The sequence below is a fragment of the Liolophura sinensis genome, chromosome 1 (genome assembly GCF_032854445.1).
Source record: "Liolophura sinensis isolate JHLJ2023 chromosome 1, CUHK_Ljap_v2, whole genome shotgun sequence".
Classification (NCBI taxonomy): domain Eukaryota; kingdom Metazoa; phylum Mollusca; class Polyplacophora; order Chitonida; family Chitonidae; genus Liolophura; species Liolophura sinensis.
The window spans coordinates 36,877,644-36,949,732 of record NC_088295.1 but is presented as its reverse complement, the minus strand read 5'-3'; the positions used below and the strand labels follow the sequence as shown (position 1 = coordinate 36,949,732).

The 72,089-nt window shown below is 38.0% G+C and overlaps 2 protein-coding genes across 2 annotated transcripts in view; both read right to left on the bottom strand.

Annotated features, from left to right (window-relative positions):
* LOC135481862 (adhesion G protein-coupled receptor L2-like) overlaps positions 1-23,508 on the bottom strand; it is a 26,696-nt gene extending 3,188 nt beyond the window's left edge. The window contains 23 exon segments of the mRNA XM_064761613.1: positions 504-545; positions 1,219-1,345; positions 1,999-2,084; positions 2,627-2,687; positions 3,486-3,552; positions 4,054-4,225; positions 5,237-5,336; positions 6,079-6,188; positions 8,666-8,789; positions 9,076-9,125; positions 9,729-9,849; positions 10,685-10,754; positions 10,998-11,150; positions 12,090-12,297; positions 13,108-13,209; positions 13,775-13,927; positions 14,603-14,709; positions 18,152-18,187; positions 19,581-19,617; positions 19,619-19,899; positions 21,438-21,734; positions 22,493-22,612; positions 23,421-23,508. Of these exon segments, the coding sequence (XP_064617683.1) occupies positions 504-545; positions 1,219-1,345; positions 1,999-2,084; positions 2,627-2,687; positions 3,486-3,552; positions 4,054-4,225; positions 5,237-5,336; positions 6,079-6,188; positions 8,666-8,789; positions 9,076-9,125; positions 9,729-9,849; positions 10,685-10,754; positions 10,998-11,150; positions 12,090-12,297; positions 13,108-13,209; positions 13,775-13,927; positions 14,603-14,709; positions 18,152-18,187; positions 19,581-19,617; positions 19,619-19,899; positions 21,438-21,734; positions 22,493-22,612; positions 23,421-23,508 (2,712 nt within the window).
* Positions 23,509-36,469: 12,961 nt separating this feature from the next.
* On the bottom strand, positions 36,470-68,518 carry LOC135461631 (eukaryotic elongation factor 2 kinase-like). The gene is made up of 12 exons (XM_064738812.1): positions 68,436-68,518; positions 58,527-59,122; positions 58,034-58,071; positions 50,365-50,536; positions 49,590-49,736; positions 48,862-49,122; positions 48,132-48,395; positions 43,363-43,491; positions 42,679-42,879; positions 41,705-41,829; positions 41,045-41,223; positions 36,470-40,597 (listed from the first exon to the last, which is right to left on the bottom strand). The coding sequence occupies exons 2-12, from the start codon at positions 58,911-58,913 to the stop codon at positions 40,476-40,478; spliced, it is 2,025 nt and encodes a 674-aa protein (XP_064594882.1). The 5' UTR covers positions 58,914-59,122; positions 68,436-68,518; the 3' UTR covers positions 36,470-40,475.
* Positions 68,519-72,089: the final 3,571 nt, after the last annotated feature.

The following is a 72,089-nucleotide window of genomic DNA, read 5'->3' as shown; positions in this document are numbered from 1 at the left end:
TCCTAGAAAGTCAGTATCATGACAACAGGCAATAATCATGAACTTCCCGAATGACATGGCCAGTATTTCTCGTTTTTATTGCAATAGAAACAACGTCACTGTGGTGTCAGAAGTTTAATAACCTTCGCGTCAAGAATGAAGGGAGGTAGTGTTCGGAAAAGACAGACAGACAAGCTAATCTAATGAAACGCATTTTTTATATCGTCAGAAAAAATAAGAAAGGTTAATATACGCTGATTTTTTCCACTTTTTACTTTAGTATCGTTGAAAAATACATATATATTAGATCTCTTAAACTGAATAAAAAAAAGCGTTTTGACACATATAATCGTGATTTCAGAGTAAATCTGCCTTTCACTAGCAACACAGGCAATGCTAATAATGCAATAAATCAGTGTATTTCTTCTTGTATGGGGAACTTCACAAAACAGAAAAAAGAATGGCAGAAAGGGAATTTGATCATTGACATTTTTAGGAGAGAGGTCAAGAAAATCCATACGTACCTCTTCGTGGAGTAATAAAAAGAAGACAATGAAAAACGATCCCTGCAAAAAATGACAGAATAACATTTGAGTTGTATCGATTTTTAATGAGAGGTCGCGACGAGCGCTCAGAAGTTGACAGATGTCAGATTTGGGACACAAAAGACATCCCCAGACGGGTCTCCAGTGATAGACATCTGGTTCCCTTCACTAGGACGTCGGGAACCAGGCGCGGACGCAAATCCACGGGCATCCATTGGATGTTCAACCGAGCAGCATAGATAATCAATGTCCTTTAAACTGTCACCTTTTTAAGCCGAATTTACGAAATATTGCGTCCCACAAGGGAGCAATTGGGCCTGGTTTGTCATCGTAGCTTCGAGCAGTCGTTGTCAACCGTATCCAATCAGGATAATGTCACCGGCTTGGTCGACTTGAAGAGCGGATCAGCCATAACAATATCCGGTATATAACAGTCAGAGTATCCACGAAAACACAAGTAGTAGCTTTAATGCACAGAATAAATAGTTTACTTTAATATTCCCTTGCCACTGTGTAATCCCGCATAAAAGTTTTCATAAAACCGACGGACCAGTTTAGACTGAACAACTGATTTGAGAGTCAACTAATTTACTATAAAGCACGTTACATGTAGTGTCTTTATACAGTGGAACCAATGACTGTTACTTGCATCTAGCGGACAGATGTTATATGACACACTTGTTAATTCACTTACCTGTATACATAGCACAATGGCATACAGGTATTTGATGATTGGGTCCATCATCTTCACAGAGAGGAAAGCGAAGGCCCAGCACACGGTTAGAAGTATCACTTGTGTCCACAACGATTTACAGTGTATCCTAGAAAGGGAAAATATCACAGTATCGTCAAAGAAAGAAATGGATACAACAACAAAAAACATATTATCTTCACACGAAGAGATGGATACAGCCACAAAAAAAAACATATCTTCACACGAAGAAATGATAAAGCAAAAAAGCCATGTAGTATCTTAACAAGAAGGAATGAATACAACCCAAAATAGCTTCTGCACACAATAAATGAATACAGCAAAAACATATTATCTTCACACGAAGAAATGGATACAGAAAAAATGCCATAGTATCTTCACACGAAGAAATGAATTCAGCAAAAAGTAACTTCTTCACACAAATAAATGAATATAGCCAAAAAACCCCACTATCTTCACATGAAGAAATGGGTACAGCCAAAAATAGCTTCTTCAGACAAAGAAATGAATACAGTAAAAAAAAAACACTTTATTTCCACACGAAGAAGTGAACATAACGTGATACCTGTAGCTCCCTGACCAGAGTAAGTAATATTTAGGATTGAAGATTTAGCCATAGAAAGCGTGCTTAAACATCGAGCATATATACTAAAATTAATTCATCTCAAACAAAAACAGGCTTTCTTCAAGATGATTTAAAACGTTTTCTGGTCACGACGTAAAGTGTTACCTGGAATCAAACAAACTTTAGAAAATACTTACAAAATAACTTTGTTTGTTTTCTCACTTTTTGTGTAGGAATTTTCGTTGTGTTCTTTGGCGGTGAAAATAAGGACCAGTATTGTCACCTGAGAGAAAATGGAAACATATGATCTCCAAACCTGTTAGACTCGTACGTTTTACATCTTAACAGTTACGATGTTGATTTGATGTTAATCATCTCCAGCAGTGTCTAAAACATCTACTCTCGTATAATAAAACGTCAATGCGCCCATATGATTCAAGGGAAGTAACACCATTTTAGCATCTGCAGTTTGTTTTGGATGGAGTTTTTGCCCTTGAATCCCCGTATAATTCACGCAAGCGGTTTAAGCACGAATACTGCACTACAAACCTAGTTCGAATGAGGACGCTTACCCTATTCAGCTTTAACGTAATTAATATTTGTGATTTTCACAATTTACTGCATAACAATTTATTTATTATTTACCTACTTTTTAGAAAAAAATATAAAGTGAGGACTATAATGTCGATATGCCCTGGCCGTGTAAGAGATGGGATAACAATAGCTGAAACACTGTCGCATATCACTTTTATCCGTTAGTGATAAATAATACACCGTTTCAGTTTTGTCATCATCTTTACTCTAAAAGTAATTCAATATACTCACAATGATTATCCCTAATATAGGCCCTATGAACAACCAGAGATGTCCCCAGGCTATCCAACACCTGTAGCAAAGAAAAGTTTTCATTACACTTGCACATTGGCCTACCAAGCACTTATTTAATAATGTAGATTTCGAAAGTTCGTATTTGGCTGTAAACTAAGTTAAACATTTGAGAATTATTGGGCAGCTGTGAGAGCTTACATATACATTTGTATCTGTAGACTACATCTTAACTTTTAACGGCAGCCACGTTGTAAAGATTTTAGACACAGCATCGATGTATAGCCAAATTTTGTGAGCAAAACACCTCCAAGGAATATATTCTTTGGAATATCCATTAAGTATGTTGTTTAGATTTGAACTGGAATGCATTCCAGACGACTCCCTTTATAAACTTAATGAATTGTGATCTGCTTTAACCCTATGCTGACGAGGACCTTATGGGTATCAAAGAGGTACTTGTATTAACAGTTGTAATCAGAACACGACACGGGCAAACATTTCAGCTGACATGGATATTTGATTGAGTTTTATGCCTAGAGTAATGCCTTTTCAGCACTAATGATCACTGTAATGTAATACCATCTCATAATGCATACAATTTTTACATATTTATTTATTTTAAAATACGGAATTTCTATATCCACCCTACCCACCACCCCCCTACCTCCCAATCCCCGCTGTTAGTGTTGGTGGACTCTTAGTTATAAAGAAATGCATTTGACCTCAATATATGCACAATTAGATGACGAATTTAATTTTCAGATATACACAACTGAATAACCATTACTTATCAACTTTTGAGGGTTTTAATCCAACATTGTGCAAGAGTATATTTTGTTAGTGCTAACATACTTACATATTGTGAGCATAGTATAATTCTCCCTGTGTTCCGACAAAAGCACCAACTAAAACACCGGGAATTACTGGAAAGGATTAACAAAAAGAACAACATGCATTAAAAAGTAACTTTTTCGAACAACAACACATTCTAACATTCTCTAGAAAAGTATACATGTCTAGGGTTTTGCTACCAAAACCACTAGAGTAAATGACATTTTGGGTAGTTCTGCAACTGAACAAAGCAATAGTAAGCTGATATACGTTAAACACTTTTAGAAATAGTCCTTTTTAACTGTTCTTGCGGACTTGGTAGACGGAGCCGTTGAAGACCACGTATATCAGTGCATCAGACGTAAGAAAGTTCGTTAGTAGCTTGCCAAAGATCAATGGCTTTCCCCAGGCACTCCGGTTTGGTCAACCCATAAAACTACCATCGTATAAGTTAAAAAGCGTTGGATGTGGTGTTACGCAACAATTAAGTCCATAAAAAAAAAATAGAAACTTTTTCTGACGTTACAGAAGAGTTCTATTTTATGAAGCTTATCAAACGATATCTAAAAATAGATAAATATCAGTGTGTTTACCCCATCCTAAGATATAGTAGCGTAGATTGGATCCAGAGTCTGGCACGTGATCGCCTTGGGAGTGAGCCGTGTAGGTTATCATGATGTACAAGTTAAACGCCTCGTTCATGATCCAGGCGAAGGAGGCCAGCACGAAATAGTGGATCATCACCGCGAACACCTGACAGGCGATCTGAAATAATTCAGTATATGTTAATAGCAACACGATCAAATCTGTCTTTCAAAGAAAGAAAGAACGAAGTATTAGTGAAGTGTTAATAAAATACCCATTTTCAAATTCGTTTTACAATGTAAGATTAAATCTTGTGAACTATCACTGACAGATTCCAGTACGTTTTCTGTGTGATTCCAAATTTTCAGGGTTGGCATAATTTAAAATAGGCCTCAATGTGATGAGTCGATATCTAAATCAAGACTTGTACAAAAAATTGATGGACTACCTAAAAAATTACAAATATACAAATATGCTTAATACCATTAAACAGAGCCTATAAAGGCTTCTAAAGCGAACAAAGAAACGAGATTTCTTCCACATTTGTATCATTCGACTCAAGTGGATATTATAATACAAACGTATCAGGAATTAACCCTTACATTTCCATGTAAGTTAGTAAACGTCCAAAAAATATGATTATTTTTTCTTGATATTATGCTCAATAAAGCAACTGTCTTTCCGACACTATTATGGAAATCTGCAACTGTCTTTTAATTCATAACTTAATATTGTAAAGAAACTGAAACAGATGATGGTTTTGGATATTAAATACATAGATTTTAGACAAGGTGAATATCATACAAAGATTAAACAAAATGCGGGTAGTAGCTGATTATCTGCCATGTAAAATGGTCTTCTGGAAGGTGGAAATAATACGACCTTCATATCCGGTTGTTTTGTGCCGACCATGAAGGTGAGCTAATTGACCGAGATAGCACAGGTTCTTGTGATAGAACCTGTGACAACGGTACACCTCACCTACCTGACAGTCATACAGATCAATGCCGACGATGAGGTTGAGCTGACTGGCGGGGGTAGCACAGGTTCTTGTGCTATAACCTGTGACAATAGTAGACCTCACCTACCTGATAGTCATACAGGTCAATGCCGACCATGAAGGTGAGCTGACTGGCGGGGGTAGCACAGGTTCTTGTGCTATAACCTGTGACAATAGTAGACCTCACCTACCTGATAGTCATACAGGTCAATGCCGACCATGAAGGTGAGCTGACTGGCGGAGATAGCACAGGCCAGGTTCTTGTGCAGATGAGCAGTGCTGGTGGAGGTTCTGTGCAAAACAATAACCATAAAAGTTGACACTGATATTGCACTATAGAGGTGCAAGAAAAGAACTTATGATTTCCTTGTGTGTGACATTAGTGATTCGCTGTGATGAAAATGGGACAGTCCAATATGTATGAACCATTCTGATTGGCTTATTACATTCTAGATAGAAGTATATGCTAAGTATTCTTGGATGATGACTGGAATATGTTACCTGATGTCTCCCGATTAAACCTATACGCCTAATTCTAACGTGTGGTAGCGTACATGTAGAGTTGCCCAACTGTTATATGGAATTCGACGTAGATGTTTATTTAGAGAGAAAAAAAGATCGTTGTCAAATAGAACAAGGTCATGGAATCAAATAATAAGGTTGCAACTTTTTTAAAAGACAAATTATCTTTGAGAGACCATGTGAGCGATTTTGAACAGATTCAACGGAGATAACTCCTGAGCCTGTGTTGCACTGATGGAACACCTGCCATCTGCTGTATATGTATGTCAATGTAACTGTCTTTCAAATTTGAATACTGAATATTAGGCAATTATCCACAAAGGACATATTTCTGTGATAACCACGAATGCAAATGTTTATCACCACAAAAATTCAAGAGATTGGACTTTATTGCAGGCCTACCTATGCACAAATATCATCCAGTTCCCTACATAACATAGTTGCTGACAAACATACACAAAGCGAAATAAAAGCGGTAATAAACAAAGCGTTTCATCGAGGTATATTTTACCTCAGGTATGTTAGACCAGCAAAGGTGAGGAAGGACAGGAGCATTGAGATGGAAGATCCGACATAAGAGGCGACGTTCATCAGGAGGGGCCGCTTGTAACCCTTGTCCCACTGAAACACAATATACACTTACAGTTATATTTCCCAATGTGACACAATATATAGTTATATGTCTCACTGTGACACGATATAAAGTTATAGGTCCCACTGTGACACAATATACAGTTATACGTCCCACTGTGACACAATATACACTCATATGTCCCACTGAGACGATATACAGTTATATGTCCCACTGAAATACAATATACAGTTGTAAGTCCCGCTGTGACACGACATACAGTTATATGTCCTACTATGACACGACATACAGTTATTCACCCCACTGTGACACAATATAAAGTTATATGCCCCAATGTGACCCAATATATAGTTACAGTTATATGTCCCACTGTGAGACAATATACAGTTATATATCCCACTGTGACACAATATACAGTTATATATCCCACTGTGACACGATATACAGTTGTATGTCCCACTGTGACACGATATACAGTTATGTGTCCCACTGTGACACGATATACAGTTATATGTCCCACTGTGACAGGATTTACTGGCATATGTCCCACTCTGACACGATATACAGTTTATATGTCCCACTGAAATACAATATACAGTTGCATGTCCCACTGTGACACAATATACAGTTATATGTTCCACTGTGACACAAAATACAGTTACAGTTATATGTACCACTGTGACAGGATATACTGGTATATGTCCGACTGTGACACAATATCAAGTTATATGTCCCACTGTGACACAATATACAGTTATGTGTCCCACTGTGACACGATATACAGTTATGTGTCCCACTGAAACACAATATACGGTTATATGTCCTTTTATGACACGACATACAGTTATTCGCCCCTCTGTGACACAATATATAGTTATATGTCCTGTTGTGACACAATATACAGTTATATGTCCCACTGTGACACGATATACAGTTACATGTCCTACTATGACACGATGTACAGTTATGCGTCCCACTGTGACACAATATACAGTTATATGTCCTAGTGCGACACAATGTACAGTTATACATCCCAGTGTGACACAATATACAGTTATATGTCCCACTGTGACACGATATACAGTTTCATGTCCTACTATGACACGATGTACAGTTATACGTCCCACTGTGACACAATATACAGTTATATGTCCTAGTGCGACACAATGTACAGTTATACATCCCAGTGTGACACAATATATAGTTATATGTCCTGTTGTGACACAATATACAGTTATACGTCCCAGTGTGACACAATATACAGTTATATGTCCCACTGTGACACGATATACAGTTACATGTCCTACTATGACACGATGTACAGTTATACGTCCCACTGTGACACAATATATATATATATATATATATATATATATATATATATATATATATATATATATATATATATATATATATATATATATATATATATATATATATATATAGCGACACAATGTACAGTTATACATCCCAGTCTGACACAATATACAGTTATATGTCCCACTAAAACACAATATACAGTTGCATGTCCTACTATGACACGATGTACAGTTATACGTCCCACTGTGACACAATATATAGTTATATGTCCTAGTGCGACACAATGTACAGTTATACATCCCAGTCTGACACAATATACAGTTATATGTCCCACTAAAACACAATATACAGTTATATGTCCCACTGTGACACGATATACAGTTACATGTCCTACTATGACACGATGTACAGTTATACGTCTCACTGTGACACAATATACAGTTATATGTCCTAGTGCGACACAATATACAGTTATACATCCCAGTGTGACACAATATACAGTTATATGTCCCACTAAAACGCAATGTACAGATATACAACTAACGTCAGAATACGTCTTGTTACTGGTATTCCTCCGTGAAATGTCATTAGTGGGGATTACAGCAGATGCTGTGTTAATCAAGACACTCTTCATTGCTCTGGTTTTACTCTCTATTTTATAAGTCTTTTGTTATATCAAAATGTAGACCATTTGGTAGATAGAATGTAGACCATTTGGTGGACGGAATGTAGACCATTTCGTAGATGGAATGAAGCTGTTAAAATGTTAACGGAATACAGGCATTTCGTTACAATGCACCAGTAACCAGTGAAAGTCTACCACTGTAGGCTTTTTTGTTCGATGGACAACGGCCACATTACGTTGTCACTTCCACCACTAACACTAAAAATGATACTGTGACAAAATTACGTTGTCACAATACCATTTTTGCCACAAGAATTGCTTAAAAAACCCTTTAACATTTACAGACACTCATCATTCATTATAACGCTGAAAGAGCGGAAAGATTTATAACTGTTCAAATAACTTATGTCACTTACTTTGCGATAAATGTAGATCACATTTTCTTGGAATATAACCTAACGTAATACAATAATGCTAGATTCATGCAACATGACTTTTACAAAGATGGCTGTATTACGAACTGGGTGCCAGGCTTCTCATTCATTTATTAAATACACTTACATTTACGTTGTACATGTCTGTGGTGATGGCAAATACTCCTGGCACAGCGCATGCGCATTTCCCGGATTTCAGTCTGTCCTCCAACAGAACACATCCGCTTGTGGACCAGCCCCAGTGTGAACTTCTGTAACAGTAAATAATGGTACATATGCTTCAGTGGTACAGCGGCTAGAGCACATACTTAGGAAATTCACGTATCATGTCAAGAAGAAAATATCGTATACAGCTGGGTTAACTATAGTTCTGACTAGTTCAGGATGTGACTTTGATTAATGAGTAAAAAAACTTGAAGAAACTTACAAATTTCGATGTTTTGGCTATATGTCCTTACTATATAGTTTCTTCACTGTATATACTTCTATTGTTTTCAGAAAGTATAACTATTTAGCATATATGTTTCATATACATACCGGTTTCTATGTCGCATTCGTACACACTCCGGGTTTGAAATGTTGAAGGTCTAAGGAGCAGAGAGTAATATACAGTAACAGTGGATGAATGACAACATCGTGCAACATCAGCAAACGAACAAAAATACTGTAGAAACTATAGTTTCAATACAATACTCCAAGGAGGGCTGTGTGTGTTCGTTTTGATAATCACATGAGATACGACAACATTTAAAGTTTCACACAAAGATACCATTGTGACACAAAAAAAAAGCTTCGGTGTCCCATAATCCAAACGTCTATAAGAAAAATCACCTAGGTTCATCTTCGTCACTTTAGCGGGTATTATGTTCATGTAAACCAAAGTGAAGATGAGCTAGACCTTCAACATGACATTTCAAGCCTCCTTCACATGGTGAATTGGTAAGCAAATACAGAACAAAGGACAATTTGATAGGGCCTTTACTTCTGGTTTCACACGGTTTGATTTTTTTGTTTTCAGGGCAGCTACTCAGCACAAAACCTTGTTTCAGTCACATTTACACATTTGAACAATCTCATCAAGCTCAGATAACACCCCGAAATCTGCTCATGAAATTTAACATGCCACCCTCGCTCTAAAGTGTGATTTCGTTTTACATGAATTTTACGCCCATAATTCTGAAATGACTCACATCTAGAAATGGCAGTTTTAAAAGGATAGGGTCTGTAAGATTCTCCATGTCTCCATTCTCCTGGTCCATATGGAGGTACAGAGCCACGATCGGCGTGTTCACGTGGTTCTCTTTGGACTTACTGAAATTCACGCAAACGAACCCTCCGTTTGAGTTAGCAAGAAGACAATGTCCTTGGCTCTTATTTTGCAACAGTTTAGGCTAGTTTGATAACATTCAGGATTTTCGAAAGGAATACAACAGACAGATTGTCCCACTTCACATGAAGTTCAAATGATGACTTTGGTCATTTTTCATTGTTTTCATAAAAGTACTTATTAAATGTGGTGAGAACACGACGTTTTGATTCAGTGATTAATTCGTTTCATTGGTGTTTTATGCCGTACTCAAGAATTTTTCAATTATACGACGGCGGCCAACGTTATGCTGCGTGGAAACCGGACAGATCTCGTGGGAAACCCACGACCACCCTGGTTGCTGGCAGACATTCCCACGTACGACCGGAGAGGAAGCCAGCTAGAGCTGGACTTGAACTCACAGCGACCGCATTGGTGAGAGACTCCTGGGTTATTACCCTGCGCTAGTGCGCTAACCAACTGAGCCACTGAGGCCCTAAGGGCGTTTTGAGTAATTCTAAACCAGTAACGTTTCATCAATTGCAATCAACATTACTGCGTTCTTACCATATTCTACTTAAGGCATAGTGCTTGAATTGGGAATGTATAAGTTGCTACTTCTTGAAAGAACGACAACACTAAACCAAATGTATATATACATCGATAAAGCATCCCACGTAAATGTTTATCTTTTTATTTTTTTTTTTTGTGATTTTCATAACTGAGACATTGCAGTTCTAAGTAAGCAGAAGCTGACAGAAGTACTAGGGAAAACATCCACAACAGATCTACCAGCGCTTTGAAATGCCAACAAATACACAGAACAATTGTATTCCTTACCCCCTTATGTCATGGTTCGGTACAACCCATGCCATATTGGCATATCGGAAACTAGACACCCCGATAAAAACTGTAAAGAAAGAGGAAGGTGCTGAAAAGTGAATACATCGTCAAACTTCTGAATGCTTACTTGTTGAAAACATAAAGAAAGCGGGAATATATAGTAACGCCTGTGTCTTCAGATTTCAAGAATTTAGACTAATTCTGGTGGAGAGAGTTAACATGAATGAAATAGTAAAATATAGTTCACTGGTCGTCAAAGCAACTACTGTTGACTACGTCATCATGTGTTCGACTGGTTCCATGTCCTTACCAGGCAATCCAGATAAGTTATAAGACTGTAACACGGTACTAGGAAGTTCCAATATCCCATCTTTTGGTAACAATCCGAACTCCCGTCTATCTCGAAAATCAGGGAAGGTAACTCCGTGAAACTCCTCTACCCACTGACTGCTGATCTTAAAGGCTGAAAGTATTAAGAAATACATAAATCTGTAAATGCAAGGTATTAATAGGAAAATGTTAAAAGAAAATGCAAAACACATGAGCATCATCATCTAGGGTAGCTCCAGCTTTAAATGACTTGAGGTGCATGCGATAAAAACGACTACATGCTTAATCACAGTGAGAAGCACAGTCGATCATCTTGAACTGTGCTGTATAGCATTGAGTTAGATCTGAGAACTGTTTCATTCTTCCCAGGTTAGTGTTGAGAAAAAGAGATCTGTACTCGGTCTGGAACTCGGTCTTTTCGAGTGTGCTATCCTCAGTATGGCAAAGCTGTACGCTACAAAAAACATATTTCCTTTAACCCGAAGTAATTCTGTCTTCATATTACCTAGTTATTTGCCAACGTCATAATTATCATAAATATACCTGGAGCATCGGCAGCAAGCCAAACTTCGCTAGCTGCCATTTTCAGTTCGAGTCGGCCGCACTCGGCATCGTGCACCATTAAAAGAGCAACTAACAACTTTAATTTGTGTGTTAACAATGAACAGAGGAAATTACAATCAAATATTGTGAAAAAATGAGAGAATCTAATTTTAAGAAAAAGCAGGTGAGTCCACTACAGCAACGAAGTCACGTGATTCGAAAATGGCGGTTTGCGAAGTTATGGTGTTTGTTATTCGCGCATTATGTAGGTTCAGAATGACTTAAACATCACGGGACCGTACATCGTTGGCACTTCGAGGATAGCGCACGCGACAGTACCGAGTTCCAAGTCAGTTAATGTGATGAATTAGAGCGGTTAATGTGGAAGCTAAGCTGGAATCATGGCCAACCTATCTTAGAGAAAAGGATGGAGTGTGTGTTCCGAAAATACACAGTTATATTTATACGTATTATCAAAACAGCTTTGAACATATAAGAAAGTTATGTTTTTGATAAATCAAGCGATCACCTAGAGTTGGCCTGACCACTTTAATTACGGCTTCTTTATTAACGAGAATCTCGTCCTTCACGTGATATTCCAGACTCTTGGATACCACAGCGGAGAACTTGTTCATGGTCTGGAGCAGGGCGGAGCCCTCTGTACCAACTGGGCGTGTAGCGTTCCACGCTACGTCATTCTTTTTATCCAATAGATGATTTACAATATCAGCGATTATCTGAAAGTACAGACACAGTAAACATAAACAATTGTGATCGGCTGTAAAATTTAAACACTCACCTCCCAAAGCATTGTTCTGAAGAATCAACGTTACATTTCAAACAAAGCTCTGAAGTTGAACGTCGCATGTATTCCGTAAACCTAACTGATGTCGTGCAGGCAAAAAAAACTGAGTAGAAATTAAGCTAACAAAAACAAAGAAAATCCTTCTGCGCTGTAACATCAGTTGTATGATTTATTGTTCAATCCGGTAAACCCTTTACCCAATGCCATCTATGATTTTTTGTTAAATCCAGTAGACCTTCCACCCAGTGCTATCTGTGATTTGTTGTTAAATCTACCCAATGCCATCTATGATTTGCTGTTAAATCTAAAAGATCTTCTACCCAACGCCATCTATGATTTGTTGTTAAATCCGGTAGACCTTCTACTCAATGCCATTTATGATTTGTTGTTAAATCCGGTAGACCTTGTACCCAATGCCATCTATGATTTGAATCCAAGTTGATTTGTATATTTGTTTCTTGCTTGAAGTCCCAACGTACGTTCTTGTTAAGAAACAAACAGGAACCCCTCACAGCAAGCACTTGAAGTAACCAATGGGTATTTTAATCAATATTTTTGCATAATATAGAGGGGTAATTAACACGTATAAAAAATACCTCCAAAATGACATTTTTTCAAACAAAACTTTCGGGGCATAATTTTCTTCATTTGGCATAGAATTCTCACTGATTCTAATTGGATTTTATGACTAAGATGTATTTTTTCGATAAATTACTTTTTTCCCGTATAATGCCTTATTTACCTCGGCAAATATCTTGGTGTGGTTGAATGTAGGGTAAGAAGCCTCGGTCCTTGAAAACGTCCGAGTGCCATGAGACCAGGAAACGTCACGTAAAGTTATACCCTACAATGGTAATGAATAAATAATTACCTGATCGGAGACTGGATTTCTATTCTGCGGAAATAGTACAGTAAATCAAAGATGCGTGTTCCCATGATATACTGATCTTGTGGGTAACTTATCCACAAAACTGTGAACAGTGAAGTATGATACTGTCACAACGTATTCTCTGCGAGTTACCTGGGAAAGGCGAAAGTTTACTCTGGGCGCTGCGTTTTCCCTCTAAAAAAACCCCAAACCTTACCTCCGACGTAGCAGTGAAAATTATTGAGCACAACATTAAATATCAATTAATGATAAAAGAACAACTCTTAACAGTTGAAAAGAAACAAGCATTACGTTACCTGTGTCGCCATGAGATTTTTTATATGTTTTATTCAGTAGCAATCACAAAGGATCAACTCATCTAATATCTTAACCGTCAAACCTTTCATCTTGAGAAGGATCCTGTTTTCGGACAGCGCTACCACATATTCTCCACTAAGTTTACGAATGAAAAAATATCAACCTGTTTTGTCGACGTCTTAAAAGCATTGACTTCAACGTTTCGCGTATTTTTAAAACTCACCTGTGTTTTTATTAGAATGGCCAGAAGATCGATGACGGTAGCGATGTCCACGGGGTTTTCATATCTATGGTTAACCGTGTGATTCAGAAGTTTGTCAGCATGCATCAGGATTGAGGACGCCTTCATCGACTTTCCCTCAAGAGATTTTTTAATCTGAAATAATAAAACCTCGGCGTTTACAATTAATCAGTTCTATTATTTCCAAGAAAAGCATGTACACATGTTGATTTAAGCGGATGTTAGCACAAAGCGCTTCAAAGAATCTGAGTAATTTTGGGACAAAGGCAGATAAGCTTCAGATGCCTCAACACTTGAGAGCTTAAGAGAACCATTAGTAAATTAAACTTTTTTAAAAAATCTGCTCCTTTCATCTATTCATTACGAAATGAATTTTATTATTTACAAAACGGAAGCGTTTCTTAACTGCACAGTTGAAGCATGGAATCACGGGTGTCGAGACTTTAAAAGACATAGTGATTCAGAGAATTATTTTGATTGAATCAGCAGTAAGTGTTAAGGAGTTCGCAATCTCCGAATATAATACCTTTTAAATAAAGTTTATTTGTTCACTTCCAGAAGTGTGTGATTAATTGGCCTCAGCTACACGACATTTAAAAGAGTAAACCTCCATGAATGAAAGACTTATTGCATGTTTGTAAGCCAACAATGTACATCACCAAGCTGATGGAAAATAACTGACGCCATAAGTTTCTTCTGGGGTTTCTACTTAGTGTTGATTGCCTGAGGTAAACAGTTACACCCTTCTGAAGTGCACAAGTATCGTCTTCCTGTGCGAAGACCGTTGCTTCCCTAACGTCATGAACGTACCCGACGCTTAATGTCCATCAAACTATCGGAGATACAGTCATTAACATTAGGGTCACCCCACGTGCCGTCGTTCTCTTTAGTACGGAAACACTGTCTGGTGGCGTAGTCTGAAACCGTAGCAACATGTCAAAATATTAGACACCATAGGTACCTGACGTCAAATAGCCTACATGTACTGATTACACAAACAAAAAAGAGATAATGGTCCCAATCATTTTTTTGGCAAAATTCCGCCTTAATCACATCATCAATAGACATAAACATCGAATATCAAAGTAAGGCTGTTTCGAGCGTCCACATGCATAGTTCGGCTAATTATGATTTGAAACCTGGTTCAATTTACGTATTAATGACTTTGTCTCTTTGTGTAAAGAGACAACAGTGTCTGTTTGTAAATGGGTTGCCTGAATGCTTCCCAATGTCTTAGAAATATGGAGTTCAATATATGTGACAACAACTGAGCAAGGCTCACAAATCCCAGCTCACTTTGTTAGCAACCGTTAAACAATTTGTGTGATAGTCAATAAAAGGAACCGATAGAATAGATGCTGTTGAACGGAGTAAGCACCGGTCGTTTCATTCACTGAACCACGCAGTGAAGTTGACTCATATGGGCGATTGGTGTGAATAGGTCACTATGCTGGTAGGTAATGTTTGTAAGGAACAGCCCACTATATACGAACCACATCAGGGAAAGGCAAATGACCATTGGTGTAGCGGTATCATGGTGGAGAGTAAAATTTGTAACCAGCAGCCCCCTATAAATGAAAAACATCAAGGACAGACGAATGGCCATTAGTTTAGAGATATCATGGTGGTGAGTAAAGTTTGTAACCATCAGCCCCCTATAAACGAACCACATCAGGGACAGGCGAAAGTTTGTAACCATCAGCCCCCTATAAATGCACAACATCAGGGACAGACGAATGGCCATTAGTGTAGAGATATCATGGTGCTGAGTAAAGTTTGTAACCATTAGCCCCCTATAAACGAACCACATCAGGGACAGGCGAACGTTTGTAACCATCAGCCCCCTATAAATGAACAACATCAGGGACAGGCGAATGACCATTGATATAGAGATATCATGATGGTAAGTAAAGTCTGTAACCAACAGCCCCCTAACCAACAACCCCATATATACGAACTACATAAGGGACAGGGGAATGACCACTGGTATAGAGATATCATGATAGTCAGTAAAGTTTGTAACCATCAGCTCCCTATAAACGAACCACATCAGGGACAGGCGAATGGCCACTGGTGTAGACGATGAGTAAAGTTTGTAACCATCAGCCCCTTATAAACGAACCACATCAGGGACAGGCGAAAGTTTGTAACCATCAGCCCCCTATAAATGAACAACATCAGGGACAGGCGAATGACCATTGATATAGAGATATCATGATGGTAAGTAAAGTCTGTAACCAACAGCCCCCTAACCAACAGCCCCATATATACGACCTACATCAGGGACAGGCGAATGACCACTGGTATAGAGATATCATGATAGTCAGTAAAGTTTGTAACCATCAGCTCCCTATAAACGAACCACATCAGGGACAGGCGAATGGCCACTGGTGTAGACGATGAGTAAAGTTTGTAACCAACAGCCCCATATAAAGGAACCACATTAGGGACAGGCGACAGGCCATCGATGTAGCGGTATCATGGTGGTGAGTAAAGTTTGTAACCAATAGCCCCCTATATACGAACCACATCGAGGTCAGGCGAATGGCCACTAGTGTAGACGATGAGTAAAGTTTGTAACCAACATCCCCCTATATACGAATTACATCAGGGACAGGCGAATGGCCATTAGTGTAGAGATATCATGGTGGTGAGTAAAGTTTGTAACCAACAGCCCCCTATAAACGAACCACATCAGGGACAGGCGAATGGCCACTGGTGTAGACGATGAGTAAAGTTTGTAACCAACATCCCCCTATATGCGAATCACATCAGGGACATCAGTGTAGAGATATCATGGTGGTGAGTAAAGTTTGTAACCAATAGCCCCCTACATACGAACCACACCAGGGGCAGGTGAAGACTTAGGTTTTGTAACGTCATATGTACATCAACTCATTTGGGCCACAAAACATTAATAACAGCAGCCAACACTATTTACATTAGGCGGAAAATACAAATTCATTTGGCCGAAATTGAATATGGCCCAATGAGGCCATGTCAGATTCCATTTAAAAGCACACTCGTTGATAAATCCATACTCCCCTACATTATTCCCTCTGCCGTCGACAACATATAGTCGACAGCTTAATGATGTATGCATACATGCCGAAAACATTCCGTATATACGCCATGATGATTTTACCACATAGCTCTACTCTATAACGTCAATTGCTCACTAATATTTTAGTCTGTAGCATTCATTTTTTGCTCAGTTGTCTAAAAGGACAACTCGATGAGAGCTTAAGAAAAAGTGTTTATTTGTCTACTTTCACTTTCTATCTTTTCACCGTGATCAAAGTGACCGACCTTGGTTTTGTCAAAACCGACGCTGGTGTGCCGAATGACAGGGTGTTGTTAGCAATACCACTTGTGCACATTCCAGAACATTCGCAGACAATTGAGTTAGTGGAACACGCAGTGTGTTGGTTATATTTAACAATGTCCCAGATGGAATGTTTTACGGTGCACGGAAAATCAATAGCCGCCTGAGATGAAGTGAAGGAAAGTTTTCTGCTAGCCTGATTAGAGCTTTGACCTAGCTTTCCACGCCATTTAAAGACAACTCGATCAAACTCGTCCCTTACTGCCGACAGATGTTAATTATATGCGCATTTTACAAAAAAAATACAGTTCAGTGTCAAACGTGGGAAAGTTTGAAATTTGACAAATGGTCGTCGTTTAATCTATGCACTGTGATTTCCTCCAGTTTAGAGGAAGTTTGTGGAATCTGACGTTTAAATTGGAATTATTCGTCTTCTGAGGTTGAGATTAGGAATGTTTAAATCGTGATTCAAAACTTTAACCGACGTGACAAATGTCTTTCTTGAATCGACTCTAGCATTAGTTACTCGTCAGGTTTTGCTCGACATTAAAAATCTATAAACGCAAGATCCAATCCCAAATAAATATCTTCGACAACTATCGAAAAACCGAAGAATAAAAAATTATTTGTGTTCAGTGTGAAAAGCTGACATCGCGCACGAGACACGCAATCTTGGGTTTTCTAAGATTCCGAAAAAACATGATTCGTTTTCCACTCACGAAATACAAATTAGCAATTAAACTTAGCGTGCTGATCAACAACAAAAAGCATATTTAATTGCAACTGTTTCAAAATCCGAAAATCGACCAATATAAGAAAAATCCAAAACAAAATAAAGCTCAAAAGAAAATAAAGCATAGAACAAATAAACCTTACATTAGACTATTACAGTTCGAGTAATCAAACAAAGTAATTTAATCCCACAATATTCAAGGCCAGTGCGGACGCATCGTAATTATGACGTTCGTTTTTTCAAGTAAAAGAAAATAGCGAAGATTCCTGGTCGACCAGAAGAATGGCATAACATACATTACCTAAGGTTTCGTTTAGTTTCATTTTCTCTTTCTGCCCTGGACAGGGTAATGATATATTGTTATCGGCGGGAGTTCTCGGACCATTCGATGTTTTCCACTGTCTCTACATTACACATGGCACCTGAAAATACACAAAGGAGGACATTATTTTAAACCCTAAAATCAGTTGATTTTGTCTTTACTTTTAAGGAATCAAGAAAAATATCCCCCATTTAGACACGCTTTTAAAAACACAAGAGATGATTTATGAATAGCAATAATTACATTTCAACTTCATTGTTCATTTAATTACTTAATTCTGACTTAATGAATGAAATAAGTTCTATGATTTGAATAATTTTGTGTTTTGGAGCGAGTGAGTCCGTGTCCAACAGTGCTCAACACTTTTATCTGGCGTTGTTTTACCTTTATTTTCGCTGCAAGTACTTGTCACATGCTGTAGCTGCCTCATTTGGAGTGTAACACGTTGACCCTGAAACAGGAAGTAAATATCGCCATTGATTTATGGAACGAGTCAGAAGAAAATTGAAAATGTGCGAAGTGTGTTTTAAAATTAAGTCAATAGACTTAAGGAGGGCCAGTGAGTTGAGTCTCTACTGAGTAAAAAAAAATTGCGTTCTTTCCTGGCATGGAGTAGCATATTCCCACTGTAAGATTATGTATTTATACACGCCATTGATTAAAGTTCAGTAAAGCTGAGCCTCAGGTCTAAAAAGCTTACAATCAAAAATGTTGAAAGAAAAGTTTCATAAATTGTTCGTTCAAAGAAATTATCATGTGAACCAGATGGTCTTGTCCATATGAGAAAATTATTATACATCGTTACACATTGGATATATTGAACCGAATGTTACAAATTGTTGATACCTGAGTATATAGTGAGAAAGAGGGGCTTCCATTAGTCAGATTGGGGTCAGAGACACCCTGCATTGATTTCCCGATAGTTAATTAGTATGTGCTGATTATGTTAATGGAGACAACGCTAATCGTTCCTTGGCTAAACATTAAATACAATGAGAGAACAATCAATGTATTTAGGACTACGCCTTATTCATTCTACAAATATTCACGTAATCCGCTGTGCAAAGCAGAAATGGGTTTTGAAGCCAGAGATAACGTTGGGAGAACATCAGTGGCAATGTAAAATAGCTTTCACATTTCGTCACGTTTGATCGTGACACAAATACTTCAAAAACTTTAACAAATTTGCCACTCTGTCTTTAAATTTGTCAAATATAAGACACTTTTATAATGCTGCATGTGAAAAGTTGCCAACATTATAGGACCGTCCTGCATGAAGCCCATATTAAGATAAGTGTACGTAACTACCATGGTCACCCAATATCTTACTACTGGTTGCTATGGCAATTAACAATCTACGTAACACCGCAAGGACCTCCGAAAACTTGCCCTAGAAGATTTCACTCACGTGCAATTCCAGAAGGCCACCTCAGTCTCATAGCCCCCCCTGGTACCTGTCCGGAACTCCACCCATTGTACCGCGTTCCCACAATACATGAACGTACAATCGGTCCAGATTTTCTCAATGGCCTGGAACGTCTTGGCGTAACTCCAAATGTTGAAATGAGCAAGGTCACCAAGAAATGCATTGTCCAATTGGAACTCCACGTTTGGCCTTGATGACTGTCCCAACACAAACTCACCACCGCTCGGGATCTTCCGTCTAGGCCCGAGGCCGAGTCCAGAAAGTTGCCTCTTTCCGTTCAGATAAAAGCACCAATTGCCGCCTAGAAATGAAGCATTAAGTACAGTACAATTTATTTCATTGCACTGACCCTTATACGGACGATTTGGAAAAGCAAAGGGAAAGGGAGGAACAATCCATTCTCCAACTGCGCATGTCATTTATTCCGTGTCTCACGAGTTCTGGCCGAAGGCGACTTACTCTTGACACTTGAAGACGAGTTTTCAGCTAATTCAGTTGCAGCTTTGGGTCAGCAAAAATTGTTACAATCCTAGTGCTGTGCGGTGGTTTCAGGTAAATATTCCAAGTGGTTGTTCTGCACCGGTTGCCACACTGTCGTCCTTACTCTGATTCACTGCTTAAGACAAATAAGGCTACCAAACATGACAACAGGCATTGAAACTTTAGAAGAATGTGTAGTATTGACGCTGGATCGTCTAATTAGACTAGTTTTACAATAAGACTGCATCAGCTTTCTAAACTGCATTCAGCAGATTTAACATTCTGCATGGACCTATTTAGAATGACTGTGAAAAAATCTTAGACAAGTAAATAAAACAAGTCTCTAAACCTACTTATCCAAAAACAATCATAAAACATGGTTTTATTTTGTAAGCTATCGCAAGCGCCAAGTCAGACAATATCTAACCATTTAGATCTTCACACAGTTCCAAGAAATCACTACACTGACATAAAACTGTAGTGTTCCGTATGTCGCTGAAGTTAGACTCCCAGTACAGTTTTCAATTTTCGGCATGGGAGTTCCTCATAGGTTGTTCATAGAAGGATATAAACAATGCATTTTCAGACAGGTAAATGCCTTGGTGTATACATTGTTTGTTTATGGACATTTTGGTATGTAATCAAATACTCATCTCTGTTTTTACGACTGACGATAGCGTGTGCTTAAATGCAGCCAGTGCCTTTCGGTCCTTTCTATATATTCAATAATTTTTCTTTCATAAAAAATACAGATATATAATTTTAAATATTCTTTTGATTTGTCCTCTTTATTTTACTACTTGAAAAATCCCGAAATGATTGGAAGGGGGTTACTCTGAGAGCGATTAAATAGTCATTTCACTAAAATGGCCATGTCCGACAAAACCAATCTTCTTGTCATTTCCATCGTGGCAAAAAGAGCAAGGCTACTGCTTTTCTAATGTCTATAGGGCAATTTTCAAATTAACCGTTAGTACATGTCCATCGAGAGCAAAGTAACTAAATACCCTATACACTTTAATGTAATACTGATTGTAAGAACAGACAATCAATGTCCAATCAGGCAAAGAATTACATAGCCACGTATCGTATAGATCAAACTTATCACCAGGGTCTGCTTCGACCAAACCTCTTAACGGTACGTCTGCATAGTTACTAAGGCTACATGATCTGTAGGTATTTTGTTTGCCGAAGATGTACGCTTTTTTGCAAAGCTTCACAAAAATATTTTCGCAAATATTTTTTTAAATATGTAACTTCTCTAATATGTTATGTCCAATCATCATACAAAGTCACTGGTTAAAAAGTTAAAAGTAAGAAGAATGTAGAAGTGGGCCACGGAGGAAAAGTGCTACGTACCCTCTGAGGACCAGGTTATGCCGATGTGATGCCATTTGTTAGGTTGTAACTTAATCCCGGTATCGTTCCGATCTCTCCATACCTCTAGTTGAAGCGTCGGTCCACTGAACATGCGCAAGACATTCTTCCGTTCACCTTGCTGGTAGGAGAAAATGGTTCCCTTGTGTTCTGGTTGGGAGACGCGTATCCAGAAGACAATTGTGAAGTTTGTCAGCTCTGGGAAGGACTTGTCAAGGAGTAGAGTGTAGCGTACCGGCTTCCGTGTCTTGAATTCCAGCCGAGAATCCACTGCTGTGGCTACAAGTAAAGGCAATATACCTATAGGTAAGATAGCCCAGTGGTATCCAGATCTCTACCAGCAGGTAGAGCCCTGGGAAGCTGGCTATCTGACCAACGCGGAAAATTTCACCGACCTTTACAACGGGAACCTGTCCTTATATCTGCAATAGACGGATTCCCTAAGCCAACCAAGCGTACGTGTCCAAGCCAGCATTGCTAAACCATGTTTGAACAGTAATCCAGCCGTTCAAATTTTGAATCGAACAAGTCGAACCATCGTCCGCCATGTTTTGAATTTGAACTTCCGCCAAGTTCCGGCAAGGTACATGGTGACTATTCCAAAATTTAATTCAATTTATTTTTTCCTTGCGTAATAATTTGGTTTTTCGGGAAGGGCAGTGTAATTATGGGTCTCTCATTAAGCTTTTGTTGAATTTAAACACAGTGGAACTCTGAACGTTGACACACTATTTTCTATTTTAGAAACGATCCTTTGTATTAAAGTGGGATGTTTCCTTGACAATAAAATAGAAGTAAACGAAAGAAGTAAAAGTATAGAAGTTTGGAAAAATTGTTTCTTCCTAAATTTAACAGACACAAATTAAGTTTATCGCTCCAGTCCAGTTTATTGTCTGTCTGCTGACGAATTTAGTATTAAAATGAACAGCACACTTGTCTTGCGTTCTATATTGTTAGATGACTGTTTGAAATTGGCTCTTATTCTCCAATTATACACCACCCCACCCTCCATAATGGTACACAGAGAGGGTACTCACACATGCACATGTGAGTATTCCAGTGAGATCCTGGCCCACACTCGCAGCCGTAACCATCCGGGTGATTCACACAGGTCGGCGTCGTGTAAAACAGTTCCCGGCACCTGTCCAGAGGCTCACCTGTCAGTGGCAGTTATAGACTTTAATAACATTTAATTAGATTAAGTTATTATTAAACATTTAATGTTAGTCTTATGATAATAAACAATAACATTCATATATATCAGAGATAAAAGAACAAAGCGCTGGAAAATTCATGAACGTGTTACATAACACAGATTAACCCAACTGCCAAACTGTATATTCGTCTAAAAATTAAATACAACTTTGGTAAGCGGTAATTATTTACACGCAACGTACATGAGGCAACTTCGTTTACACGCCATCATCTAAAAGAACACTATCTATGGATTTCCAACGTAAATTTTATTTCACATAAAAAAAACCTCACATTTATGTGTATATTTTTACTGTTAATTATACTGTTAATGACAGTGCTGTTGTGTTTGTAACCTTTGCAGCTACAGGACGGCAGCTACACGTAAGGCGAGACAGCACGAGGTTTTACACGACTATACTGGACACTGACAAGAGTTGGCTGATTCCGGGTTCCGAACGTTTGTTCAAAACAATTGATTAGGAGATCTATTTTTGGACAATGTATCGGAATTCAGAAAAGTGTCTACTTCATGGTGTAGGAATCCATTAGACAATGTAAGAGCTTCCTGTACGAGTGTTGACGGCGCGCTAATGGGGATGTTTAATTGTCAAGATGGCGTGGGTAGAAGACATAAAGAAGGGATCGTACACTCTACATTAAAAGCGTTTCCTGCTCTGAATAACGCCCGGAGGTAGACGATCAGTTTAATTACACCTAGCGGAGAAGATCTGATACACCTGAACTATGTAAATATCAGTAATAACTCACCTGTGGCGATCTTCAGCAGCAGGCAGCTACTAGTTAAGGACAGCAGTAGACACAGAGTCGGTACACAGCCCTCAGCTCGCCCAGACATCTTATCTTCTCATCGGAACAGTCCAAATTACAGACCGGAAGCTGCGGACAGAAAACTTGGTATATACTGACACATGGACATCTGATGGAGTATAAGACAAATCTGAATGTCTCGAATAAGTAATGGCCACAGGACATCTTGTGGTTATAACACCTATTAAATAGCGATACGGCTACATCCGTGGTTGAAAGCCAGAGACGGTATATACACTATAATGTTATTTTTTAAATAACGAAGGCATCGTAAGGGAATAGCTCTCCAAGGAGTGTTGTGTTGTCGATATCAATAGATGCATGAGTTGAAAGAAAGGCCGCTAAAGCCACTAATCAATAAAATACAGAAAGGCAAATGTTTGGTTTAGTCGTAAAATGGCTTATCATCGTTTTAAACAATAAAGACCTTTTCGGGCCCTATCTTGGTAGTCTCCACATGTTCATTCCGGCCTTTGCGATGGCTTTTGTGGACAAACTAGTAAGTTATTACTCATTCATTTCAAAAGAACAATGCTTGGACAAGAGTGACCATTACGCAGAAAAGGAAATTCCGTTTTATCATGGCTGCATCGATTGCCCTTTAACATGGCGTTCAAGTGTTCACAGTTTGGTTTTTCTTTGTACTTCATGACTATCATATCTAGGACATATCCAAGACGGACGAAGACGGACAAATGCAACGAGATAATATGACAGTCCCCTTTCTGATTATGTCGCCCAAAGTTATATTCAGGGCAGTGTTTGTACAAGTTTGCTTATTTATGTATTTCATTGTGGTTTAACGTCGTTTACTAGAATTTTTCAATGTTCCTATCTATCACTTGTCTACAGTTATATTAGGAAAGTTTTCTTCCTTCTTTGAAACTCGCCTGCTGACCTTCTTTAACACCTTATATCATCACACCAAGGGTTTTTTTTAGGCCGATCCATATCATAGCGCTTAAATTATGGACACTGTTTGAACACCAACACGGTGACGTCACTGAGATTGTACTGGGACAGGGTAAGCCCCTTCTGTGAGCTGGAGTACTTATCGCAGACGTCACTGTGACTTGGTTTTGATGATCAAAGCGTTTGAAGAACGGAATCTATCGAACTGGACAAAATAAGACAAGATCTTGGACTGAAGCATGCAGTCCTTGCATTTGTGGTATTTCTCTAAAGCGATTGGCCAATTTTTGAAAGGTGTCTACATTGCTATAGAGAGCATTTGTTCCATTCACGGACACATTAAACTGATTTTGTGTAGATGTAAAAGAGTAACGCAAAGCATGAATTCTTAAGTAGTACTTTTAATCTTAATCCCTTCTTCGTACTCATTTCAGAAAACGTTCAATGATTGGATGGAGTTAATACCAGAAATCATGGTCATTGTGTTTGTATCATGAAAAAACAGTCGTATTTTCAGAGCGGAATTCGAGAAGTGAGTGTTTGCACTAGTCAGAACTGTGGCAAGCTCGATAAATCGTTAATGTCATATCAAAAAGACATTGTGAGACCCGTATACTTAAGACAAGGTTAGAAAACACACACTAGGCTTTCGGAGGCATGCAATACATTTGCAACTCGTTGGCTATAGCTCTTGTGGACGGTTCCACAAATCGATGCTGACTTTTGAAAAGATATTTACACTATGTTATCAAATTACCAACAGGCTTTAACGAGTATTTCTCCAAAGGCCGCGAAACGTGATTCTTTGGCCTTGCCTTTCTTATTTGATAGGTAAGGCTTTACCGAATAAATCAGCGATTCGCCGCTCGATGGCGGGACGAATGGGATGAGGGCTGCTTCCTAAACAGGCTTGAAGTGATGGATCAATGATCCCTTGATTGACCTAAAGTCGGGACTTTTCGAGCCGAGAAATATTTTTTAATATTCCCTGGTCAGACGGTAGAAGAGAGGAAGTGAGTTGGAGATCCACATATAGAGTCGCGGTTGCTGTCTAAGGAGCTTATGGATTTTGGTGACGGGAAGATATTTTTGATTCTAGATAATGCGCATTGGCTCGCAGTCAAAACCACCCGAAGATAAATCAATAAGCACGACCTGTCTAAATTCCTACAGCGTCTAATCAAGAACATCACAAATATACCCAGTTCTACTTCTTCAAAGCTCTGGAATTTTGTCTCTAAGGTGTGAAGTCGAGCCGTATATAATCAAAGGACGTGTAAATTGTTAGAACGTGTTCCAAAACTGACTGCCAACTTCACACGCAACCAAAATCGGATATCCTTACCGTCTCGAATGGAACTCCAATTGGAACTGCCAATCTCGATTCGGCTACCCTCATGCCAGCCCAGCCAGTAATAATCAATGGCAAAAATACGTCACACCAGTTTAATTACAAGTTAATTTGAGCTGTCTCGATGCTGTCTTGATTTCCGCCCTATCCAGTCAATGGAAGGCTTCACAGACTTGCATGTGGTTTATCAATTACCGATACTGCTATTTGAGGTCAGCAGATGTGACTAAAATTACCTCAAGGAGAAAATCTTACTGAATAATCAATTCGATTATAAATTAAATTCTCTATCAGATCAAACTTTTTTAAATAAACAGGTGTTGATCTGAATAAACAGACGAAGAAAGATCTACATTTTTTGTGAAAGCAAAATACTTCGGGCCTGTCATATTGGTAGTGGCGAGAAAAATATTAATTTGGTGGGCTTTTTTTATTAACTGAAAAATCTGCCTACATGTAACATGTACGGTTGGAATCGCTGGTGAATCTTGCTGATACCGTCATATTTGAACGGTGGTTTACATTGATGAACAACATTTATATTTTATAAAATAAAAACTTACAGCACAGAGAGTAAAGCCAGAGCAGCAACGAGAGTGTCATTGGCAAATGGTCACACGTAACCTGTGAAATACAGCCTCTCCTCAATTTACCTCAGTTTTGTTTCATTCTAACTGTTCATGTAAATACTTTAACAGTAGCTATTAAAGCACCATGGCTTAAGCAGAATTAGGAGGGGGAGGCAGTGATATTTAACTTAGTTGAATCTCATTAGGCCTCACTGGTCAAGAGTTAGTCATAATGCTGTGTTGTCGTCACATTTAACATACAAGTATGCTTAGCCTTGGTTTACGCAGAAATACAATAAAACACATTTACAGCACAGACAGCAAAACCAGAGTATCCACAACAGTGTGAAAGTTGGCAAATGGCCACACATATGCCGTGAATTACTTCCTCTTGTCAGTTTACCCCAGTGCTAGTTTTATTCTAACTGTTCATTTAAATGCTCAAACAGTGGCAAATTACACGCCTCCTAGTAACATAGCTTAAGAAGAGTTAGGTATAAAAAACGCGCTGATGTTTAACTTCGTTGCAATCCACTAGCTGTATCAGTGTCTAGAATTATAACGGTATTCAAAATGTTGTGTTGTCGTTACATTTAATCACATTGAAACAATGCAAAGGGACAATGACTCGGAGATATTTAGTCCAGTCAAGGTTTAGATATATCAAAGAAAAGAACCTCAGCTGGATTTAGAACCAAAGCACCAAGAATGACAATCAGAGTTGAGATGAGATTGATTCCACACAACGTTAAGTATTCATACATGCTACGTTGGACCCGCTCGAATAACAACATTCACAAATATTCCGATGAATACAGTACACCCAGGAAGCCTCCGTGGCTTACTTGTTAGCATGCTAGCGCAGCAAAATGACGCGGAAGCCTCTCACCAGTGTGAGCAGTGTGAATTCAAGTCCAATTCATGCCAGCTGGTTGCCTCTTCGGTAAAGTCTTCCAGCAACCTGTGGATGATCGTGGGTTTCTCCCGGTTTCATTCCATCATAAAGCTGGCTAATAAGTTAAATATTCTTGCGGTGTGCAATCAAACAAATTTATAACTACAGTGAGCCCTGCTGATTGTCTTTGTTAACACGACATTTTGCAGACATGTCGCTTGATCATTTGTCATAAGAAATAATAGCATAGTTCTGTTATACCTAATATTACATTGGGTTCTTCTTAGTAACTTGCTCAGGGTAAGCTGAAAGACGATGTGGCACTGAGAGTTTCTGGTGGCGTCACGGATTCTAATCTCCCATGAGTCGGAACAAATCTAGGCTCTATCACGTAGAAGACCAATTCGTTAAGAGACGTTATGAGGCATATAATTCAGACTTGAGTAGAAAATAAAAGCAGCTGTCGATAAAATGTCCTCTTGCCAATTTTCTGGACACAAATGTTTAAATCAAACCTCTAAACACGTCTTTTGCTGCAAGCTGAACACGCATTGAGGCAGCAGTTGTAAATTACATGGGCTATCGTCAAATCCATGCCTATTCATACTTACAAAACTCTGCCCAATTCTTATTTCCCGGGGGTACAATAACGACATCCTCAAGCATCGGCCAAACCCATCGATCATCCTCGACGGTTGGGAATTCAAGCTTAGGGACTTCAGTGGAACGCAGAAGGGAAAAGTTATTTATCATTACATTACATTGAGATGCACAAAAACATTCATTGAGGATGGACCTCGAGAAATAAACCACCTTTTGTTGTCCCTGCATTTCACAGCCTCTAAACCCGAAAATAAATTCATTCTAAGCACCCCTTACCATTAGTAGTCCTTATTCACCAAGGATGAAATACCGACAGTTATAATCACGCCAATCGGTCAGAAAATGTTGGTGCTCTGAATTTATATGACGGATTCATCTGAAGTAAACAAACTTACCGCTTCAAGTTTTGATGTTTTTTAAAATAAGTTTTGTACATTCTCCGGGCAACTGATGCTGGTATCTGATTGAATTGTCACTTTATGGTGGTAAGGCAATTTAGAGCACTCTCCGAAATGGAAGCGTTCAGTTTTTATGAACATCACTTTTGTTGTATGAATTTTGTCAACGAGGAATGTTTTGTTTTTGCGTATATGATGGATTTTTTCCTTTTTTGTGTATTTTCGGTCATACATGTATATGAGGACAAGTGGCCAGTGCCATTGCCAACATAATTATACTGCTTCTTAACTTAAAAGCTATGTGGAAGACACCCGATATTACGTCCTAATAAGTTGTATTTTGCGGACACCCGACTCACCATCAACTGACCTATACATACTCATAGGGAGTCCAACAATCGAAGAAGTATCAAGGTTGACATTTGAAAGAAATAAGCCTTACTCTAGAAGCAAACTAGGCTGACAATCTCACTACACCAATTAACCTAGCCTAGTTTTAGATGACTGTAAGTAGAAGCTGAGAATTGCCTTCTTATGGAAATGGCTCTACACACGATTTGCTTTAAAAATGATCCAAAAGAACAACAGCAGAACCATATTTTGTAAGAAAACAATTTCCTGCCCAAGTCAAAAAATATCGAATGCCTTCGCCACTTTCGAGGGAACAAGGGAAGACATATACCACTGTAATTACTGTGTGGCAAAGTTAGCTCTACACATGTTCTGTTTTGAAACCCTTTAAGGCAATAGAAGCAGTGCTTTTACAGAAAAACATGAAACTGTGATATAGGTATTCATGACATACCTTCCCCTAAGGACCTATGAAGAAAAACTGCTTGGAGCCGATAGAGTTGAATGCTCGCACATCTAAATGCAACGCAATCCAATAACACTCGCTTAGAAACATGAATTTTTAACAGCTGTTCTATCTACCACAGTGCCAGTATTTAAAAATTCAAGTATGTTATGCAATAGGCTTGGGGGGGGGGGGCGTTTGCTTCTTAACACAGCAACTGTAGTTCAAATGTATAAGTTTTAAAGTTTTACAGAAAGGCAAACTATTTCTTTGGAAAAAGAAATAAAAAGTCCCTTCCTGAAAAGACCACGAGACAAAAATATTAAATAACACTGAAAATATATTTTATATATTCGATGTTACAGCATATAATGTGACATACAGCATATAATGTAACATACAGCATATATGGTACTGTACACGTAAAACACGCTTGCTCTATATACAGCTGCAGAATAAATGCCCAAACCATTAAGATGGCTTCATTTGAAAGATAAAGAATCTAGATACATGTAAGGTGGAGAAAAATAATAACTAATGAATTTAAAAGGCAGAAATTTCTTGAAGTAAGTAAGATTAAAACTCAAGTACCGAATACATCTTTTTTAATCTGAGGGCATGTGTTTTTCTTATAATCCCCAGAGTTAAGATATGAGACAGGCCTGACTTGCACCCGAGAAGCCTTAAAAATAAAGGTGGGCAGAATCTTGTTTCCAGGAAACACGACAGTGTTTGCCATAAAATTTTCTTTCATCGTCGACATTGTTCTTGCCTTCAAAGCCGACTAGAAAATCCGGCTTACTGATCGCTTGCGTTTGGTTTCAATGTAATTTAAGATTACACCCATTAACCACGTGCCTTAATTTACCTGAATAAATTTCCCTTTGCACAAGGTCTTCATACCCACCGAGACACGAAGGTTTATACAGCCAAATGTCAGATTACACATTCGAATGCCTCTATACTCAAAACGTATTCATGGTGCTAAGAAGCGTGTAAGTTGTTACTATTAAAGCACTTACATGAACAGATAGAAGAAAGCCTTAACTGAGGTCAATTGATTAAAGGTCGGATTTCACCGGTATAAAATGTGTAACCATTTGCCAACATTATCTGGTTTTCCTCTCTATGCTGTTTTAGCTGGGTAAACTCAAAAGCAAGACTCCATGTCCAAAACAATCATCAACACCACTTTTCAAAGACATATTCAACAAATGAGATGCACAAAAAAACGGCTAGTAACTTCTTAAAACATATCCGTTAGTTTTCGGAGGTGTTGACGATACCGAACCTGTTCTCCCAGCACGATAAGCAAATAGAATGTTAAATTAGCGGTTAAAATTAAGATCATGAAGACGAGCAAGATAAACGAATCTAAGAACTGCTTTCTTTACAATTATCCATTTCAGCATCGTGTCATTCTCGGCATGACACTAAATCTCTTTCAGATTTAACCAACTATGTATGCTCTATTCACATAACAGTACAGGATCCCGTTATTCGTGGAAGAGAGAACAAATTCGCTCGGCGTCTCTTGGATTATGCCTCATCCAAAACTGCTGTTCTCAAGCAAATAATGATGGTAACGTCTTACGAGCTCTCCAGCCAAGCTTTGATACAAATCCAATATACTCAGAGGCATCAGGACATTGTTTTTCGTTGCCCTCTCTGAGCTCGGTCTCCGTATGTTTGAACCCAGATGAACCGAGATGAAATCCCGTAAAGGGAATCAATGACGAATCGAGTAAAACCCCAAAATGGCCAGATATATACCATTATTTGCTCATACTCTACCCCAGATAATTTACGACCCATTCCTATTATCTGTTCTACGTCGTCCTTTAAAAGCGATGAATATTAAAGCCATTGCCTATTACTGCGACGGACGGACCTGTCAGTCTCGGTCCAACCGTCCAACCGTTCTGATGGTATCAACGGAGTAGCCATTGGCCTCCGCTTTTACTGTATAATTCCCTACTTTACAGTGTCACGCGGGCAGCTCGTTTCCATAACATATTGCTTCTGTCGTCTTCGAATCGCCGATACGACTCCTATCAATAACCAAGTGTCTATAAATTCGGCCGAGGGATTCCATCGATTAATTCTCCAACGCTGGAGCAAGGTAAATCTTATAACACAACGACTTGATCATTCGGGCCTATCCAAAGCCAATCCAATCTTATACACACATTGTGTCTCTACACCATCTGGATATGCAATCCGTAAAACAGCGCAACACGTTTTACAATCGGGAACTTCGGTTTAAAAATACCAAACGACATCTTCCTCAAAGATATATATGTAAGCAGAGATAGGTTTGGTGCAACAACGAAGCACTTTCTAGAAATCTAGGATATGCCTACCTTGAGACATCCAAAATTGACCCCCTCGCGTTCACGCGAGTGATGACAGCTTGTCCGGTTCCATAATTCAACACTGCTTTGACGGATGGAAGGCGAAGTCAACAGAAATGTCCCCGCTTACTTTACACTGGCTGTTGCTGTCGACGGGAGCTTCGCAGCAGCGAGCGGTATCGCTGGCCATGGTTCGGTTAAAATCCGTGATAGGACTGGTTCACTCTGCTCCAGGCCCGGCCATCATCAGTGCGGCTCCGAAGGAATGAGAACGGCGTTGCCATGGAGCTCACGAGGTATCGATCATCGACTGTTTGTCGGGCTGGCCGCCTTCGGAGGTTAGCATTGGCCATCAATAAAGAGGTCGTGAAGAGACCAGCCATGGGTTGCCATAGTAGACCGAACCACAACGATTCGCGCCATAATCGAAGTCCAATGAGAAACCCTAACGCTCTTTTGTACACAAAACAAATCGACGCCTCTTTGTGCACGCGATAACCGAAAAATTGATAAAAGCTATATTCACTTTGCGTGTGAATCTCCCACACTTACAGCTTTTTCTTTTACGACCATATCTAATTTTCCTTTTCGACATCCTCGAGCTACAAAGCGTCTGACATATTCCAGTCGATAATCGTCTTTACGCCGAGTGTATTTTCACTAACAACAATATTTGGCATGCATTCATTCGAAGCATCTACACATTGCTCTCTCTCAAGCTTTCTCTCAAGCAAGATGGGCGCATTTAGTGTCTCTTTCGGAGAAATAGCCTAATGAGAAAACGTAACAGCAGCCCTGGATGTCGGCAGAGTTGCATGGAATCTAGAACTGTATCAACTATTTAAACATACCACAGGACATTTTCACTGAGGGTGATGACAAGGGAATCTTGTCGGCATGGCTTTGTTTTGCAAATAAGGGGAAATGTTCATTCTAAGGGTAAATGACCAAAGCACCAGACCTGCAAATAGCACAGTGATTTATAAACGTTCCTGCCCATATCGGTAATAGTACACCTACTGGCTCATACAAATGTAACGTAGTTTCATGGCCTGTGGATGGTCGTGGGTTTCCCCCGGGCTCTGCCCGGTTTCCACCCACCATAATGCTGGCCGCCGTCGTATAAGTGAAATATTCTTGAGTACGGCGTAAAACACCAATCAAATAAATAAATAGTTTCATGGCTTACACAAGTGACAATTTAAAAGAATGGCACAAAGTTTTAGTATCCCGGCTGTCACTTAAATGTATGGTAACTGTATGGCTTACACAAGTGTCAATTTATGTCATTAAGACAATGCCACTAGGTGTTAGTATCCCAGCTGTGTCATTCAAATGTATGGTAACTGTATGGCTTACACAAGTGTCAATTTATGTCATTAAAACAATGCCACTAGGTTTTAGTATCCCAGCTGTGTCATTCAAATGTATGGTGACTATATGGCCTACACAAGTGACAATTTATGCCATTAAAACAATGGCACTGTGTTTTAGTATCCCAGCTTTGTCACTTAAATGTATGGTGACTCTGTGGTTTACACAAGTGACAATTTATGTCATTAAAACAATGCCACTAGGTTTTAGTATCCAAACTGTGTCACTCAAATGTATGGTGACTATATGGCTTACACAAGTGGCAATTTATGTCATTAAAACAATGCCACTAGGTTTTAGTATCCAAACTGTGTCACTCAAATGAATGGTGACTATATGGCTTACACAAGTGACAATTTATGCCATTAAAACAATGGCACTAGGTTTTAGTATCCAAGCTGTGTCACTTAAATGTATGGTGACTCTGTGGTTTACACAAGTGCCAATATGTGTCATTAAAACAATGCCACTAGGTTTTAGTATCCCAGCTGTGTCACTCAAGTGTATGGTGACAAGTGACAGTTTATGCCATTAAAACAATGGCACAGGGTTTTAGTATCCCAGCTGTGTCACTCAAATGTATGGTGACTATATGGCTTACACAAGTGACAATTTATGCCATTAAAACTATGGCACTGGATTTTAGTATCCAAGCTGTGTCACTTAAATGTATGGTGACTCTATGGCCTACACAAGTGACAATTTATGCCATTAAAACAATGGCACTGGGTTTTAATATCCAAGCTGTGTCACTTAAATGTATGGTGACTCTGTGGTTTACATAAGTGACAATTTATGTCATTAAAACAATGCCACTAGGTTTTAGTATCCCAGCTGTGTCACTTAAATGTATGGTGACTCTGTGGTTTACACAAGTGTCAATGTATGTCATTAAAACAATGGCACCAGGTTTTAGTATCCCAGCGGTATCACTTAAATGTATGGTGACTGTATGTCGCACACGTGTCAATGTATGCCATTAAAACAATGGCGCTAGATTTTTGTGTCACTTAAATGTAAAATGGCTGTATGGCGAACACAAGTGACATTTTACGCCATTAAAAACAATGGCGCTAGGTTCCAGTATCTCACCTGTGTCACCCAAGTATATGGTGGCTGTATGGCGAACACATGTGATAATTTATGTCATTAAAACAATGGCACTAAAGTGTACTGTGAACAACACACTTTCTGCTTAGTCATAGCGGAAGACAACTGTCAGTCATGAGTGTATAATAGAATAGCGTTTCGATTGATTACAAATTCAAAGCTAGTCATGTATATTCAACCTCCTTAATGAAGCACAGGTCAGGTCTCAGTTTAATGAGGTGTCATCTGCATTTCACGCCTGCAGAAAAGCACATCTAAACAGCGAATCACTGCTAAACCAATGCATAGCCACATGACTACACCATATATTACACCAAGGCTTTTAGAATAAGGCACGCTCTGCACATCTCGTATTACTATTAGCCCTTGTAAAGACAGCTTGATTTTACTAGATAAACTCAGTAGGTCTACAATTACATTTCTAAAATAATTCACGAGGTTCTGTTTCCATCCAATGGACAAGTGGTTAAGGGATTTGCTTTTAATCGATGTGAAGGTTCCAACCCAGCTTTTAATTTAATTGTCCTGTATATTCGCCACTCTCAAAAAAAAAATAATAATCCGTTAAATTTAACGGAAAGTCTGTTGTCTGAGTAATGATAAAATGTATTCTGTTATTGCAGCAGATTAATAGGTTAAATATACAGCGCACATGTTCTACAAATTCAACATATAGACTCTATTAGACTTAATAGAATATTATATTGAATATGACATAATATTGTATTTTAATAATAGACTAGATTCTAGCGAGCAAAGGTCAGTGGTTTAACCTGAGTATTCTGGATTCCTACAAAATTAAACTGGCCGTCATAACATCAGCAAAAAATGGTAGAGTATGGCGTTAAACGTCAATCAGCGGCTAACCGAAAACCTAACGTCAGAGCAGTTTCGGAATATATTTAACATCACATATAGTGTTAAACTACAAGACTTTCTAGTTGTGTACTTATGTATGTAATGAATGAATGCTTTAGGTTTTACATGTACGTCGTACTTAACAGCTTTTCAGTCATGCAACGACGAGGAGTTATTAGGTGTGTGTACATATAATGCATGTGACTTCTTGTGGCAGGGCGAGTCCATGCCGCCAAAGTGCTGCCGTCATGGAAGACATCAGGACGTGACACCTCATTCAATCACACGACCAACCAGTCCTATTTCCTTGCTCAACCATCTCGATGTTGAGTGCCGCACGAGGCAGCAGCATGTTCCGTTTTTAAAGTGTTTGGTATGACCCTACCAGGGTGTGATCCATGGCGTCCCTTCTTCAGGCGGACGTCCTGGCCATTAGGCCACCGAAGCCGTCTCCAATTGTGTAAAGTTAAAAATTTCTAACACCAAAAGAAGTTGTTAAAATAACATTAAATGCTTTAACTTCCCTACCACTGCCAAAATGCTGGATTTAACATTATCAAGTTATATATAATATTTCTTTTTTAAGAGTACAGAATATTAGCAACACAGTTCAACCTAAACAAGGAACTTAATGTTGCGGAGGCAGAATCGTGTGGTCATCAAATTTGGCCAGCGCCTAAAGAAGACCTGGCTTTTCCTTGCATGGAACACACTCCTTAGCACTGAAGCGGCAATTGAGCCAGAAAAGAAAAAAGGTAAGAAATTTGTGAATAGAACTAAAAGCTAAAATGCGGAGTTGTGGTTCTGCATTTAGTTTTTAAAATGAATATGTCCAGAAAAATCGATATACAAATCCCCTGACAGGATTGGAATATTTTACATCAGAGCAGACCTTAAAATTCACGACCTTAAATTAGCATAATGAATTAGAAGATGAAAAGAATAGTTTTCCTTACCCTGCTGGTTAAGGTAATTACTACGCATATAACATCTTTTGTTTTATCATGATCTTTGGCTCTTGGCTTCAGCTTTAAGAATACTTGGCTCTATAAATAAGATTAAAAGAGCATTTTGGTGATGGGAGTGGACTGTCTCAAGCAAATAGAATCAAGCAAATGAGGAAGCTAACCAGATGTCACAAATTCACCAAATGGCAAAAATTCTTCACCTAGCCAATTAATATTCATCAAATTTGTGTTGTACACAATGTTTGAGTAAATTGCACCTTAGAAAAAGGAACCAAACTCTTACCTGCAGTGGCCAATATAGCCAGGTGTTGAACTTAACTGTGAATGATTTTCTTTAGATAACGCGACCATGATTACGGTGGGAAGAAGCCGGGTAGATCCCGGAGGAAACACACAGCCAACCCACAGGATGCTGGAAGACTTCCTCATGTACCACCAAAGAGGCAGCCAGCACAAACTAAACTTGAACGCACACAGCGCATTGGTGCGTGCATATTTAGCACGCTCAAGTCTCGGCCACCTGTACAGAAATACCTTTAAACGGAAAAGGACCCATTGTTAACATTTCCATACTATCATCACCCCATGCTTGTCTTCAGGCTGCACACGGAAATTTTGTACTCAAATCATGACCTTGAGAGAATTGTGGTCAAGTGAGTCACACAGTTGGTTGCCCACCACTTTACACCTTTACTGGGCTAGCTAAAAGCTATGAGAGTAAGAATTACATATGATAACAACTACCTCACTCTATCCAGCTTTATTGGAAAGCTTCTTGAGAAAAATATAACAGACAAAAGATTTTCAAGTCGGACAAAGTCTTTATTTTCTGAAAATCTGGTACAAAGAAGCTTCTCGGGGGGAAAAATCATAGAAACTTTCAAGTAGAATGGTAAAATAAATCAAAGTGAGCATTATTTACAAACCCTGGAAACGAATTTGTTATAAAAAGATTAACAACGGAGTGTAAAAGTAGTTTTAACAATGACAGCCCTCTTGTCAGGTTTGGCAGGGCTATTTAACAATAACATATAGGTGTGATGTTTCCGGGGCTTTTTTTATAGGAAACACGGCTTGATGTAGCAGGTAATTTAAATGCTCAATTATGCTTTGAAATAATGAACAGACTAAATTATTATGGTTTAATCTTCGAATGGATTTACAACTTGGATAAATGATGCCGCCCTTGTTCCGGAAAATTAAAAGAAAAGTCCGACATTTTCAGAACTGTAACACCTTTACAGCAATACAGGCATATTATGATGAAAAATAGCTGACATTTTAGTCTTTCTATATGGTTCATCAATCTTTCACTCTCATACATGACCTATGTCAGTAACATTTTGCACCATTTTACCTTTGAACTCTATATTTTATCGCAAGGTTAGCTTTGTTTCTCGCGCACACACACAAACGGTTAATCCTTCTCCCAACAAACATTTACAGCTAGAAAAATAGTGGACTAATAATAAGGAAGTAAATATTTCAACATGACAAAGACAACACTTTATGTACAAAATACGTGGAGACTGAAAGGTTATCATTCGTGTGGTATAATTAAGGGGCAAGGACTTCTGATATACACTTGCAGCTTCACAGCGAGGACCTGCCAAGATGGCCATTAGCTGTCTAACCCCAATACCGCAAAAGTTCATCATCGCCTCTAACAGATGTGAGAAAATGCTGAATGAAATTTCAATTTCAGTTACTAATCCTGATATGATGTCAGAAGGGATGAACTGACTAGCAATTTTTTTCCTTACTTCTCCAGAGGGGGTAGGGGGGGGCATATGTCTCAGAGGCACAGTAAGCAGATCACAGAAAATTTCCTCACCATGGAATATTAGTTTATGTAAATATCAATCTTGAGCACTTTAAGTTCAGAATGTGGCAATGCATTTCTGGTGAATGGTCAGTATGGTCATATTGCTGTTTGTACCCATTTCAGTGTAATGGTTTAAACTCTGCATTATGCATGGACACTTACTCAAAACATTCAGCCACCAGCACAGTGTGGAAATACAGACAAAGGTAGGGCAAACCATGAAGACAATATTATCACTTAACAATTATAAAGGCAGAAGTAATGGCCAAAACTACTGTTATAATCTACCCCTAATTACAGCAAAGGTTGGATGACCAAAAGACAGGTGGCATCACTTCAAACAATCCTACATTTTGTAACACATCATATGGGCTGCTACATCTATATGTATTCATCTGCCAAAATATTAATGTTCACCTATTTCGACAGGCATACTATTTAGCACTGTTCCAAACTTTACGTAACAGATATCATACAAAATATAATACATGTACAACTGCTACTGCAATTCAAATCAAAACAAACCAACAAAAAAAATGCAACAAGAATTCAAAGATACACAGAAAACAAATCAAACTAAACTTACCTTGTTGTTTCACACAGCTAAACACAAACAATGGCACTTGCACAAATATGCACAAACGCCACTGGTTAATGTACACCCATATACCTTAAATCCTATTTAACCATATCCACATTTCCAAGATGTTAATGTATTTGTAGATTCACACTGCAATATTAGTGCATGGACACCAATCACAGCACAGAGACACCACTTTTGGTCTCTTCAATCCTACTATAAAGACTCTGGCTGGTATTTCCAGACTAGGATTATAGAAACATATATAACAATTCACTCCAAAATGGGAATATACGTTCAAAATGCTAGGAGAACATTGCTCGTCATCTTGGGATGTTATTACCTGTGAGTTATCTCCCTTTGTGACATCACATTTCATACGCCGAGCACGGCACTTCTTGTCTACCGTTCCATGTGCGAGATCTTAAGGTTTGGGAAAACTATTGACAAAAGATTTATTTATTTCCTCTAGGGTTAAGCAAATTGTGCATTCCCACTCATGTTAAACTGCATGATGCTTTGCTTTGTTGTTTTGTTTTTTTGTCCGTGCCAATAACGGGGAATTTAACTGTTGTCAGAGACACTAAGTTGGGAATTACATATTTACCAACCGTTAACACAGTGCAAAAATAAAACCATTTGAATGTGGAATGCTGTATGTCATGAGTTACAGTGATGCACAATGTAAGCTACTGACCACCTTTAGCTAACACATTTACATATACTAGCTGTTGCTATACAGAATACAAAACAAAAGTCACATAATATAAACTACGGATAAGCTTCACAACAATAAGGGCATTCCTCATTGTGCATTACTTATAGTACACTGTTCTCAAAGCATTATGCATTTTGCAATATTATCACCAGCTATTTTCCGATTTCTCAAACAACTGTTAAGCTAACACCACTAGAAGCTTGAAGCCATTACATATTTTAATAAAACAAAAGTAGTCTCATCCAAATGCTTTGTATAATGCTTGCCATGAATAATTCAGTCAAATTTAAGAAAAGTTGAAACAAATCTTCCAATTATTCTCATTTTAATACTACAAAGGTCACAAAATAAAGCTTACTTTTTCAGTCGCAAAATAGACCAGATAAACTCCAACTAAATTAATTACATTCCACTTATCAAATTGAAATACCAAACTGTCATAGTTTATGAAAAGAAAACACTCAACATCTAATCCACAACATAAATCCTGAAATTCAGACATGATAATGAAAGATACAAATTGAACTGTGACAAATGTGTATATGCTATTATTTCCAATTACAACTGACATCTAAGTTTAATACAATAAACGATATTAAGTTTTCTGGATCAGCATAATACGATGACTTTTACATGTAGGCAGAATACCCACAAAGCATTGTTCAATAAACCAGGGCATTCCCTACTCTATGTTATGCATAATACATTACATCGTACAGCATGGCACCAAAAACAAAAACAGACAAAAGATTGAAAGAACTCTTATATGGCTTAAACCATAACACAAAAAGCAACTAATAAAAAATTAATAATGATGAAAAAATGACTAAGATTCCTTTTTCATACACCCCCATGGTCTCCATGTGCAACAGTATAACATAAGACAATATGTCCCTTTTCAATCTACTTGCAAAATAAACCTGCATAGATACAAATAGAATTGAAATGGAGAAACGATTACTCGCTAGAATAAGCAGTTCCTACACGACTGCACTTACAAGTTCAGAAAATCACATTAATAGGTTGGTGTAAAACACTGTTATTATGTACAATAGTTGTTTATTATGAAAATCAAATCTTGATAATTATTAACAAATGGCAGCACTCACCCATATTAAAAGTAGAAATTTATAAAACCTGTTGTTAACCACATATTGTAATACAACACACAATTACTCATAACGGTATTCAAATCCTTACAAAATATATGATTGGACAACATGGCAGTCTCAAAGAATGTCTGAACAGGTTCAAATTGTTATTCCCATCACAAAGGGGTCTAAAAGTGCATCTAATACTGAAGCACATATTCGGTTTGACCATAATTAGTTGTGGCTTAGCTCTGACGAGAACAGTTCTACGCCATGCAGGCTAAGATATCAGAGACATAAACAGAATGTCTGAAAAAAAAAAACAAAAAAAACCCCAGCAGTATGAAGATTCTATGCATACACAACAAGTGCTATATAAAGTTACCCTTTACAGAAAAACATCAATAAGAGTTGTAAAGTTTACATAAACTTATAGATATTCAAATTTGTGCGATGATGTGCAGCAGGGTTCTTTCTCCTCAGCCTTATTCTTCCCCCATTATACAAGTATAATATGCATGTTTGTATTCTTCACCTCATTGCTTTCACCTCGCTCTACCATTATTTCCTCTTTCTCTCTCCTCTATTTCCTCCTATCCCTCCTCTTCCTCCTCAACCAGAGCATAAGCCTCCTCTGCTTTTGAATATAGCTTTGTTGCCAGGCGACCTTTCATGGCACCCATTGCTCCTTCTGCCGCTTCATTGAAGAGATCACCTGCAAATACAACCAGACAAATGCTTGATGAAATCTGGATATTGATTAACTTGCCCCAGCTCTACATAAAAAATTCCTATTGTGAACTCCTGTTACACTGCGCACAATCATCTACATATTCTCAGTTTATCTGACTTTCCTTTAAATGCACACTTTCACATCGTGTAAAAAGAACAGCTTCCAGGAAAAAAATATGGCAGCCCATGCAATCTTTATAATCTAAAGAAATAATAAAACATTCTTTCCAAGAGTCAAAAATACCTTCTACATCTACATATGACTATCTGAATTAGCTTTACAAACAAATATGTCTTTTACATCGTACAATTTTCCCTGGGGCTCTGCCCTGTTTCCTCCACTATAATGGCCGCCGTCATATAAGTGAAATATTCTTTAGTACAGAAATAAAACACCAATCAAATAAATAAATCTAGTCTGCACTCTCACCTGCTTTGCTGGGATCTTTCTCCAGCCCATAACCCCCTTCTAGATACATATCTGCTAGCTTGGCCTGTATAGTGTACACCGGGTCATCCATGGTAGCATCATACTCCCCTCCCTCATCATTATCTGTCGTGTTAATGGCTTGTTCATACCACTCAGCCGCATCTTCCCAAGATCGTGTTCTGCAACAACAGCAGCACAAAATACATATTTATTCATTGGATTTGGTGTTTTACTTGTTGGATCATTGTTTACATTGTATTTGAGAATATCTCACCTGAAACTTGGTCAGTATAACTTGATCAGGTTTAGGAATGAATGAAAGTAATCAAATACAAGAGGAAACCAAGTATAGTAACCAGAAATCTGGACGCGACCAGCTACATCTAACAGACTGGACTTTTAGGCTGTACAATGACAGCCAGTATTTTGGTTGGAGGAAAGCAGGCAGAGCCTGAGTAAAACCCACGACCATCTGCAGACCTTTCCCCATATGAGTAACATAAACCTGAAGAAAAACCCGAAATACACAGCCATTTAAGCTGAATGCTAACAATAGTCCTGAAGCTTAACTCTGGTATGAAATTTGGTTGCATAATGCTTAAAGTGCTTAGCAATGTGCTCAACTAAGGGACTACATACAAAGAACTTTATTTGCCTTACCTGTTGGTGCCTAGCCCCTGGCCAGTCTCGAACGCCCTGGCCATAAACAACATGGCTCCTCTGTCCCCAGCATCAGCTGCCTGACACATGTAGTCCAGCCCTTTGTTGATGTTCTCATCTGTAGGCTGCAAACATACAACCATTTATTTACTATAAATGTGGCTGGTGTAATACACAATGCACACATTATAGTCCTCTTTCATGCGCTTATACATGTTCAATTCTACCTGAATTAAGGTCCATTCATAAGAAAAACCTAGCTGAAATTGCTCAGCATGTACACTCAGTGCCAAAGAACATGTCAGACATGACCACTCTGCGATTCAACAAAATTATGTGAAATAAATTTGAAGTGATTTCTAGTAACACTAGCAGCAGAGCTGAAGAGATTTGGTGATAAAGACACCAATAGATATAAACTTTCCTCAACTTTTAAGATTTTGGCATGCGGACAATTATTGAAGTAATCATGACAACAACGAGATATGAACACCATTCCTTAACAAGCATGTGATTAAAAATCTGGACGTAATGACCCAGAAGTCTCTAAGCCATGCGGTCACTGTGAGTTCAAGTCCAGCTCATGCTGGCTTCCTCTCCGGCCGTATGTGGGAAGGTCTGCCAGTTACATGCAGATGGTCGTGGGTTTACCCCAGGCTCTGCCCGGTTTCCTCCCACCATAATTCTGGCCGCCATCGTATAAGTGAAATATTATTGAGTACAGCGTAAAACACCAATCAAATAAATAAAACTCGGGATAATAATAAATTTAGCATATGTTATAATATCATCATAGCAGAGAAGACTCAGTTCTTTCACATTGCATTGGTGTGGAGAGACATTTATATAGGCTCTGTCTATGGGCTGACCCTGTTCATTTCTTTGAATAAAATAAAAGAAAATAAAATTTATATGGCAACAAAAAAAGTCTGGGTTGTGTCCTTTTTTTCCCTGCATGAGCAGTCTCCTCTCACCTGCACTGTGGCATTGACCAGCACATCCCTCTGTATGCCCAGGTAGAGTTTGGCCAATGTGAGAATAGCCTCCATGACTCCCAGCTGAGCGGCATACTCCTCATGGAAGAGGGCAGCCTCCCAGTCCACCTCAGGCTCCATGCCATTGGTGTTTGTGGAGAACCGTCCCAGCTCGTGGTACTTGGCCATTTCATGATGGATCTGTGACAAAGACATCACCCAGTTGTTTGAAACAAGGACAGACGTTCATGGAATAAGTGTGCAATATTAACATCATTGTTACGACAAGCAGCTCTCTATAAAGTCGCTCTGGTTTTCAGGCAGTTGGTCAAATTTCTGGCATTATAGCTTTCAGCATTATAGCTTTCAGCATTCAATCAACGAGAAGCCTGAATGCAATGATGAGCCTGAATTTGTGCTTGTTCTGCCTTGTTTCTAAGTGCCATATTGTTTATTTTTCCATCCAAAAACAGGGAATAAAGGTCAACATCAAAGCCTTTGACAGCAACATTTGAACAAAGCAATCTTTCAATATAAACCAGAAACACCAAGATTACAATAACAAGAGGCATGTAAACAGCAAAACATTTCTCATACAAAGGCAGTCATACTTTTTGCTCATTGCTTGTCCAGTCTTACGCTGAACTGATTGGCACAAATTTTCTCTAACCATTATGAACTGACCTTGCCCAGAACAGAGTCCCCTATAACCAGCTTCCTGTTTGCCAGCTGTAGTAGGCTGATTTCGTTGGCGATACATGACGGTCGGGCCTTCATGCGCGATGCTTTTGCAAAGGCTTCACGGTCTTCCTCCTGTAATGGAGTATGAAAACAAGCTTTGAGGATTAAGTATAAACACAAAACAGCAGTAATGCTCAGCTTTGAGATAAAACACAAGAACTGTACTTACTTTTTCATTTTTTTTTGTAATAGTGTAATAAATTGAAAACAGGTTTACACATACAGTTCGCAGACTTCATTTGTTTGGTTCAGTACTTATTCATAGCCCACAGAAATACCCATTTTAATGATTAAACTTAGTACTGTAGTACAAACAAATGGATAATGCATTGTTAAACAGAAAAGCTTAGTACTGTGGTATAAACAAATGGAAAAATGCATTTACTCAAAATAAAAAGTACCCTAATTACTTGACCTTTTCGCATATTAAAGAGCAATTTTCACTGCAATTTATTGACATTTTTAATTTGATTTTTAATGTGACAAAACAACATTGGTTGGACTGACCAGTTTCAAGGCTTCACACAAAGTAAAATTTTATCAGTCAACACAGAATAATGCCTTCAGAATATGTCTCAATAGACACCTTGCAAACATGTGAAAAGGTTGAAGAATTAAGGCAGAAAAACTGTTCATGTGAATTAATCTTCTGACATCTGCTGAGTACATGTAGTTTTGACATACTAAAATATGCAGACTGGTTTAATAGAGACTGGCAAACCTTAAATCAGGTTTGTCATCTATTACAAAACAAGGAACAATCTTAGTACGCTGTTGTTAAGATGAGCTTGTTAGTGTAATGATAAACTGGCTGTCACAAAACTGGCAAGAGCTACAAGTAACTGATTCAAAATGTGGATGACAGTAAACCTAATTATTATAATGATGAACACATAAAATATGTTAACACACAATGGCCTGTATAGTAAGTTAAAAGATGATGACTTCACTTCTCTTTATTACACCATACAGGTTTTTATTTCATTGCTAGAAAACTAAATCAAAAGGCAAGACAAAAGGTAGGTTCGAATGAGAGCAATACAATAATTTCAAATACAGAACACTGGTTTATCAAAGAGAAAATTAATTTCAGGATGTCAAAAGGTAATATTGCATTAAATTATCATTATTTTTGCTTGTTTCTTTTATTTCCTGTACAAAACAGCAGAACCCTGCAGGTAGTGTTACTGGTTATAAATCACATCACTTAATGACTACATGTATCACTTATCCACTGCAACATTATGAACCACAATGTATTTAGTCATTCTACAAAACTATATTCTCAACCATTTTTCCTCTCAAAAATACCTCCAGTTCATTTATTTTATAAATGATTATAAACTCCTTTATAATATAAGCAAAAGAATAAATATATCAGCAGCTTTGAAGAACAGTCAACAAATTTTCAAAACAAGAGATAAACCTGCACACACAATGTCAAATTTACACAAATTAACAGAAACGATTCCAGCAGCTACATGATAACAATTATAACTTGCAGGTAATTACTAACCCAAACCTACAAACAAAAAGCCTAAACAAAAAGCCTAAGCAAAACTCTTATGCAAACAGACTTGGCTATGGTCAGGATGCTAGAATATATTGTTTTGTACAATATATTATAAGCAAAACAAAACTGTAAAAATACCAAACCTTTGAGTAAACAAACGGAATGTTTTGCACAGGAGAAAAGTACACAATGAATTGGACAGGTGTAAAAATGTCAAACTGAAGTCAAACTCATAGCTCCATGTCTTACAATGGGAGTCAACTCTATTAGAATGTCAAAGCACACATGTAGGCATCCAAATGAACATAACTACACTGAGGACACGTTGGTTGCATGTTGAACTTTATACAGGTAGGACTACGCAAAAACTCGACAACTTGACACGGCAACTAAAACTTCAAAAAGTGCATCAAATTACTGAATTTACTGTAACAGCCTATGAAGCACCCAGAGGTTAGCACAGATTTATGAGAAAATATCATGTACATGTAGGTTAGTAAGCTAGCTGAATGTGGCAGACATTCATGTAAGACGACACAGAAATCACTCAGTCAGCTGATCACATACAGTGTCCCGGAATTCCTGAGCCCACATTTGTTTATCTGAGGGATCCTAAAGAGAGAGAGGGCATGGCAATGGCTGGTTCACCACAAATTCACAAAATGAATATAAATTAACTACCGTATGCGCATGAAGTAATTCTTTAAATCTGATGCCAGACTATGTTTAAGAAAACCTACATGTAGATACACATATTTTCAGTTACAAAAATTGTATACATGTACACGTATTTTAAACACCTGCATTTCCGAACAAACTGCTACTGAAGCAAGCGTATCTGAAAGTAAACATAATGTGCCTACATGTACAAAGCTTGCACACAAACAGTAAATGTATTAAAATGTACGTATGTATAAGAATACAATGGATTTCATTTTTGTGATAATCCTTATATGAACTCATACCTGTTTATAAATTCAATCTGAGGTAACTTTAAGTGAAGAAACAAATTTACCACTTATACCGTAAATGACCTTAAGTTTTACCCTCAAACTCGGAAAGTGAATCCCATGATTCATTGCATTGATTGTGGTTCTTCCTGAGATCAGCGGTGGTCAGGGGATTATGTGAATTTAGTACATAAAGGTTCACTTCATAGAAGTGTACGTTGATTGTTTTATATGTTCTCCATTTTATGATAAAAGGGAATTGGGGAGAAACCTCTCTGGAGATTGATGAGCGTGAGCGTGACCACCCAGTACCTTTATACACACGTGGAGTGGCATGTCAAATATGCGTTTATAATATGCATGCAGGACTCTCCATGCACAAAGCTATAACAGAACTTATCACCCTGCAAATCCTTACTTGCAAATTACCAGCAGATGATGACTCAAACTGCTTTTAAAGCAACTACTTACAATCTGACAGGACTCAAGATCTCCAGGTGTCAATTATAGCCCACCCGTTTATGGCGTGATTTTTGCCAACAAAAAGCAAAAAAATAATCTTACCTGTCGCTGGCGACACCTGGGGATATTTGCATACCAGTAATCATAAAACATTCACTTCATTTTGCTATACAGGCGTCAGCGTTGTGCGCACTTCTAATATGTCAACAACATGGACAAATCCTGTATCCTGTCTGACACATGATATGACGGACTTGCACACAGTGCTACCGAAAAGAGGTCAAAGGTAGTTGTGGTAGTTTTTGGAAACTATGTTTTCTGTGTTTAGTGGGAGTTCCCAATTTCAAAACTCGGGAAAGGTAATCAAAGGAAGACTTTGATTGTAATGAAACTACATGTGTGTGTAGATTGACATACTAAATTGGAATTACATGGACACGGGAAGCTGATGACAGATATTTCTCAGTGACGTGTTTTTAGCTGAAATACATTAGTACACATAGTCGTTGCATAATGAGGGCTCTCAGCAGACAACCATTCACCAGACAACAGTGTGAGGTGACTTCCACATAGGCCTAACCCGAGTGTTTGAAATTTAAAGGTTTGTAATAGATATCGCCTATCTTAATACCTTCTCTGATTTCATTCATGGGTATATTTAGAGATGTACAAGTAGGCCTATAAGTCGACAGTCCTGCACACCTCACTGTCTGTGACTTGACCCCATGTGGCGAGGATTAGCCACCAGAGCTGTTAAATGCCAGGCAGGGTATTAATGAAATGGACCGAGGGCTGATCACTCTCTTCTGTCAACTTCTCTATCTTTCTGCCAACTCAGTTCATGCGAAAGTGAACGACAGTAACTCATATGCGAAACTTTAGGTCATTTACAGTATGTAGCATCTTTATTAAAATTTTACTAGGTGTATATAAATGTTGATCTAAACTAAATGAATGTACAACGATATGGTGTGGCTATGAAAGAGAAAAATTCTGTCTTTTGCCTGAAAACACTTTTACACATATACAATTGCCCAGCAGAGAATCTTTTGATTTATTTATTTATTTATCTGATTCGTGTTTTACGCCGTACTCAAGAATATTTCACTTATACGACGGCGGTCAGCATTATGGTGGGAGGAAACCGGGCAGTTTTGCTGACAGACCTTCCCACATACGGCCGGAGAGGAAGCCAGCATGAGCTGGACTTGAACTCACAGCGACCGCACTGGTGAGAGACTCCTGGGTCATTACACTGCACTAGTGTGCTAACTAACTGAGCCCCTGAGGCCCCCGAGAGTCTTTCGTATGTACCAGTAAATTTACATGCCAGGATATGATCTAAGCCGATTTTGAATGCCATAAACTGAGAATTTGCACCCCAAACAAGGAAATATAATAAAATGAAAAAAGAAAAGATGTTTAATCAAAACTTATTGCTTTCAACAGATGAGAGAATGTTTTGCATACATGTAGGTGCCCAAACTTTTTCTCCTACAGTAAATCAGGCCATCTAAGTATCATGTATCACATCTGGTATAAGGTTTTCTCTGCCACCATATGGTAACAAAGTTTCTCTGCCGCCATGGTGCATCTGTAAAAAGATTGCAGCATTACTCTTCTCAGGTCAGTTTCATGAAGCACACTTACTTAAGTAAGCCCTTAACTACTATGACAACGTACGTTGTAGAAATATAAGGTGCACTTAGCTAAGGACAACTTAACAGTAAGTATTTTTCATGAAAACAGCCCCTCTACTCCTCGACTCTCACACTCTAGCTACTCACCTCAGTCATAGACATGGAGTCCGACTCGCTCATAAACCTGGTACGCCTCACCCTGCCCATGAAGCCATCAGGGGACATGGGGTCATCCTCCGTGGTATCCTCCTCTGTCAGGGGACTTCCGATGTCTGGGGACCCGTTACCACTGCTGTTAGTGGAGACAGAGCGCTGCCTAGCCAGGAACTTTGTGAGATCAAACCTGTCAATAGGGGACGCACTCACGCACGTCTCCTCCTTACCACGCACCTCCGTGTGGTCAAAACTTTGCTGTAGATTTAAATAAATAGGCATCATTAGAGTTTTTAATCATACAGGAAAGTGTGGCATCACGGTGATAATAACTGTGGCAATTACCACAATATAGTAATTAGTATCTTTTTGTCATCAAAACTTTCATCCATTTCCAAACAGAAATACAACAATATAGACGTAAGCAGAAAGGATATGAGTTGTAAAACAATAAAACACTGCCATCGTAAGAGATGACTCTATATCTGACGGGGGTGTCACTGGGCCTTTGACATTTCATTATTTAATAGTTTTTAACGAAAATGAAGCAAACCTATATGGAAGATAATCATCAACGAACTAAACAAGGTTAAAGTTCAAATTATTTAAGCCTCAAAATAAATAACATCATATCAAGTAAGAAAAGCATTTTAAGAATATTTTCAATATTTATTTGTGGCCAAAAAGTTGGCAAAGACACAGACTAACTAAACCACTACCATACCTGTCTCTTGATGAACTTTTTCTGCGTGGCTACCTCTGATTTGGCCAAATCAAAGGGGGACAGATGCAGGCTGTGACAAATGTTGTTACAGACATGGGAGTGGAAGAAGAGAGCCATGCCCTTTGCTCCCAGATTGCCATCCCCGTACTCTGTACCATCAATGCTGTGAATCTGTGGGTCTGTATACAGATCCCCCACCCCCTGGATGTCCACCACGATCAGAGTGTGACCAGATCGTTCAAATGTGAAGTGACTCAGGGCCTGGAAAGAGATACAGAAAACGTAAACATGTGGCAAAGTGTAACCCAGATGTGAAAAGCAGCAGGTATTAAAACACTTCCCTAACTGCTTGTAATTTACATGTGCTAAAAAACTAATTCAGTCTACGGAAATGAGTTTTATAATTCTACTGTAAAATTTAAGTTGCATTAAGTCAAACATATTGTGATTGATACAGTCATGTGATAATATAATTTTCAGAAATACATCTATATTTTAAAATACAAATTAACTTATCTCTAAAAATTGAAAAGCATTTTGGTAAAATTTAAATTTCATATTTTCTTATTATCTCCTGATATAGCATACACCATATGAAAGCTCAAAACCTAATACCTAGTCCTTCTATCCAAACCTGAGGAGAAAACTGTAACTTCAGGGAAGATCATTCTGTCTAGTATACATTTGCAAGAATTCATGTCTCAATCTGTGTCTCAATCTTCAGTCACCTGTGGAGTATGTCTCAGGGTCTCCTCAACAAAGCCAGAGTTAGAGTTGTACTTGATGTAATCTCCAGACATGAAGTGCTCCAGATGGTAGAGAGGGGAGCCAGGTCTGTTTGTAAACTCCAGCACATACATCTGGAATATGTCCACCTACAACAACAACAACAAAACTCGGTTGACTGAGATTCACTTTAAACTTATTTTCTTTCTGCCTAATATTAATTAATGTAGCAAAATTTCATCCAATCAACATTGTAACACCTGCATTTACCATTTACCCATTTCATGCACATAAACATGCAAAGGAACTTTTGTGTCAATATCATAAATGCACAGATACACTTCTTCCATGAATGTTCCTAACTATCCGGTACCTTTATCAATGACATAATGAAGTGTGGGGATAACATCTTGTATTTACTCTGAAGCTTTGGAAGTTGTTATTAACGCTACGTGCCCCACCGCCTCCACTTCTAGAGACACTGAAAAAGCCACCTTGATTATTTGTTTATTTATTTATCTGATTGGTGTTTTACACCATACTAAAGAATATTTCACTTATATGACAGCGGCCAGCATTATGATGGGAGGGAACCGGGCAGGTCGCTGGCAGACCTTCTCACGTACTGCCACAGGGGAAGCCAGTATGAGCTGGACTTGAACTCACAGTCACCACATTGGTGAGTATAAATAGAAGGGTACATGTGCTTGAAACAGTTACTTTTGTTGTATCTTGGCCAACATTACACACCTAACCATGCCTTACAGATGTAACTACCTTTTTGGGTGGGTTGTGTCTGTTGTACTCCTCTGCCCATAACTTGGCATCCATCTGCAGACGGACGTCCTCAAAGTACACATTCCTATCCACCTCCTCTATGTAGTGTTTAGCCACATAGTTAGCTGCATGTTTCCAGTCATGAGAGTGCAAAAAGTTGGACAACTTCTTCCTGTTAAGATAATGCAAAAAGAGTTAAGTAACACTATGTTGGGGCGCAACATCAAATTTATTTTTGTCAATAATAATATCATTAGAAATGTCAATTTACCCTGCTAAGTTACACATTCTACTTTTTTCACGTGGACAGTTATTAGCTGTCCACATTGTCATCTACTTTCTTGTTTGCATGTGTGTTCCACAAGCGAACAATGCATTGTACGAATGTTTAGGAGCATCATTTGCATGTTACTTCATCGAGTAAATACCCTACATCAGTCATGGATTTCTCCTTTTAATTCTTTCAGAATAATTATTTAGATTTTTCAGAAAATATCCACCATGGCATTTAGTTAAGATTTAAATGGAACTCATATTAGTATTTAGCTGCACCAGCTCAAAAATTCTGAATTTCTTTCAGCAATACATCCCTTTAAAATGCTATGTCTTGTTCCTCCTATATTTTGTAATATGGTGAAACCCAAGCTGCCCTGGCTATTTCATCTGACCACCAATGATGTGACTAAAACTGCTACATGTTTTATAAATGAATGATGGGCATCAATGATAATATGACAATGTTATGTAAACAATAAGTGATGGACATTACCCATACAAGGCCATATTCAACAATTGTACTGATTTATATTACAAATTCCTTCCGAATTATATTCACAAAAATCTTAACATGCATGTATGTAAATACAATAACAGGATAGGCATGTTGACAACAGTTCCTGTGAAAACTGAACACATTGCATTTCATTTTTTGAATTATCCTTCATGATTTTACTCGTATTTAAGGATCTATTGCAATTTGCATAAATGTTGCATCATCAACTGACATCAGATTACGCTATATTAATCTGCCTATATATTCAATAGCTGTACTCCTGCATGTTCTTCTGTACAAATTATTAAGTACATGTGCATAGGGTTCCCTCTCAGCAATGGACAGAAGGCCGACACATGTTTCTGTAACATCTAGGTCTAAATGTCTTAAGTATGGGAGTCTCAACTCGCACAATGGGTTACTTTTCTCCACATTAAAGATATTCTGGGCCAAGCCATGTTTATTCAATTTCATGGACAAGTCAAAATTTGAAGTCAATTGGTTCTCATCCAATACAGATAAATGTATCTACTTTCTGTCAATTACAAGATTATCTTTCTCCTTGGAAGACAGCCTGCCTATATTATCCTGGACAGTCTGCCCTAGTAGGAACTACAGAGGTTAAGTGTAGCCTAAGGCAAGCAGGGCATATTACACAAGTCCTCCTTGTTCCTGTGAAATCCATCATGCACAAAACATGGAGTAAAATGTAAACCAACATGTGTAATGTCAAGTTTTCAATACTTGGTGATGTGGCTGTTCCTGCATTCACTGTAGCATATTCACTATACGATTAAGTTCATTAAGTTCGTGAAAGGTTCAAGTTATGTAACATGGATGTTAAAATTGAAAAGACTAGCAGGATCCTGGAGTCATCTGCTTTGGATTAGGATTTTCTTTCAGGTAAAACACATGCTCTATGAAGTTAACAGATATAAATGTATGTAAAATTTGGCTCAATCACCCATGCTCAGTCATGAATAAGCATATTTTTTTTAATACAGTATTTAAAATGAACACCCATTCTCCCTTTGTGACTGTAAAGGTTGAAAATATGATTATGGGATATTAACAGCCTATATTATTAGAATATTTTCAGTCACATGTATGATTATTAGACTATTTACAGCCTTTACAAGTAGGATATATTTAACCATGGCTGTATACACTACATACATGTAGAATGCCCTGTTCACAACTCTACTACTATTGGGATATTTATGGTATGTTTACTGTTCATCTGATTTAAGTTCAGGATCCCCCCAACCCCCCCTATCTTGTGGTTTCCACTTCCATCTGCCCTGGCCTTGTCATGGAGATCCCTACTCATCCATGAGGTCTAATACTGAAGACTACAGCCTTTACCTCTCTGCTGTTTACCAGACCCACCACCCAATGTTAGCCCTCTAACCTCTATCCCTGGGGGTGCATGTTTGCTCTATTACCTCAGGTCACCCAACAGAATTAACCTCATGTGTCCACTGAGTATATGGTTGTACATGTAGGCTACATGGCAGCACAAAACCCAAACACTGACCTGTATCTTGTCATGTCATTTCAAGGAAATATTATTAAATAAGTTCAGAAAAATTGATCTGTAAACATGTTAGAGTGAAATAATGTCATAAGTTTCACCTCAAAAAGTTTGGAAAACAGTTTGGACAAAAAAGGACCGCCTCTACTGGATGAGGGGAGTAGGGGTCGAAAGCTGAAACTTGCCAGGTCTGTATCTTGTTTTGCTGAAGCCATGTATCAAGTTTCAATTCAACATAATTAACCATTTTTGGAAAAAGTTCAGAAAACTTATGAGACGATTGACAGATTGACAGTATAAATGGGGTCCAAATCTATAGTCCCCACACCCCTTCCCTGTAGAGGACTAATTAATGAACACCCATGTACATTTCTAGGCACACATCCAACATCAGAAATGACATTGTTAATGTAGGTGTGTGTTGGGCCATGGTAGTCTAATGGTATGACTTTATGCCATGGACACATCTGAAAGGTGAATGTTTGGGGTCAGTCACAGGCTAACAGTAAATCACCATGTGTATACACTGAGGTATATGCCAAACTGTATATCAGGAGGTGACAATTAGCATGTATTATTGTAAACAGATCCAAGAGTGTAAAGTTCCTGGATGACATGCTCAGCCTACATACCACCGACCTGACCCTCATACAGCCAGGGTCAGTTCACAGCAAAGATAAACACCCTCAACACTGACCAGATATTCCTAGCTGTCAATCACCCATCTTACTATTTTATTTCTAGACACAACTTGACAAAAGACAAAATTTACCAGGGCACATTTTTAACAGGTTGACAGAACAAAATCCCCCCTGCAACATCCTCTACAGACACCCATGAAAATCTTTCACCCACAGAAAAGCTAAAAATAAGACATCCCAAGGTCAGATTGACCCATACAGCTGTCCTTCAAAGACTGGAGGATATTCCTGCAATCCAGCCCCTGGTGAACTCGATGTTTACCATGCCTGCCAAGTCAAACCAACCCTGCACAATACAAGCTTTTATTTCCACTCAAACAAATGTCTGTGATTAACTGTCTTCATCAACTACTGCACTGGCTTGACTATAAACAGATACCATTCATGATACATACTGTACTTGTCAGAAATAATTACACCCAATTTAGCCTTTCAAACCAAAAACAGAATATTGACAACAGACAACGCTGGCCTGTGCATTCATTGCTGCCCAGGCTTGTGAAGGATACCATTCCTGCTTGACCAATAAACAGAGCTTTCCTCTTTCAGAAACTGGCCACTAAATATTAACAAGCCACTTATTTTTTATCTTGTACATGTACATTTATCTTTTATCATAAATGGCTAACTTATTTTCATTAACAGTCCTTGGGTCCTCAGACCTACATTGCACTTTACCTTAATCATCTGTTGAGAGGAACAGGGTGTGGCTATTATATGATGGCCACTTGATATTTTCAATGTGAGAATGTGAAAAAAACTTTAACCTATGGCCAAATGTAAAGAGTAGTGCCATAGCTGCTTAAATTCAACCCTGCATGCACTGATGTAGAAGGGAAATTTATTTCACTTCTACATCATAGCCATAGCGGTGTTTGTTGAGTAGCCCGATACGAGGGATTCGGGGAGGGGGGGGGGGATTTGAGGAGGTATGAAACAATGTTCAGCGGTATCCGATTACGCAACAAACACCAAGACAAAGGTGTTCAAGTCTATTCTACCCTCTAAAATCAAGAAAATGTGGCAAACACTGCACGTTTCATGCTGCCATTCTGTTTTACTCCCGACACAGATGTCATGCTTTTTAGACCAATCAATGGCAAGCTGAGGTCACAGTTGTTGACCTAGACACATCAAAGTTGCATATGTATGACACTGTATCTTATTGTTGCATGATGTAGAAACATAAAAGTTTACTGTACATGTATTATGGTGGCATACTGTTGAGCTCAGATTGGAACATCTTGAAACAAACGTTTCTTTTTCAATGTCATTGCATCTGGGTGTAAAAATATAAAAATGTAGAAACAAAAGCACTAGCTATAAACTGTGCAAAATAACACGTTCATCACTGAAAGAAATTCCGATAGCTCACCTTAATATACATCACGAAGCAAATCTAACAAGTAAACAAACTCAAATCTTTTATTTGTAGACATAAACAGCATGAAATGATATTACTCGGGGAGGTAAATGTACCCACTGGTGTACTGCATAACACACCTGATACTGTTTGAAAGGTCATCTCAATTTAGTACCTATATCTGCACACGGCCCGCAACTAACAGCGGGGTAGAATATTGTATTACCTTCACAAGATAAAAAGAACATCTTCGTAAAATTTATGGATCACATTAATATGCACTTGCCTGTGTGTGTACAAAATGCAACAAACCATTTCACTTGCCTTGCTTTTAAATAGGTCAACAACAACTCAACACTATTGCTTGCATGGTGATTTTCGAGTTTTTATGTTAACACGCTGACATGAGATCATCTGATTTCCTGAGCACTCAGGTGATGGTATTGCTCTGACCTGGCCCAAGTGGTAATAAACTGCATTTTTATCTTTCACAGGCCTAACTGGCTCAAGTGATTTATAGTCCTTCTGTGATATATGACTGATGTAGCAGCCATCAATAGATTTACTGTACACAGCCATGACAGTCAAAGGGCAGCAGATGTTTTCAACTTTAACTAAACATACACGAACATGTTGTGCCAGTACATTTATCCAATATTTCACATCAATTCACTGATTTTTTGTTTGCCACATTTACTGCGAAAAGTATGAAAAAAATCCTATCACAAAAATGTGCCATCTGTTTAGCCATGTTATTATAATTATTTAAAGTAACAATCCACTGAATGGAATGCACAAATAAGCGAGTCTGTAAACTTATTGGTCAAGAGTCAAGGTTGCCAAAGTAGCCAGTGAGGGGCTCCCAAAAAAGCTAGTGAGGGGCTCACAAAGGAGCCAGTGAATCATAAATGCCATAAATCAGACGGGCTCCTCTTGCAAATTTTTACAATTATACATGTACACATACAGACCTTAAATGACCATAAATTTCGTCCATTACTAACTTTCCCATTTTCCCCCCTGATTCTGAGGTTTTCTTGATTTCAGAAAGGTGTTTTAAGGTTTGCTCGGAACATGGGGTGATATTCTGCTGGAAAATTGTAAGTTTCGGACCCAAAATAATATTTTGTGACATTTATTTGCCCCTAAAAATGCACTTTTGTGGATGAAATTTTAGGTGATTTAGGGTATATCTACACACATGCTACCTGCAGAGTCTGGACTTTGTGATCAATATATCCTCACAACACTCCAAGGGAGAAAACGACCATGTATTCTTGTTTACAGCCAGTGAGCCAGTATACTTTTGACCTACATGTGCATGTACTTTTACAGCAATGCATCAGAGATGATTCACATTCACGTCACAATTTGTAACAAAGTCAACTTTAAACCAGTTCGTTTACCAACACTCCAGCTCAGTGCACCATTAGCAGAATTGTTTTCAGCAACGTGTACCTGTGTTTTTCTAGTGTTATCTATGTCATGAATGTACACAAATAGTTTTCGCTTCTATCTGTGGATGCATCAATACGTCTCATCTTGGCATTGTTTTCACTTTGGCATCATGGTTTGTTCTGTGGCAAGCCTAACAGCATATTCCGTAGTTTTACTCCCTGCCATGCTTACCTGTAGACCTGCACAATTGTCAAACTTTTCAACCACTAAAGCAAATTTTTTCAATGGAAACTATGCATTCAATTATAATGAAAAGGGTGCTAAAAATGATTTGTTTGTGTTATTAAAGGAAAAGTTTCATAAAACTGTGCAAATTATTTCTCTACACCCCATAATTCTCTTGGAATATTTCAAAATATTGGTTGCAGAAGTGGTTGAAAAGGTTAAGAATTAAGGTACATGATCATGTACTGTAGCACATGCAGGTGACAGCTTCAATGTGTACACATATACGTTTGTATGTGCAAATCTTAAAGGTGCTACCATCATAATAATGCCTTTGTTCACATAAATGTAAGCTGGGGCAGATTTACAGGCTTAAACAGAGAATAATGGGTTGCCATAAATCAGGTGATGCAAAAGCTAATCTAAACCTTCACATGATTAAACACAATTAATCAAAGCCTTTGTCATTTGAATGCACACACCCAAACTATATCAACAAAGGAAACAATCTTTCACATCAGCTAATTAAGGTTATTATATCATAATATGGCCCAAGGTTAAATTCATTTTTACATACATACACATATGTATGTACATGTACGTAAATGCATTTGTTTTGTTAAACGATAGTTTATTGACCCTATCTTAACATAGTTATAAAACTAAATGCCCCTGTACATGTACCCTAGCAGATTCTCCCATACACAAGCCTGCTGGTTAATTGAAAACATAAACATGTCAGATGATAGCGGACAAAGACTTCCCCGTGGGAATGAACGTGAGACGATTTTAGATTTACCAGAGATAAATGTCCCCTAACATGTACAAGTAAAATGATGTTTTGGCATCATCACTTTTAGATTTTACAATGGCTATATACATTTTCATATAACATTAACAACTGACATGTTGAATATTGAATGTAAGTTACAGTTACATGTACATGATTACGCTGTCCTGGATACACCATAGCTGCATATATTATAACGTGCAGTTCTTCATAGCCTTATCCAGTTTCTAGAGGTTCTTAGGAAACACCATTCAATGGTTTCTCTGCAGGGTCATGTACAGCACCCATCCATCCTTGCACTGTTCATACTGCATATTTCAATCCTACCTAAGACAAGTGGCCCGAACATGGGTTCAATCCCGGCCTTGGACACGGAATTTGTAGATTCTCTAGTCCCGCTGTTAATGAGGCCTTGGTGACAATAAGCAGTCGATGCTGATAATTTGGCCATTAGCTTAGTTTAACATTAGCGGACAGCTGGTCTTCCATTAATAGCGTGTACACATATGTATGTCATACATGGCAAAGTTTGTCAGTAACTTGCCAAGGGTCGGTGGTTTACCCCAACCAGAAAAATGACTGCCATAGTCCAGGTGAAAAATTCTTATGTATGGCATTAAACAACAAATAAACAAATAGACGTACTCTAATTCAATTTCGTCAGCTTTTAGGTAGCTTCAGACTGCACATGTGCATAAAATGCGATGAGCAACTTGCAACTCATGGAAGGATACCTGACCAGGTCATATAGGCTAAATGCCAGCTTTACCAGGCACAACACGACATGCAAACAACACAGGTATAAAAAATATCTCACTTGAAAACAATTCAACCAATATCTATAGTGTAACAGTTAGCATGCATACATGAAAATGTGTACACTTACATTCTAAAGCACTGCCTCATTGCCCCCCGGTTAAAAGCCTGGAATGCAAAATCATCTTAGGTACATATATACATGTAACACAATGTGGTCATGAACAGATTTTCACAAAAACAGGTGGAGGTTGAGTTACACGAAAAATTATGCCAGTGCCAAAACCGACTAAAATTTCTATTATTCTGATCACTAAATTTCATTCATATCTCAAAATATAGTGCTTTTGAGTCAAAAAATCAATTTAAAAAGGTACAAAAGCATCACTATGGTCAGATAACTTTGACCCAACATTTGACTGATTCACCCACTAAATTTAACTGCTTCAAAAGAGAGCTATAATTTCAAAAGAAACTTGTTAAGTGTGTATCATTTACTTCAATGCTTTCGATTTTCCAATACATCTTTTGGCTACAACCTCTCAACTCCAACCTTACACCTCTCATAGTTTTAAATTCAGACAAAACCGTTATCAATTAATGCAAAAACCTGAATTTCGCACTTTTTCTTCCATCTTGACGACCACCTCATCCTTGGTCCAGACCTTCTTTAGGGCGTTGTACCTGTGTCTGATAACCTTCTCTGCCGGCAAATTCTCGATGTGGAACACCGACCATGGGTCTTCCATGTTGCGCGCTCGTCGGATTGCGGAAAACCAGTGTTTCTTGTGGATGTTTAGGTTGGGCATTTTTTCTGCAGCAGCCAGTGCCTTTGAGAGTCTCCTCTGTCGCAGGGACATGAGCATCTTCGGTTTCTGCTCAACTTTGTCACTGTCACTGTCACTGCGCTCTGACGACTCGTGTTCATTGTCGTCATCATCATTAAGATCTGTGATAGGGAACAATATGATGTCATCATCACTGTCACTGTTTGTCGACATCTTGCTCATCTTGGCTTTCCTCCAATTTTCAAGCTGGATGTTCTTTTGACGTTTCTTCCTTTCCTTTCTTTTCTCCTTAATTTGGTCTCAGAATCAACTGTCTTTCTGGAAAGACACTCTGATTCGATGTAACCACGAAGGAACAATAACCACTCTGTTATGGGTCAAGTCAATGAAACCCTTTCACTAGCAGCGATATAAGAAACCCAGAATTGAATCTGCAAAGACAAAAATAATGAAATGACATTAACCTCTCTTGAAACACTATAATAACCTCCCTTGGCTACTTACCTCCCTTGACTTTCGCTCTCTGGTCAAAAAACACAGCTATCCACAAATTAAGATAATGCAGTCATGTTACATGTACCTACATTTATACTATATGTACATATATGTAGCTATACCTTCTCCATGATAATTGTGGCAGAATCATACTACAGGCACATGTATCGATCAGTTGTAATTAAATCACAGGAGATGAACGTACACGTAATACACCTCTGCATACAGTATACTGAAACCAAATACATGTAAATGAATATTTTGTGGTCAGAGGTCAGCTAGAGCTTAAATCATTTCACACTGCAATCAACTGCTAAATTTATTGCTACTGTATTACAATGAAATGGGCAAAACAAGCATACATGTTGGTCTCCTAATTTCTGCGAACAATCATCTCAAACTATAATCATTTTGCACTGAACCCTTACTGTGAAAGCAACTGTCAAATAGGCATCAAAGTAGAATCATCAATAACTTGCCTGCAACATGTGCATGTAAACCTCATATTCACTGACAGGACTTTCATGCTTGCTGGCTGCAATAATGCTCCCATATAGGTGATATCTGGTTCAGACAGTAAACATGACAAAAGAAGAGTGATCATGCACTGATTCCTTTCACAAGAGCCGAGCCAGGCACTTTAGAATCCAAAACCTCGTCTGTTAATTTAAACCTGATTTACACCTGCCTGACGAGTTTCCACAGAAGTCTGGTAGTGGTTCTCAAGTTTGCCTATGTGAATGCGGTATTTCACCTGAGCCCCTGCCCTGTTGACATGGAGCTCTATTCAAATGGAGGAGCCTACTAGAGCAGGCCAAATCCGGGCTACAGAGGACGTAAGAGCTTCTATCAGGCAAACCAATTCTGGACATATTTAACAATATCATACCAGTAAAAAAAATTACAAAACTCTTAAGTGTTCATGTACCTGTGCTTTTCAGAAGCTTAAGAAAAATACATGTACATTTGTACAACCGAATCTGTGATCAATTTTCACTTACATTTAATACCTTGCCTATACTTATTATAATGCAATTATGAAATACATTTAATTTCCACATCACCCTGGGTATTGCCTACTTCCAGTTCTGGTTTGCCCTTCTTCACCAACATGCACAAACTGCTTACAAAACTATCTATTCTTTCTTTCTTTTAAATGCAGACTATGCATAAATCAAGTGATATTAACAGAATGAAAACATATATATGTCATAATAAACCAAGTAGTTTTTGCTTTTACCCTGAATGATGAATGGAAGTTTGTGTACAAATGACAGCGATTGCACATGTGCTCGACACTAGGTATCACCTGTCATTCTACCCTATACCGCCTAACTGTACACTAACTCACGGCAGATTTCACTTGACTGTGAAAAAGGAGCAGGGCCTGTAAATAACGCACATGCTGCGCTGAAGATTTATGTTTAACCAAGATTACCCAGTGTCACGTAAAAATAGCTGGTGAACACATTTTTTTCTCCTCTTTTCGCCTGGACAATAAGGAAGTTTTTGCATTGAAAGCACAAATATCCCTGCTAAGGCATTTAAAAACACAGTCTTGAGCTATAAGCTTGAAAAGCTGTATGATGGCATCATACTGACCTTGACATATCGTCCCACATGGCTGGACAGATAAAAATGTGGGTCAGGTCTGGAGAACTGGACCAAGGGATAATAACAAGGCCCTTCCAGGTGAACTACTCAGCCCACGTAGTCGGTCACAGGTGCTGCTCAGCATAACAACAACAAGTACCCCTAGTGATCCATTTATACCAACTGAGTCAATCTAGATAATACCTCATCTAGGCCAAATCAAGCTGAGCGACATTTATTCGGCCAACTTCAATGTCAGTAATCTTTGTAATAAACGTCAATAATCCCTCGATCTCAGTTATTTTTAAGGTTGAACCGCTCAGACAACTGTCAACTTTACAGTAATTATTATGCTGTCCATCCAGCACTAGCTAACAGCCAACAGGCCAGGAAGTTACAAATACATGTACTCATGCACTTTACAGCTACATGTTATACATGTAAAAATGATGTAGCATAAGTAGTGTGCCCTATTAAGTGCAATACGGTCAATGGCCCAGGAACAACAACAGGCAGGGAAATGATTCAAATCTCCTAGCCAGGTGCTTGTCATTAAGCATAGTGGATATGTGGCGTGACTTATTTTACATATGAAGGTCACGCCAGTTTAAATGTTAGTTTCAAATGCACAAAAAAACTTTTTAGAGGAGGGTATAAAAGTAAAAATAAACCTGAAAATTCATCTAATTTATGTGAAATACATACTGACTGGTCCAAGCAATTTTTCCAGATATAGAGAAAGCCCTTTCTATGTGATCGGAAAGCCTTGCAGAAATAGAAAATCAGCCATTAACCGTAACATTGGACAAATTAAAAAGCTGGATTTTCAATTTCATTTTTCTTCCATTTATGGATTGTTGACTCGCCCTTAAAACACACAATGAAAATGGTGTTGCCTAACAGCACCTAAATCTTAAAATTAGTGAGGTGATCAATCTCAGTCATTACAACTCACCTTAAATTAGCCTCATAAACTTAACACTCGTAATCATAATTAATATGATAATGGATGTACATGTAATCTGCAGAATTTATGATATCAATTCATTGCATGCAGGGCGAGCAGTGCACCAATATTGAGAATAACTCAGCCTGTATGTACATCAGAGTGAATCAGTCTTAATGTGACTGAACTGGGAAGGCTTGATACAGCTAATAAATATACATTAAATCTGTTGAACATGCGATATTCCCCTCCTTGGATGCAATATGTTGACTGTACACAAAGTTTGATAAGAATTTGGCCAAGACAATGTAGATGGGAACAAAGCCAGATGGACCTCAATGATAAGGTTAACAAAACAAATGGACAAGCAGGATGCTCATTAGGCTACATACACTATACCGTATTTTCACTTCACCAACTACATGTAAATGCTGGCAAGGGGATAATGAAAACTGAAATGTGCCTTTTTTTCAACAGGTATAAATTCACTGAAAGTAAAATATCTTTCATTCATGTACATGTATATATATATGCAAATGACTTTCGTCATACTTCAAAATAGCCTAAAATATAAATATTCTGAAAGTGACTTGAAGGTAGAAGGTAGAGCACAAATCTGCTGCATAGCATAAAAAGCCATTTTTAAATCAGAACATGAAAAAAATATACATGGATGAAGGAATTTCCATGCTAACGCATCATCATCAATTGAAAATATTCCCCCCTGCCCATCTACTGCCTATAAAATTGTAACAAATATGTGGCTTTACTTTTAAAGTTAGTTAGTTGTTTGTATGACATGTACCAATGTACATTAGGTTCCACAAGTCTGATTTCACCAAATAAATATAGTTTTACTCACAAAAAATCAGCCCTATTTACTGAGTACAGAAAAATGTACTTTTTTTACATACATGTGCTTCAAAGGCATGCTAGTCTCTGCAGCTACATGTACATGTCGGCCTGGAAGAACAAAGAAAACTGCATTCTGTCACTCCACTCAGTCTTCGCGCTGGACAGCGTACTGACTGCTGATGACTTTAGAGGACAGGATATGAGCTGCACATTCCATGATTCATTCCATATATATGGTTACAAGGATGTTTAGGAAACATACTTCCATGAAGATGCCCTGCATCCAAACATATATGGCTTTTGTGAATGTATGTGTACATGCACATCTAGCACTGTTATCTTTTCTTTCAAATCTGAGCACTGTTTTGACACTACAGTCCACATATGCAGATACACATGTACTCACATGCATTCCAAAGTAGTGAATTTACTATGTACTGGTACATGCGTTTAGTACATATACATGTATGCATGCACATTATTTATTTGTTTGTTGTTTTCTTGGGCACTCAAGAATATTTCAACAGTTATTTGATAATCTTGCAGAAGATGAAAATAATGATGAAAAAGCCACTAAATGATACTCTTCTGGATGAAGCCAGGTATCATGTTCCAACTTAATACATGTACCTCAAACCATTTTGATCAAAAATGTCGAGAAAACTGTTTGGTGACAGGCTGACAGATGAACAGATGAGGAGTAAACCTATAGTCCTCTCACAACCCCACACCCTCAATCTCACTATTGGAAGTGGACTAAAAAAATAATACATGATCATCTGTATTACTGTAATTCTTCAATCTTTTCGTATGCTGGCAAATTGTTTATTCAAGCACATTCTGACGGCATTATCCTGTGAAGACTTCTAAAATTGACAAATCCAACCAATGTATTTTTGCATCCAAAATCAAATTAAAAACATTTGTAATTTGCAGTGAATGGTGCTCTTTCATATATGATGAATTTGGGTACATCGAATACAAGAGCTTGAACTACATGTACCAAGTTCTGTCTATCAGACAGCATTTCACTTAGAAATCTTTTTGTAATTCAGTCCATAATGAGGCAGTGCAATTTTTTCAAATGAGTACATGCTGCATGTACATGCAGACAAATAACAATCACTGACTACTTTTTCCAACATTTGTTATCATATTAAAAGGTTTTCAGTGTTTATTTTTATGGCAATATATGCACGAATCGGCTCATCCATTTAGGCATATACATGTGCACTTATGGCCTTAGACATGTTTATTGTGAGAAAGAAAAGTAATTTAAAAAAGGTAGATATTTGTTAACATATGTTTTACATATAATAACAGAGAAAAACAAGTCTACTGTGCCAGCTGCAGATGTCAGACATGCGCATATCCGCAAGCCTATGTATGTCACTGAACTGAACTGAATAAACACCTCTCTACCAGGTCAGGTGAGCCTTTGTCACCTCCGACAAATTTGAGATCAACATCTCTTGTGGGCCTGGATCTAATTTATATGCAAAACCCAATTTTGTTATTGATTTTAAGGTAGGGAGAAAATCTGAAGTGAACAACAGTTGTCAGATTTCCTATATTACCATGCACACAGATAAGACTGATAAATAAGATGTCCATGTCAAAGCAAAAATCCAGCAGACTTAAATAAACTTAAATTACCACAATATGTCCTTAACTTCTTCAACTTCATACATGTACCTCAAACATGAATAAATAAGGTCCAGATAACACATAGCCAATAACACGAAAACCATAGCCAAAACTACTTTTTCGTTTAGATTTTTTGAGTGAAGTCATTTGCTTAAATACTACATTGAGCTTTTACCCATGTACATATAGGTGTCAATGATCTCACTGATTTTTTTTTTTTTTTCATCATAAATAATGTAATTACTGTTGGCATAAACTAGCAGCTGATTTTTGTATATTAGTGTACTTTACACTGGTAAAAGTCCCAAAAATCTCTTCGAAAGGGGAAAAAAATTAGCATAAGATAGCAATACGGTAAATACAGCCCACAACAGAATTCAAGCATTTAACCGCATTTATTCAGTCAAAATAAACTCGTCAAAAAACAAAAATTAATAAATAAAAAAAAAACAAAAAAGTTTTGTGCTATTGTTTGAAATGGTTCAACTGATGCCTCCATTTTGTTTTGTTATTGTCTTTTTCTTGCCTTTTTTAAACTTTATATCACCCACATCCAAAACACTGTAAATATGTACATGTAAAAAACAACCATTTCTGTCAAACAAGTCTGAATATTTTATACATGTACCAAGATAAAGTGAAACAAGTTAAATACAGATATACATATACAGTAGGTGTTCATTTCAGTTCAACACTGCAACTTCTTCACATGGATTAACAAATTTTCCAACTGATATCAGCATTACTGCTTTATGTGAGGACATGCAAAGTTCGTTAAAAACTTAATTGAGAATTCACAAAATATAAATTTATGAATGAATGTCTGTTCAATATTCATGTTGTGAATATATAACTGTGGTCAACATTCTGGACAATCAATGAGTAATTAACTTAATGCAAAAGCAATTAACGGTCATCATGTCTGAAAGCTGTTTTCTATACACCAGACAGAACCTTGATGTCAAACAATGGTTAAAGTGCACATGTACTGGTAAGTGAAGTTCAACTGGTGTAAAGATCAAACTTCACCAGATGTCTAACTGTCAGGTACATGTAGGTGTTAAGCATTAGTTACCCATGCTGGGATCACCACAGCTTTGGTCTTTAATTAGAGCGTTCACCCATCCCTTCATTAATCTCATGAAATTACTAATGTACAATTACTTCTAAACAGTGGTGCCTTAAAAGCTTACCATTAGATACTGTAATAGGGATATGCATAACAGATACCGGTACGCAAAATCTGAAGCATGTTAATTCTTCTAGGTTTAAGTATTAAGCACAAGTATTTCTTTCACAGTAGACTATACCTCATAACATGCATGTTGTGCTGACCTAAACTGACAGACTTCAGGTTCAAAGCCAATGCAATGTACATAAATGTGTAACTTGATGCTATTCTTCCGTTAACCTTATTTATGTATTCCTTACTTTTAAACAACTCACCTAAGACAATAGAATCTCCCTGAATTACGTGATGCAGACAAAGATGATAAGGCAATTTTAAGATAATACCATGCTTCAAACTTTTTGACAAAAAATACATTCAATTCAATAAATATTTACTAAATTTACACATGCAAATTAATGATTGTTGTATGAAAATTCTGATTTTCTGAAAAAATGATTAGATGCTTATCAAATATGTAAGCGAAAAGTTCTCAAACATTCTCTTTGTAAATTTGTAATTTCTTACAATTTATGTCAGCTACTTGTAGTAGCCACTAGCAAATTTAAGCAAAATACATACAATACTTTTTCACACATCTAAAAATTATTCATTTGCTGTGAACAGCTGCACTTGGTTAATTTAACAACTGCACTGAAACAGGATGTTCCGTATTCATTTGAAGAAAGCCTGAAAAACCTCTGCATGATGAACCCTAAAAGTGGGTCAGTAACATGGTTACAGGCCTTATGCACATGCACCAACGCACCTGCCTACCAGGCCTATAACACGTACACCAAACAGGCAAAACAATCTGGGATTGCGAAAGGCCAGACAGACAGACAACAAAACCAGTCAACTGTAACAAGTGTTTCAAACAATTATAAAACAGCAACAAAACATAATTTTTACGCAATAAAGTTATACCTAGCAGAACACATTCTGGAGGTTGGAACAGAACACAAGAGCCACTGTTACTGTCACACTGTACATACCTTTCAGAGAAAGTTAATATGAATGATAGAGAACTAGGGTCAGGCTGTTACCTTACAGCCAGGTCCTCGGGGTATTGACCTCTTCCTAACTAAATGGTCAAGAGGTTAGAGTTATAATGTACACTGAACTAGGTCATAACTTTGTACAGATGCATAGTAGGATCATACATCACATGCACATGTGTACAAGTGCAACAAATGTCACTCTCAAATTCACAGTGAAGTATGTTTTCATTCAGTAAATATGTAGGCATGGAGAATATATATATATAGTGAACAGCAGCTGTAGACATATTTGATTTTAAATTGTATATTTTAGATTTTGTGTGTTCCTTCATTTGTTAATGATCATCAAATAAAGGTCCACAGTCCTAAGCTTACAGACATTATGCCAAACTTTACCCCCCCACCCCAACAAAAAAAAACGTTCCCTTTTGGTCCATGTTCTTAACTATATTTCCAAATGACACCTCTATATTTCAGGTATATTTTCTACCCATGGATATGCTGGAAGTCTATATTATTGCAAGGAAAACGAAGTAAGAACACTTTTTCTCATTCATAGTTTTAAAGTCCGTAAGCTCTGTTTTGTTGCCAAGAACCCACGGATTCAGGTTTATCTCTTGTAGTATATGATCTCAATGTGGTATGGAATTAAGGGTGGATATTAGGAAATTAACAGCATGTAGTCTATTCGCAGAGACAGTAGTGTAGGCTATGTTACTGTGTGGAGTTTGTTCTAACCGCTTAATAATTATGTCGTCACCTGAGGTAACGAGTTCTTAGGGTCAGAACTGGGCTTATGGAGTTTAACATTTTGAATTAGATAAAGTATTCTAACTACCTTTTCCTTGTTCAACATGTAAAGTGTAGAGCTTCAGGTATTACATGTCACTGGCTAAAGGCAGTTTTGGTAGCGCGTATGACTGAGTTTACAGACACCTTAATATAGTTGACTATCTAAAAGACATAGACTATAGCCGAGAAATCTTAGCTGTGACACTTTTGACATTTGAACCTGTTGTCATGTGTGAAAACACTTTAAAGAGGAGTATAAATTTGAGGCTGCTGCAGAAAAAATTGGTTATTTAACTATTAAAATGAAAAGCTTGTTTGGTGTTTATGGACAACACTGCATTAGACCTTATGTTTGGGGTGACAAATACATGTGTTAGCTTAATGAATTAGACGTCATTCATGTGTTATCATAATGAATTAGAAGGTGTATGTTGTATGTGGTATTGTTAAAATATACAGCTTCCAATGGGATACCGGCAGAAGTTGGAAGTGGGACGTATTACGTCATTTCAGTGACGCTGGCCATTCCACTGCAGCGTCAACTGCGAGACGTCACAGTGGGTAGACCAAATATGTCACAGATGAAACCACAGCACATTACATGTTTCACGTCCCACAACAAAAGACTTGTGACCTGCCTAATCCACACTAGCTCCACCTTTTGTGAGAGAAAGTCTGCCGATACCCCATTAATTAGGCTGTACATGTACAGTACATGTGCATGCAAGTTTTTAATCTATTTTACATGTACATTTATCATATTCCACTATTGATAAATTGAATTTTCTCCCGCTACAAAAACTCCTATGAACCCGAGGTTAGGAAATCATGTAAATGGCCTAATACAATAAGAAATGTAATGTCATTCTTACACGAATTTACAAATCATGAGTACCGGTAATCTAGCACGGTGAATGACAATTTAACATACTGTAGACAACTGAGTTTATAAAAATGGCCCACTGAAGGACTCTATGTTTAATGTTACTTCATGAAAACACGATGTATTTAATTGTTGTCATATATTTTTTCGAAGAGCATCGTCCCTTAACACTGAACTCGAAAGTGAAGACTCACTCGCCCACGCCAACGGTAAACCATACTGATGTCATTTGAAAACATTTGTCTGTCACCATAATTTATGCTAAAAACTTTTAAGACAGGTTAAATTACAGGCTTGTTTCGCCTTGCCTAACGCTATATATAGTTACACAATTTCTCTCTGCTAACCAGCAAACAGTACTTGCCTCATGAAGAGAACAGAGGCCTTGGAAACCATGCCGAACATGAATCCACCTCTTCCACGTTTCGCCATTCCTCCTTGTTTACGCCGACTGTGGGTAATGATGTCAGCGCGCATGCGCCTGATACCATAGGAGGTCTTCGGGCCACAACAATGGCCGGGTCACACATACCGTAAACTTCCATGAAAACTGTTTGTAGATGTTGAAATTTGGCAGGACCTATTTGGAAGGGCAGAACAACTTTTTCCTACGGATAATGTGTATTTATGCGCTCCAGAACACAAATGCTGTAAAATGTTGTACCTTAACTGAAGAACTGTAGCGACCGAGCACCTGTTAGCAGTTGAAGGTATTTTAGCCCAAAAATTCGATAAGATGAGGAAAAAGAAAAAAAAAGCTGAATGATTTATTAGTTGTAGCACAGACGTAACCTACTCTTCGTGTGGGCATATACCAGTAAACCTGCATTGTCTATGTTCTGTTAAGATACCGTAGGGCCTACAGGCCTACAATAAGAACGCATAAACTTATATGAAATGTGAAAATTGCATATGATGGGTGTTTCAGATTGAAATTTGATCCTCGAGACGTCCCATATTTTCCGATATAGGCCAATGTATATATATATATATATATATATATATATATATATATATATATATATATATATATATATATATATATATATATATATATATATATATATATATATATATATATGACGTTATGCCAAAGGTATAAATGCACTTTGACGATTGCGGCATTTCGACACGTGTGCATTTGTCCAAGGCGCATAGAGGCTGTGCGTTTCTATTCTCTATTAACATTCTAGATTGTATATGCTGAATGCTTAACAAAACTTCCATTATTTAGGTTTTTAGGTAAAAATCGATTTGTCAAACATGCAATTTTCAAGATATAAACGTGTACTGTAACTTACATGCACGTGGCCTTCACAATTAAAGGTATATTTCTATATATGGAGAGCTATACATGCACTCAAAAATAAACTGTTAATCTTAGCTGAAAGTCCGTTGCCTTCATATGAGTGATGGCAGAATGTATTCTGTTACTACTGTGTCATATTCCGCATATTATCCCGACAGTCTAATACATTCATTATGCCTTATACATATGTTTTTACTGATTTGATTTGTGTTTTACGCCATAGTCAATTAAGAATATTTTCAGGGGGCCTCCGTGCCTCGGTTGGTTAGCACGATAGCGCAGCGTAATTACCCAGGAGTCTCTCACCAATGCGGTCGCTGTGAGTTCAAGTCCAACTCATGCTGGTTTCATCTCCGGCCGTACGTGGGAAGGTCTTGCAGAAACCTGCGGATGGTCGTGGGTTTTCCCCCGGGCTCTGCCCGGTTTCCACCCACAATAATGCTGGCCGCCGTCGTATAAGTGAAATATTCTTGAGTACGGCGTAAAACACCAATCAAATAAATAAATAAATAAAAGAATATTTTACATAGGCCTCTATAATACTACGGACGTCCATCATCAAATGGGAGAAAACTGGACAAAGTCCGTGGAAACCCACGACCATCTGCAGAATATAATATTCCTGTTAAATTATAATAAAACCTTTGCGCTATATTTAACAGAATAGCGTGCTGCAATGACAAAATACATTCTTACTATAGCATCACTCAGACAACACTTTCTGATATATAAATTTAAAAGACTATTTTGTTTTCAGAATACTTATAGATGTACATCAGTCAAATAATGGGACGGACGCACGGACAGATCAGTTCAAACACTGATATATAAAGAAAAATACATACAGAAATGATCTGATTATGTGTTGTATATTGAAATTACTGTACATTAACTATAGAGTATCAATGACTTGCCCATCCGCTAGCTGCACACCCTTCGTTAGACGATAAATATAGGCCTGGGCCTACATACAGGCCTACGGGATGAAGGGCCTATATGATGCATTATATATTATACATGCTTCTGATGGTATCTCATTCATGCATGCTGAACGTTTTCTGTATATGTATATATTAATCTGTTTGAACACGGCTTATTGTATATACTACATATGGTATATAGCACGTGATACATGTAAATGATTCCGCAAATACACGTAGAGTGAACATGTCAGGCCCTGACGCACCTGACTGTGTTGTTTCGTGATTTTGGTACAGTGATCTTTAGGCCTACAGTTTAAATATTATATACCGTGCCGTTTACATTTCGTATCAATCACTTTCAAGGATATATATGTTTATACATTTACAAGGAATTAACACAATTCTCTGTTGGCAAATGTGAATATTCCGTTATGGGTTGCAAGCAATCTGTAGTTGTAATTATACGTTAATGGATTAGTGTTCAGGTATATTTGACAAAGTTTGGAACCACTTTAAACATGTATATTACCGGATGGGTTTCTGAAAAAAAAAAAAAAAACAAAGCTAGGAACTACTGTATAGGCCTGTATCAGATGTTATAGATCTGCACAAAGATGAATAACTTCGCTATATGATCAGTGGCAAGACACGCTTGTGTGAGAGTTAAACGAACTGTAAGGCCTACCATGCATACCAGTGCATGTCAACTTAAAGATTCGCCATACATGCAGTGACCGAGTTACGCGGAGAAGGAAATTATATACTTGGCGCAGAATTGCACTGCTTTTATACAAATTGTTACATGCGTGTTGCCTATATAGGACTATTGTTATATTCATTTAATTGGCCATGCTCAAGACTGCTTCTCCGATAGGCCTATACCACTATTCACATCGGTCAGATTTAAATGATAAAAAAAAACCTTAGAAAAAAAAGAATTTGCAGATTTATGCGAGAGCTGGATACGAATACGCGACCTCATGGATGAAGGACTTGTGGTATCGCCATTAGTCCAAATAAATCCCACATTTATGTCCTATAGGCCAACCAGAAAGAAGGAAAATAGATCAGCAGATGGTGTTTGCCAACAAATGAAATTTAAGCGCTCTTGTACTATCGACAAAAAGATAACAGCAAGCCTACTTTGATATAAACACTTTATGCCATCATCGTCATGAGATAGGCTTACACGTCATGCGTAGGCCTATAGCTCCGGCCGTATGTGGAAAGGTCTACCAGCCACCCGTGGATGGCCGTGTGTAGTAGATGTTAGGTACATGTTCTTAAATAAAATGCGAACAAGAGTTCAGGTGAACACAAAATACGCCCAAACAAATACATTTTTGGAAATGTATGAAAGAATACCACCAGCATTGTGGTGAGCACAACCGCTGAGGGGAATCGTCATGGTTGTTGATGATAGTTATATGGTTACCATGACAACCGCCACCAAAAATGAAAACTTTATGCGGAAAACAGTTGGAGTTGTAGCCCGGACACGAATTCAATTCTATTTATATACCAGTAGTATATATAGGGAAATGGCAGTCTGGTGACCATGACAACTGCGGAAATGGACAAACGTGAGTCGTGGCATATCGTCATCTGTATATCTATGCATCCAGCAAAAAGTAAAACTCTGTGTGGAAAACAGTTGGCGTTGTCGTCCGGACACGAAATCATATCTTTATATATGGTATATACAGGGAAAATGACTATCTGGTTACCATGACAACCGCCAAACTGGACAAAATGCGAGTCGCAACACATCGTGATCTGTGTAGGC

What these genes read in the sequence shown, in the direction of transcription:
- LOC135461631 (XM_064738812.1), bottom strand. Translation starts at nt 58,913, where the DNA reads ATGAGCAAGATGTCGACAAACAGTGACAGTGATGATGACATCATATTG. An exon ending in ATGAGGCAGTGCTTTAGAAT is followed by an intron (nt 50,537 to 58,033) that starts GTAAGTGTACAC and finishes TTATCTTAACAG; the next exon opens with GAAGAAGTTGTCCAACTTTT. An exon ending in GAAAGATCCCAGCAAAGCAG is followed by an intron (nt 40,598 to 41,044) that starts GTGAGAGTGCAG and finishes TTGTATTTGCAG; the next exon opens with GTGATCTCTTCAATGAAGCG.